At 42.1% G+C, this 72,089-nt stretch overlaps 2 protein-coding genes and 1 long non-coding RNA gene across 8 annotated transcripts in view; 2 read left to right on the forward strand and 1 right to left on the reverse strand.

Moving 5' to 3' along the window:
- Positions 1 to 1,879: 1,879 nt before the first annotated feature.
- LOC129814502 (serine/threonine-protein kinase PRP4 homolog) lies at positions 1,880 to 36,337 on the reverse strand. 3 transcript variants are annotated; one of them, XR_008753289.1, is made up of 16 exons: positions 36,266 to 36,326; positions 34,580 to 35,746; positions 33,724 to 33,861; positions 28,570 to 28,710; positions 28,019 to 28,100; positions 27,571 to 27,778; positions 25,780 to 25,853; positions 24,307 to 24,397; positions 23,943 to 24,090; positions 23,119 to 23,256; positions 11,413 to 11,566; positions 8,801 to 8,915; positions 8,202 to 8,353; positions 7,919 to 8,005; positions 4,272 to 6,947; positions 1,880 to 3,743 (listed from the first exon to the last, which is right to left on the reverse strand). XR_008753289.1 is itself a non-coding variant. In XM_055867661.1 (15 exons), the coding sequence occupies exons 1-15, from the start codon at positions 36,316 to 36,318 to the stop codon at positions 6,741 to 6,743; spliced, it is 2,955 nt and encodes a 984-aa protein (XP_055723636.1). In that variant the 5' UTR covers positions 36,319 to 36,337; the 3' UTR covers positions 1,880 to 6,740. The 3 variants fall into 3 exon arrangements, 2 of the variants coding, with proteins under 2 accessions (XP_055723636.1, XP_055723637.1); XM_055867661.1 differs by having other exon boundaries at positions 1,880 to 6,947; positions 36,266 to 36,337; XM_055867662.1 differs by having other exon boundaries at positions 1,880 to 6,947; positions 25,780 to 25,850.
- si:dkey-154p10.3 (zinc finger protein 70) lies at positions 17,973 to 58,461 on the forward strand. 4 transcript variants are annotated; one of them, XM_055867666.1, is made up of 8 exons: positions 17,973 to 18,256; positions 37,173 to 37,719; positions 37,904 to 38,591; positions 40,538 to 40,634; positions 43,944 to 44,144; positions 47,210 to 47,343; positions 48,432 to 48,555; positions 48,733 to 58,461. In XM_055867666.1, exons 2-8 carry the CDS (start codon positions 37,183 to 37,185, stop codon positions 48,938 to 48,940), a joined length of 1,989 nt encoding a protein of 662 aa, XP_055723641.1. In that variant the 5' UTR covers positions 17,973 to 18,256; positions 37,173 to 37,182; the 3' UTR covers positions 48,941 to 58,461. The 4 variants fall into 4 exon arrangements, with proteins under 4 accessions (XP_055723641.1, XP_055723640.1, XP_055723639.1 ...); XM_055867665.1 differs by lacking the exon at positions 17,973 to 18,256 and adding an exon at positions 36,577 to 36,797; XM_055867664.1 differs by lacking the exon at positions 17,973 to 18,256 and adding an exon at positions 36,577 to 36,760.
- A 12,782-nt stretch (positions 58,462 to 71,243) lies between these two features.
- Positions 71,244 to 72,089, forward strand: part of LOC129814504 (uncharacterized) — a 2,660-nt gene continuing 1,814 nt past the window's right edge. The window contains exon 1 of the long non-coding RNA XR_008753291.1: positions 71,244 to 72,089. This exon is cut by the window's right edge and continues 406 nt beyond it. This is a non-coding gene — a long non-coding RNA (uncharacterized LOC129814504).

Consider the following 72,089-nt stretch of genomic DNA (forward strand, 5'->3'; position numbering starts at 1 on the left):
TTTTAAAAATTGGATGTATTTGAAAATAGTTGTGAATGTACTTAGTAGTTTCATTTGAAATAACAAACTACTTAACATGTAAAGGCCTCATTTCACTTTTTAATAAAAAAATATAGCTTATACTTTACATTGGTGTCTCATGAAAGAGAACAAGAAGCCATTTTCTTTTTAAAAAACTACATGGTTTCAAAAAGCTTGTCAGACATTGAGCAGTGATGTAGTCTGATCAAATAAAATTGTATTTGTCACATAATTCGTAAGCAACAGGCACGGCAAGTGGTACCGGAGCGCCAAATCTAGGTCCAAGAGGCTTCTAAACAGCTTCTACCCCCAAGCCATGAGGCTGCTGAACATCTAATCAAATGAATACCCAGACTACTTGCATTGCTCCCCATATGTATATATTGCCTCAATTACCTTGACTAACCAGTGCCACCGCACAATGACTCTGTACCGGTACCCCCTGTATTTTGCCTCGCTATTGTTATTTTACTGCTAATCTTTAATTATTTGTTACTTTCTTTTTTGGGGGGTATTTTTCTTAAAACTGCATTGTTGGTTAAGGGCTTGCAAGTAAGCATTTCACTGTAAGGTCTACCTACACCTGTTGTATTCGGCACATGTGACAAATAAAATTTGATTTATGTGGACTAACAGTGAAATGCTTACAGGTCCTTCCCAACAATGCAGAGAGAAAAAAAATAGAGAAATAATAGAAAAGTCAAACGAGTAATAATAAAAGTAATAGATACACAATGAGAAAGATAACTCGGCTATATACAAGGGGTACCAGTACCGAGTCGTTGTGCAGGGGTATGAGGTAATTGAGGTAGATATGTACATACTGTATAATTAGGAATAAATTCACAACTAGTAAATAGTAGCAGCAGCATACGTGATGAGTAAAAAAAGTTTGTGCAAAACGGGTCAATGCAGATAGTCCGGGTAGCTATTTGGTTAACTATGTAAAGCTGCAAAATATAACTTTTTGGCAGACTGACCAAATTCACATAGAAATGCGAGTTATAGATCTGTCATTCTCATTGAAAGCAAGCCTAGCTTGGCATCTGAAAGAAATTAGTGGGATCGGCACAAAAGCCCTCACTGGATAACCAACGTATCCTAACATGGATTTATTAGGTAAAGACTGCTTCAAAACTCAAAAGCACAGATAATGTCTTCTATTTCACAACGCTCGCCACCAGTTCTGTGTCGGACCAAACAGTGGGTGTCACAGACACAGGGAATTTAAATATGGATCAGCCAAAAGTCAGGTATCCACTTTCTCCAAAAATGTCACTCCCACTTGGCCCGGGGCAAGGGTCGGAGGTCTTCACAACAGATGCCACCACAGGTAATTCATCCTCTCTCCTCAGGTTCAATTTTTGACCTATCAGTGACAGTAGAATACAGGTTATACTTGGCGCCATTCATCCTCAACACACACCTTCCCACTGCACTCAACTCTTCTTCCTCTCTGTCCATAACCACATCTATCCGTTCACCATGCTCTTGCCGTGTCTTATTCCTTACAATTTATTTTTTTAATGTTTTGCCATGTACAACTGTGTTATTCAATGCATTTCTATGGGCTCTAGCATTAAAAGGCAAATTTTTTTCTTCCATTATACCTACAGGGGTCTGAAAATTTTAAATCAAATGGCAAAATTATCAATTTTATGAACATCTTAAAACAATTCCATGTTAGCTTAGTAGATATTGCGATCCAAGGGCTTACACCTAAGCAGACAGGCTAAGTCAGGATTTTTGTGACAGTATGTCATTATGGCTACATGATTATGTAGGCTTTGACAGTGTCCAAGTCAGCTATTACCAAAGATATTTTACTGATCATCAGATAGGCACGGACTATACCAAATATTTTTCACATACATGTTTATTATATTAAAGCACACGTGAAAGTGAATACAAGTTATGTTCTCAACAGCAGACAAAATATACATAGATGTTTTATCATATATTGGAAAAAGTGGTGTCCAATTATTTGGGTTGGATTACACGAATACAGTTAAGTACACGGACAAAAGTGTTACGCATGTTTTAATACATTTCTGTTTTAAAATGTTTCTGAGAAATATCCACAGGGCCCATTGTTGAACATCTCTCTGGCCTTGAGTCTTACATGGCCACCAAAGCAGAAAAAGGAGACTGATGAAACCAAGACAGGGAAAATAAGTTCTGACTTACCCTGAAAAATAAACACAAAATTGCAATGTTAACACCGTGATATGAATCTGGCCATATTTATCAATAACAAGAAAAAGTATTACCTTATTGTTGATGGTCACTTTGGCATAGATTTAGCCAAATTGTAACACATGTTCAATCTAAATGACCTAATACGATTGCCATCTATTTGGCTTTGCTCAGAATCCATAAGCAAAGCATTGAGTTCATGAACAAATCTCAAACGTCTATAATGGGTCCAAAATATCACCCAATGTGTCCAATACTGGCTCATTATGGTAACTACAGTAGTTTCTGCTAACATGTTTGAAAAAGAACAGCAAATCAGATCATGACATCATGATTATTAAAGGTTGACTTATCAAAATTACATCATACACAGCAGGGCTTCTTTCTGCTCACAGAAAACATTGGCTCTTCCCAATCTGCACCCTCCCTTGAGCCTAGCCCAGATTGGGAAAAGCCTCAATTAGCAATCTCAGAAGAGATTTGCCCCGCTTTGTATGATTGTCATATTGATGAGTCCACCTTTACAAATACAGTAACTATCTCCAGAACAGAAACCTTTGTCCAGATGAGGTTCCTTGTGAGTTTCTTTTCTAAAGTGGCAGCACCTAGAATATATAGAGAACAAATGAAAAAGTATCTTGGTTCAACTTTAACACAGTTACAAGACACCTGAAGCCTTGCTTGTAGCAATCTGGAACTAGTTTAGAGCAATACGATTAACCAAACATCCAGTCAGGTATATGAGCAGCTTGGAATGATACTTTTAACCAGATAGAGTATATGTCATGTGTAGAAAAGGAAGGAGGCCTTAAAAGTATTGTGCGAGAAACACACTTTTAAGGTATGTTATTATGAGTGTCTATTATAAATGCCTTTCATAAAATAGTAAGTGAAAGTGATTCCCCATCTTGTCTTTTCTATCACCCCAGTGTTGTTTGCCTTTTGTATCTACCCATGCCATCAAAAATGACCTTGATAAGTGGCTTTGTGGAGGTTTTGTCTCTCTGAAAGTGGAGCCCAGGCTGGAGAAGGTGCTGGACTCTGTCTCGCTCTCAGCCACCACAGGAAACATCATTGTTGGGAAAAACATCACAAACATCAGTTAGTGTCAGTAAAAAAAAGCACACAAAAATATATATTTTTTTGTGTTGTCTTTTGCTTATTTGGTTTGAAACAAAATTTAGCATACAAGTGCCAAATCCTAATTTGAGATCTGTGTTGGGATTCCAGCTTAAAGCTGCACAAAAATCTGATGAAATCGAAAGTATTCTAGTTATGGTTTGTGGATTAGTTTTAAAAATACAGAATTTCAGTTAATTGTTAGACACTTAAACGGGCCTAAACATTGGCATGTGTATGTAGGGAAGACATTTGTGGAAAAGGCATAAATTCTCCATCAGCTACACATGTGGGCTCTTTTATTTCTGTTTTGCTCCTATAAGAACATTAAAATATTTAACACAAAATAAAGTAGAGGCAATTACCGCTCACAACAAGCAGACTCAAAGCTCAGAGAAGAAATATCCCTGTATCAAAAGACAACATGGTCATACAAAACATGAAAACCAATGATAGAGGGAAACAAAACACTAAAATACCCTTCTTTTTTAGAGGAACATGCCTAAAATAATTGCAACACACAATTTTCAATACGTAGCAAGACTGCTATCCTCACATGCAGTTTCTAACATTGTATCAAGGGAACACATGAAAAACAAAAGGCATTCGTTACAGGAGAGCAAGAAATTCTGAGCTGTTCCATTAAGATAAGTACACTGAAGGTGCTCTTGTCCATCATAGCTTGTTGGATACAGCCCCCCCATACCCGACCCAACTTCCTCTCTACAATTTGGGTGCGTGACTTGATTAAGTTTACTTTTATCCAGTTTGTCTTTGACATATTTTTAAACAACATGTAAACCATGTCTATCGGGGCATCTGGCTAAAACAATGTGTACAACATTAAAATATATTTAAAAAAATTAATAAACATACGAGGTAATAACCAGGTGAAGTTGATGGGTTTTGTTTTTTGGAGGAGGGGGTTAGCTTACCTTCAATGTACTGAAAGTGGTATACAATCTGCTTTAAACATGAGGGGCCATCCCTGCAGGTGGGCTCAAGTAGGACGCAAGGACCCCCAACCGTTTGGGTTTTCGGCACTGACAGACCTACAGGCAGCGGCAGAACGGGCATGCGGACCAGGGCCTGCACAGACACCAGGGTGGGGGAGCGCTCTGGGTTTTCAATACCTGGGGGAGACGTGGATATAAATAGCATTTACGCTGGCCCTGCACCACAATACAACACAACACACAGCACAGGGCATGACAGGTAATAACAGCACAGAATAATAGTAAGTCAAAGGAGCTGCCAAGTCTGCAAGACTTCAATCTACAGACTGTACAAACATCCCATTCAAAAGGTTTAGGGCATTGGGTTACGAACAATTGGGTTGCGACCAATCAAACAACGCCCAAGTTAAATAACTGTGATCATTATCTGGACCCCCTCCCTGCTCGTCACAGCCTTGGCAACTCATGAATGACAGTAAACTCCCAACAACCAGAATTACATTTTTTACAGCTACAATATCATCCACCTTCAGTCACCTGCAAGGGGCCAATCAAAAACTGAAAATCCAAGTGGATGAAACTCAAACTCTTTTTGAGTGGCTTACTGTCCATGAGATAGTTATGCGTCATTATAAGCTTTTTATCTGACTTGCAGTTAGGCGGAGATGGAAAATGTCGTAAAGCAGGCATTCTGCTTGGAGCCCTACTATGGTTTAGGGATGTGACAAATGGAAAATATTTCTTAACGTTTAAACTGCCATTAAAAAAAAAAAATGTCCCCCGTTAAAACGATAAGAACATTTACAAAATTCCATGTCAAATCATATTGGATGGTATGACCGCTAGGGGGCAATTAAGTTCTACCATAGGCTGCATCTGGAATCTGCTTCTGCAGGTGAAATTACGATCGGACCGCTCTCTCTACACACATGCATGATGAGAACCCAAGCTCCCATTAGGCCTTAAAGGTCTAATGCAGCTATTTTTATCTCAATATCAAATAATTTCTGGGTAACAATTACCGTGATTGTTTTCAATTAAAATGGTCAAAAAGAAACAAAAATAGTTTCTTAGCCAAGAGCAATTTCACAAGCAAGAATTTTGCAAGGGCTGTCTGGGAGTGGTCTTAGTGGGGAAGGGAAAACTGAAAACTAGCCGTTATTGAAAGAGAGGTTTGGAACTCTTTCTCATTGGTTTTAACTATTTTCCCGCCCAGTGATGTCACCAGGCAGGCCAAAACTTCATCCCACCAAAACAGGCTGAAATTTCAGGCTCTTACACTAAAAGGGCATTATCATCATTTTCACAATTTCATAGTATTAATGCCTATAAAAACGTATCAAACTGATGGGATACACAAACGAAACTGTAGACAAGCTACATTCCTTGCCGAATCACGACAGCTTTATCACAAATTCAAAATGAACTGGTTGATGAACGTAGGGAAATGTGTTCCAGCCACGCGCTGCAAATTTGGAATAACTGCAGTGCTATTTTAGGATTTTTTGTGAACTGCTATAGTGTGCCATTTAGAATAGGTTACAACCCCTCCTAAATCTAGGCAGGTTCCACAATAAAATAGGAAACAAAAACATTTTGATGAAGGCAAATTGTGTATTCAATAGTCTAGGGGCCTACTTTATTTCATGATTAACAAAAGCCTGCCCACCAAGTTTAAGCGCACAAATCAAACACAGGGCAAAAGAAATCGCGCTAAATACAGGTATTTACTGGTTAAAAAAGGGAATCATTTTTGCTTTCTAATGTTGTTAGCTATATGTCTCAACTCCCATTACAAAAGGAATTAACACCCTGTTGAAATGGGAGTAAACTGTAAAATTTATGAGAAAGACGCACCCGTTTCAGTAGCGTGAGTCGAGGCTCAAATGGCGTTTGCAGTTCTTCATTTAACAAATTACCTCACGACTCAAATAGTCCATTGAAAACAGATGCATACCAACTGTAATCAGCACTTTTTTTCAAACTGTTAACGACGACGTGCAGATGCATATCCCCTCTTACTAACGCTACAGCATTGTTGTGTTAGGTAGGCCTATTCCCTTCATGATGATCAGGACCTGTTAGTGGTCGTTTTGGGATAACTGCACTGGGATTTACATTTTGTAGAAGAAAAAAAACAACAGTTTCAGTTTTTTCCTTAACGTTAAGGATTCAATTTCGATTAAACATTTAAAACGTTCACACCCCTACTATGGTTATATAATACAAGCCATTAGATCAATGTAAAACGGGAGAGCATGTGTGTGTTGTTCAAACAGGGGAAGAAAGATAATACTACTTCCTCTCCATCAGCAGAGTCTGCCAGCTCAAATAAATCAATTTCTTGGGCTGGGGTGGGGTCCAACCATAGTCAAACTAGGGACTCAGTAATAGCTTCTGCATGTGTCAATCAATCAATGCATGACTGAGTGGTACAGTAAGAGATGCTCAGAAGATCTTCTCCTGGATGTAGGGGTGCTGCAGGGCCTGGTTGATGCTGATCCTCTTGGCCGGGTCCAGCATAAGGGTCAGGTCCAGCAGGTCCTTGAGCTGGGCAACCTTCTTGCGCTGGTCCTCAGGGAGACGCTGGCAGCCCACCATGTCAGCCAGTAGCTCCTTGGTGGGGTTGATGGTGCTCATCACTGTCACCTTCTCCTGTGGATAGGTGGGACAGAAGAAGGACAGAGGTGGTACAGGGGGATGGAGAGAGGAGTCAGGATGAGAAGCGGAACAGATATGAGTGTGCGGGTTGGGTGGGGCGAAAGGGATCAGTGTCGAGAAAGAACCAGGGAGGAAAACAAACCATGTCATAAGACAGCGAGAGAAAAGAAAGGAGTGGGGAAAAATAAAAAATTGGCATAGAGATGTAGAGGGGGTGATTGGAATAGCAGGAAAAGGAGAATGAACAATGGGCTTAGCTAACTTTGCACAAAATGGAAATATACTGAACAAAAATATAAAGGCATCATTGGAGTGTTGGTCCCATGTTTCATGAGATGAAATAAAAGATACCAGAAATGTTCCATACACACAAATGTTGTACACCATTATTATTATTATTTTTTTTAAATATCCCTGTTACTGACCATTTCTCCTTTGCCAAGATAATCCATTCACCTGACAGTTGTGGCATATCAAGAAGCTGATTAAACAGTATGATCATTACACAGGTGCACCTTATGCTAGGGACAGACAAAAGGCCACTAAAATGTGCCATTTTGTCACACAACACAATGCCATAGATGTCTCAAGTTGAGGGAGCGTGCAATTGGCAAGCTGTCTGCAAGAATGTCCACCAGAGCTGTTGCCAGAAAATGGAATGTTAATTTCTCCACCATAAGCCGCTTCCAACGTTGTTTTAGATAATTTGGCAGTATATCCAACTGGCCTCACAACCGCAGACCACGGGCCTACCCAGGGCTGCGCCCTTTCCCAGTCATTAGGGCCTAATCAATTTATTTCAATTGACTGATATCCTTATATAAACTGTAACTCCGTAAATTCTTTGAAATCATTGCATGTTGCGTTTATATTTTTGTTCAGTGTAAGATCAGTTGACTGATACTGATACCAGAGGGGTTTTCATGCAAACATTCCCACTCAGACAATATGAGACAACAACCTACCCTTTCAGTGACTTTGTCTACTTCTGTGTACAGGAAGTTGAGGTTCTGGTCAAAGTGCTGGTCCTTGAACACGCCTTTCCTGATCATCTGTGAAGGGGTAGAAAGATATCATTTCAAATTGATCCATCCAGGAAGTAACCAGAAACTCAGATTTTAAGTTTCCTCATTGATATTTCAGAATTCTTATTTCACTTCTGAATAAATAGTTTTTCTTTCTGTACATTTCCAGTAGTAGGGGGAAGGGTGTGTTTCTGGATGGACCCTACAGTACAGTTGGTCTCACCTTGTTGGGCATCTTGCCCTTGATGTCCATGGCGAGCTTAATCATGTGGTTGTTGGTTTTCCCTGGGAAAAGTATCTTGCCCGTGTACAGCTCATACAGAGTGCAGCCAACGGACCACATGTCGATCGCATAGTCGTAAGGCTTCCCGATGACTGCAAGGAAAGATGTAGGATTTCGGGGACTTTGACAAACCATGGCAAATGAGTTTGTTTGATCAGTGATGTGCTCATAAGGGCACACCTTTTCAAAAATATTCAAAATAAATCGGTTTTCTTCCGTTTGGTGCCTACTAAACACGACAGTTGTACATTTTCCATACAAGTTAAGACCTACAGAGGTGGTCACCAACTGGTTTTGGAGAGCTACTGGATGCACTAATTCAACTAATCAAGGACTTGATGAGAGGTGATTAGTTGAATGTAGTTTGTGCTGGGATGGAGCAAAAGCGTGCACACTAAGTATAGTAGCACTTCAGGTCAAGGGTTGGTGATAAAAAGTTGAGTGAGAGGATTCATTCTAAACCAATCCAGAGAAGAGAAGAAAATACAAAAGAACAGAGGAGAAGAACACAAAAGTGAATAAGAAAAGCGAAGACTCACTAATCTCCGGCGCCCTGTAGAACCGGCTGACCAAGTAGGGCGTGATGTCATTCTCTGCCACGTGCGACGCTGAACCAAAGTCACAGAGCTTGAGGATGGTTTTCGACTCGTTGACCTGTTGAAAACAAACCAATCAAAAAAATATGCCACTCGACCTATGTAAAACTCCAGCCAACATGTTTCAAAAGGTCAATGGTGATGGCAAATCTCCCAGCATTCCCCTTCCACCAAATGCATTTATTGTAGAGTTCAAGCACAATGACAAACCACATGCAAAAGAACTGAGATGCAGATGTGAATAACCCTATTTCACTATTACATCACTGTGGAAAAGGAGTGCTGCGTGCCACAGTCAACAGGTCAGTAAATACTAGTCAGCATCTAGTTATTTACTAAACTAAACTCTTAGGCAAGTGATACAATTTTAAACGTACTGTATCTAATTTATAGTCAGAGCATTGACATTGTACAACGGTCATCTCTAGTTAACAGTGTTAACCCCACCCCCCAAAATATCACATTGTTCACACAATTAGACTAAACTGAGGTGCACTGGGCCACAGCTGGTCACATGACCGGGCAAAACAGGTCAGGGCAGAGTGCCTTGCTCATATCAGTTATCAGCGCAACTGGGTCATAATGCCAACAAGACAGCATAATGGATCATTCAGAAACATACAACAATATAGCAGATGAGCAAAATGGGTTCAGAAAGAAACAAAGTTGCCTGGAATACACCACCCGATTTACCACAATCAGATTCAAATAAAAAAATGAACAAGTCCACTTACTGTTCTTTAATAGATTTCTCTCAAGCCCTTGACCACATTGACATATGTATGCTATGGGACAAGCTGGAGTCAAATTGGTCTAAATGGTAACATCCTGAAATGCCTTATGATGTATGATAATGTGAACTGTCTAACTGGCTTTCTAACTGACTGGTTACCAGTTGACATTGGAGTGAAACAGGGTTGCATTTTATCACCTATTCTGTTGTCAATGTACATTAATGATCTCACTCTGGCCATCAAAGCTCTAGGAAAAGGTCATAACAATGAATGAGTGTCTCTTTTATATACAGATGACATCGTATTGATCTCTGAAACTGAAGATGAGTTTTAAGATTTTTTTTTATATATTGCTTTTAACTGGTGTGAACAATGGAAAATCAATGTAGACAAAACTAAGGTAGTGCACCTTATTTTCTCCTGTGGTCCTGCCACAGATGTCAGTGAGTATACATACCTGGGGTTGATTATTAATTCAGTTTTGGATTAAGTACATAGCTAACCATGCAAATTGTGCCCTTGGTGCCGTCATTGTAAAGTGTAAATTGTTTTATTTAACTAGGCAAGTCAGTTAAGAACAAATTCTTATTTACAATGACGGCCTACCCTTGTGCGCCGCCCTATGGTACTCCCAATCATGGCCAGATGTGATACAGCCTGGATTCGAACCAGGAACTGTAGTGACACCTCTTGCACTGAGATGCAGCGCCTTAGACCGCTGGGCCATGGTAAAGGCATGGGTGGCCTACCTTTTAAATGTTTCAGTAAACTGTTTGAATAACTGGTGCTACCTATTATTACCTATGCTGCAGCAGTATGTGGACAGATACATTATACTTGTGTTAATGCTGTTTTTAACCGTGCCTGCAGATGTTACCTTTGTGCTGCTATTCAAGGTGATATGGGCTGGAAAACTCTATGGCATCACTAGTGGCTATGCACTTAAAAACACTTGCAGAGATGTTGCAGTATGCCAAATGAACGTCTATGTTAAAGTGTATTTGTATGGGCTTGTGATGTTGCAAAGAAAAAACGTCAAAGCCAGAGTGTATTCTAGAAATGCCCAAAATGCTTTTGAATCAGCGCTTTTAGGAACACAATGAACTAAAGTGGTACCAACTGATAAACAAACCTGAAAGTAACAAACTGTGCACCTACTGCCTATGTACGTACAGTTTTATCGAAGTAATATCAAAGCTCTTTTGCTAAATTTAAAATGTGGAGTGGCCCCTCTCGCCATTGAGACTGGTCGATACACAAACATTCCCTTCGATAAATGTGTATGTACTTCTTGGAACAAGGGTTCTATTGAAACAGAAGCTCATGTCTTGCTTTACTGTGGGTTATAAAACAACATTCGGGATGATGTTTTTAGTCAGCTGTCCAGACAAAATTATAACTAACAGTCTAGATTAAAATAATAAATAATAAATTTTATCATCAAGTAATAATTTAAATGCCTGCGCCAAAGCCTGCCACATTATCCCACAATGGAGACTTTCTTTACAAGTGCTTAATTGTCCATTTATCTTCTGTACTCAGTTTTTTTGTCTATGCATACATGTGTATAGATGACGTAATGAATTATAGATGACGCCTGTACCATGTTTGATAATGATTGTTAGAGTCTCAAAACTACATTTGAGTGATTCACAATGTGATTAAAAACAAACAAATCTGTATCATTGCATCATTGTGGAGTGACACTTAAATACAACTTTCAAAACTAAAACCTGCTTTAAACATGTATTTTTGACTGCGTTTAGTGAAATAGTGTTATTGACTCTCTCTGGGTGCTTTGGTTGGTTAGAGGAGACGCACCAGGATGTTGTCAGGTTTGATATCGGCGTGCAGGATGTTGCAGCGTTTCAGCAGCTTCAGGGCCAGAAAGAGCTGCTGGCTGTAAGAGCGCACCGCCTTGATGTGGAGGCCCACGTCTTTGCCATACTTCTTCAGTACCTCGCGCAGGTTCATACTGAGGAGTAGAGAGAGATGACACTTACAATCTAGAGGTGCATTGTGCAGTGCTATGGCGTAGTGGTAACACTCCCTGGCATATCACATATCCAACTCCCCACTGAAGACCAGGGTTCAATCCCTGTGACCACCCTTCCCATTGTTTTTACCACTTGCCTGTCACCCCACTTCATTTCCTGTTTGCATAAAGTTTTAAAGTAACTGTACAGTGCCCTCTGCTTAATGTGAGTCTGGAAGGAGAGTTTACAGTCTAACCAGACACATAGGTATTTGTAGTTGTCCACATATTCTAAGCCTATGTAGATATTCCATTTAAAATCCAGCTACAATAGTCATTTACAACATTACCAATGTCTACACTGTACTTCTGATCAATTGAATGTTATTTTAATGACCAAAAAAGGTGCTTTTCTTTGAAAAACAAGGACTTTGCTAGGTGACCCCAAACTTTTGAACGGTAGTGTGTGTGTGTGTGTGTATACAGTTGAAGTCGGAAGTATACATACACCTTAGCCAAATACATTTAAACTCAGTTTTTCACAATTCCTGACATTTAATCCTAGGAAAAATTCCCTGTCTAGGTCAGTTAGGATCACCACTTCATTTTAAGAATGTGAAATGTTAGAATAATAGTAGAGAGAATGATTTTTCAGCTTTTATTTCTTTCATCACATTCCCAGTGGGTTAGAAGTTTACATACACTCAATTAGTATTTGGTAGCATTGCCTTTAAATTGTTTAACTTGGGTCAAACGTTTCTGGTAGCCTTCCACAAGCTTCCCACAATAAGTTGGGTGAATTTGGCCCATTCCTCCTGACAGAGCTGGTGTAACTGAGTCAGGTTTGTAGGCCTCCTTGCTCGCACACGCTTTTTCAGTTCTGCCCACAAATGTTCTATAGGATTGGGGTCAAGGCTTTGTGATGGCCACTCCAATACCTTGACTTTGTTGTCCTTAAGCCATTTTGCCACAACTTTGGAAGATTGCTTGGGGTTATTGTCCATTTGGAAGACCCATTTGTGACCAAGCTTTAACTTCCTGACTGATGTCTTGAGATGTTGCTTCAATATATCCACAATTTTCCTCCCTCATGATGACATCTATTTTGTGAAGTGCACCAGTCCCTCCTGCAGCAAAGCACCCCCTACTACATGATGTTGCCACCCCCGTGCTTCACGGTTGGGATGGTGTTCTTCAGCTTGCAAGCATCCTCCTTTTTCCTCCAAAACGTAACGATGGCCATTATGGCCAAACAGTTCCATTTTTGTTTCATCAGGACATTTCTCCAAAAAGTACAATCTTTGTCCCCATGTGCAGTTGCAAACCATAGTCTGGCTTTTTTAATGGCGGTTTTGGAGCAGTGGCTTCTTCCTTGCTGAGCGGCCTTTCAGGTTATGTTGATATAGGACTCTTTTTACTGTGGATATAGATACTTTTGTACCTGTTTCCTCCAGCATCTTCACAAGGTCCTTTGTTGTTGTTCTGGGATTGATTTGCACTTTTCACACCAAAGTACATCTCTAGGAGACAGAACGCATCTCCTTCCTGAGCGGTATGACGGCTGCGTGGTCTCATGGTGGATACTATTGCATACTATTGTTTGTACAGATGAACGTGGTACCTTCAGGCGTTTGGAAATTGCTCCCAAGGATGAACCAGCAGACTTTCTCAGACGTCAATAAGACCATCTCTTTACTAGACTATATGTTCACTTTCTCCAAGATTATTTTTAGGGCAGGGTGCAAAGGCTTCCCAAAATCAGCAGCTGGGGCTTTTATAACCAAAATGTTAAATTGAAACCAAATTACTTTACAAAGAAAGGGAGAACAGACCTATGCGGAGGGGCCCCCACTGCCTATTAGGACTGCCCCTGACCCCCCAAAATTATTGGTAGACCGAGAGTCTGTTCTTTCGACCAATTGATTGGCTGAAATGTTTAAACGTGTAATTTTCCATATACAGCGCATTCAGAAAGTATTCAGACCCCTTGACTTATTCAGCATTTTGTTACGTTACAGCCTTATTCTAAAATGGATTAAATGAAGAAATCCTCAGCAATCTACACACAATACCCCATAATGACAAAGCAAAAATAGGTTTAGAAATTGTAGCTAATTTATTACATATAAAAAATTAAATAACATTTACATAAGTACTCAGACCCTTTACTAAGTACTTTGTTGAAGCACTTTTGGCAGCGATTACAGCATCAAGTCTTCTTGGATATGACGCTACAAGCTTGGCACACCTGTATTTTTACGAGTTTCTCCCATTCTTCTCTGCAGATCCTCTCAAGCTCTGTCAGGTTGGATTGGGAGCGTCGCTGCACAGCTATTTTCAGGTCTCTCCGGAGATGTTCGATCAGTTCAAGTCTGGGCTCTGGCTGGGCCACTCAAGGACATTCAGAGACTTGTCCCGAAGCCACTTCAGCATTGTTTTGGCTGTGTGCTTAGGGTCATTGTCCTGTTGGAAGGTGAACCTTTGCCCCAGTCTGAGGTCCTGAATGCTCTGGAGCAGGTTTTCGTCAAGGATCTAAGTTCATCTCTCCCTCAATCCTGACTAGTCTCTGCTGTCACCACCATGCTTCACCGTAGAGATGGTGCCAGGTTTCCTCCAGATGTGACATTTGGCATTCAGGGCAAAGAGTTCAATCTTGGTTTCATCAGACCAGATAATCTTGTTTCTCATGGTCTGAGTCCTTTAGGTGGCTTTTGGCAAACTCCAAGTGGGCTTTCATGTGCCTTTTACTGAGGAGTGTCTTCCGTCTGGCCACTCTAACAAAGGCCTGATTGGTGGAGTGCTGCAGAGATGGTTGTCCTTCTGGAAGATTTTCCCATCTCCACAGAGGAACTCTGGAGCTCTGTCAGAGTGACCATCGGGTTCTTGGTCAAATCAGTCACATACACATGGTTAGCAGATGTTATTGCGAGTGTAGCGATACAGTGCAGTAACATCTAACAATTCCACAATAACTACCTCATACACAAACGTCTAAGTAAAGCGATGGAAAAAGAGAATACATATAAATATATGGATGAGCGATGACTGAGCGGAGTGCATACATTTTATTACATTTTACATACTGAGACAAGGATATCCCTACCGGCCAAACCCTCCCTAACCCGGACGACGCTATGCCAATTGTGCGTCGCCCCACGGACCTCCCGGTTGCGGCCGGCTGCGACAGAGCCTGGGCGCGAACCCAGAGACTCTGGTGGCGCAGCTAGCACTGCGATGCAGTGCCCTAGACCACTGCGCCACCCGGGAGACCTTCTTCACTGCTGTCCCGTCGATGTGGATACGGGGATGCTCCCTCTGCTGTTTCCAGAAGTCTACGATCATCTCCTTTGTTTTGTTGACGTTGTGTGAGAGGTTGTTTTCCGGACACCACACTGAGTACCCTCACCTCCTCCCTATAGGCTGTCTTGGCTTTGTTGGTGATCAAGTCTACTACTGTTGTGTCGTCTGCAAACTTGATGATTAAGTTGGCGGCATGCATGGCCACGCAGTCATGGGTGAACAGGAGGGGGCTGAGCACGCACCCTTTGGGGCCCCAGCAAAGTGGAGATGTTGTTTCCTACCTTCACCACCTGGGGGTGGTCCAGCACCCAGGAAGTCCAGGACCCAATTGTACAGGGCAGGGTTGAGACCCAGGGCCTCAAGCTTAAGGATGAGCTTGGAGGGTACAATGGTGTTGAATGCTGAGCTGTAGTCAATTAACAGCATTCTTCCATTGTTATTCCTCTAGTCCAGATGGGATAGGGCAGTGTATAGTGTGATGGTGATTGCATCGGCTGTGGACCTATTGGGACGGTATGCAAATTGAAGTGGGTCTAGGGTGGCAGGTATGGTTGAGGTGATATAATCCTTGACTAGTCTCTCAAAGCACTTCATGATGAGTGAGTGCTACGGGCGATAGTCATTTAGTTCAGTTACCTTTGCCTTCTTGGGTACAAGAACAATGGTGGCCATCTTGAAGCATGTGGGGACAGCAGACTGAGATAGTGAGACTGAATATGTTCATAAACACACCAGCCAGCTGGTCTGCGCTTGCTCTGAGGACTGGGCCGGCAGCCTGTTGAGGGTTAACAAGTTTAAATGTCATACTCACATCAGCCACGGAAAAGGAGAGCGCCCAGTCCTTGGTAGCAGGTTGCGTCGGTGGCACTGTATTATCCTCAAAGCGGGCAAAGAAGGTGTTTAGTTTGTCTGGAAGCAAGACGTCGGTGTCCGTGATTGTCTGTAGATCCTGCCACATACATCTCGTGTTTGAGCCGTTGAATTGCCCCTTTGTCCCTATACCGATATTTCGCTTGTTTGATTGCCTTGCAAAGGAAATAACTACACTGTTTGTATTCTGCCATATTCCCAGTCATCTTTCGATGGTTAAATGCGGTGGTTCGCGTTTTCAGTTTTGCGCAAATGCCGCCATCTATCCTGGTTAGGGTAGGTTTTAATAGTCACAGTGGGTACAACATCTTCAATACACTTCCTCACCGCATCAGCGTATAAATCAATATTATTTTGAGGCTACCCGGAACATATCCCAGTCCGTGTGATCAAAACAATCTTGAAGTGTGGATTCCGATTGGTCAGACCAGCGTTGAATAGTTCTTGTCACGGGTACATCCTGTTTGAGTTTCTGCCTATAGGACGGGAGGAGCAAAATGGAGTTGTGGTCAGATTTGTCGAAGGGAGGGCAGAGGAGGCCCTTGTATGCATTGCGGAAGTTAGAGTAGCAGTGATCTAGTGTATTGCCCGCACGAGTGCTACAATCAATATGCTGATAGAATATAGGTAGCCTTGTTCTCAAAATTGCTTTGTTAAAATCCCCAGCTACAATAAATGCAGCCTCAGGATATATGGTTTCCAGTTTGCATAAAGTACAGTGAAGTTCCTTGAGAGCCGTCGTGGTATCGGCTTGGGGGATATACACGGCGGTGACAATAACCAATGAGAATTCTCTTGGGAGATAATATGGTCGGCATTTGATTGTGAGGAATTCTAGGTCAGGTGAACAAAAGGACTTGAGTTCCTGTATGTTGTTACGATTACACCATGAAGCATACGCCCCGCCCTTTTTCCCAGAGAGATGTTTATTTCTGTCGGTGCGACGCATAAAGAATCCCAGTGGCTGTACCGACTCTGACAACATATCCCGAGAGAGCCATGTTTCCATGAAAAAAAAGAGTATGTTACAATCCCTGATGTCCCTCTGGAAAGCAACCCTTGCCTTAATTTCATCTACCTTGTTATCTAAAGACTAACATTGGCGAGTAATAAACTCGGAAGCGGTGGGTGGTGTGCACGCCTCCGAAGTCTGACCAGAAGGCCGCTCCGTCTACCTCTGTGGCGACGTTTTGGGTCAGCCTCTGGAATCAGATCAAATGCCCTGGATGGTGGTGCAAACAAAGGATCCGCTTCGGCAAAGTCGTATTCCTGGTCGTAATGTTGCTAAGTTGACGTCGCTCTGATATCCAATAGTTCTCCCCGGCTGTAAGAAATAATACATAAAAATACAAAATTCTGCATTGTTTCCTAAGGACTAGAGGCGAGGCGACCCCCTCTGTCAGTGCCATCTTGGTCACCTCCCTGACTAAGGCCCTTCTCCCCCGATTGCTCAGTTTGGCCGGGTGGCCAGCTCTAAGAAGTGTCGTGGTGGTGCCAAATCATGTCCAATGAATTGAATTTACCACAGGGGGACTCCAATCAACTTGTAGAAACATTTCAAGGATGATCAATGGAAACACGATGCACCTGAGCTCAATTTCAAGTCTCAGAGCAAAGGGTCTGAATAATTATGTAAATAAGGTATTTATGAAATTTCCATAAACTGTTTTCCCTTTGTCATTATGGAGTAGTGTGTAGATCAGGTGTGGGCAATTCCAGTCCTCGGGGACCTGACTGGTGTCACACTTTTCCCCCATCCCTAGCAAACACACCTGATTTAAACTAATTGCATTTTTAACTGAAGATCATGATTAGTAGATTATTGGAATCAGGTGTGTTAGCTGGGGCAAAAGTGTGACACCACTCTGGCCCCCGAGGACTGGAGTTGCCCAGGCCTGGTGTAGATTGATGATTTAAAAAAAATCATCCATTTTAGAATAAGGCTGTAACAAAACGTGGAAAAAGTGAAGGGGTCTGAATCCTTCCCGAATGCACTGAATAGAGACATCCTATGTATTTTAATCAAATCAACTATATGCACTAAGCTTGTCTGATGCGTGGAGTGCAGTGTTTGATGAAATAATTAAAACACACAAATGACTTGAGGGAGTCCAACCACAATTGATTTGATTGTGCCGGGCTTAGAATTGCTGAAGTGTCTTCATTTTTTTTTTTTTTTTTTTTTTTACAGTGAGTGACTAGCACCCATTGTCTCTCTCCACAGTGACCACCACAGAACATCAACAGTGTTTATCGCGCTGTCTGTGTTGCTGAAGTTGAAACATAATTACAGACATTTCTGATTGAAAACTTCTGTTACCGAAATCCTTAATTTGTTTAGGGAAAACATTCCCTATTCCCTCGACCCTTCCTTTCTTTACGTGACATGCAAAATGGATGCAGAGGACGTGACAAACTAGACACAGGGAATGTTTACTGGTTGCTCAGGCGATAATGGGGAAGTCAGATGTGTGGAATAAATTTGACTAGTTGTGGGAAATCATGAAGATCAAGAAAAAGGTAAGGAGCAAATGCTGCATGCATATTATGTGTGCAAAACAGGTGTAGTTAGATTACAATATAATTTCTCTGACCATTTGGAACAATGTAAACAGGAAAGAAATTATTAGCGTACCAGAGTTTGTTGTAAAGCCTTTATTACAGCAAAGATTATTTTGTGAATGCAATTTCCGAAATGGAACTGTTATATATTTTTTACGCAAATTATTCAAGGTTTGCTTTATTTTAAAACTAAATGCTTGATTGCATTTCAAATCATGAATGACTCGTCTGCTGTGTGATGACATGAATGTATTAATGACTGACTGATACAGTAGCCTATATAAGTATTGAAATATAGGCCTAAGTAAGCTACGGTTTTAAGACTAAATAGGATGCGCTCTTAAAATGTCCGCATACTTCCAAGCCGAAAGAGTTTGGAAGAGTTTGTGCACATATAACGACAACAATTTGTGAAGTAGACTATAGAGATGGCAAGGTCTTTGCCTGGAGAAAACCAACGCACAAGAATTCAGAATCACATCCGCAGAGGAGGAAGAGTAGATTTTTTTTCAACTTTACGAGCGGTGACAATGAGGATCACCCCAGACACTCAGAGGCCAGCTCCTCCCAAGATTTTTTAGAAGAAGAGGAGTCACGCAGGATCCTAAACAAGACAAGGAGAGGACGCGGAAGAGGCCAACACAGAGGGGGAGGAAGAAATCAAGACTGTCCAACCACACGGAGCAGGACCAGAACAAGGCTGTGATCAACATTTCTGGAGAACCCCTTTCTGATGATTGTGTAAGGGTCTTGTCTAAAGGACTGTCCTTTGCCCCCACATACTCAACTAATGAATTCAATACAAAGATTGAACTATTTAGTTTCTACATCTGAAGGCCTGGTACAAGCAAAACATCTCTCCAACTACAGACGCCAGTATCTCAGGTCAGGCAGTTTCTGTGCCCTCAAACACATGTTAAGCCCAAGTCCACCTTTTGTCCCATCGTCCAGAATGCCACACTAAATAGATTTGCCAAGAAGGTCAATTTTGATGTGGGGAATCTGTTTAAGGGTAAAATTGACTCCATCCAAACACGACGTAATCTTTCTAAGACAGAGAGGGATGCAGTTCAATCAGTCAAAAAATGAACAGATTGTGGTTAAAAAAGCAGACAAAGGTGGCGCTACAGTAGTGTGGAGTAAAGACAAATATGTGACAGAAGCCTACCGTCAATTAGACAATGAATTCTACCAATCGCTTACCTTCAACCCTACAGAGGACCTAAAAACTGAATTGAAAGGGATCCTGACAGAAGCGAAGGAGAACGGCTACATTTCAGACTGAGTCTGCGTATGGCTTCTTTTTATCTTCTTCCAAAAGTCCACAAGAATCTTTAAAATCCCCCAGGCAGACCAGTCATTAGTGGTAATGAAAGTCTGACAGAACCCATCTCTAAGTACATTGATTACTTTATTAAGCCTTTTCTGACATCACTCCCAGCCTATCTTCAAGATACCACAGATGTGTTGAACAAAATTAAGGAATTTAACAATATAGGTACAGCTTCCTTTTTAGTCACCGTGGATGTATATAGTCTCTATACACCACCATTGAACATGAACAAGGATTGGCAGATATGCACCATTTCTTGAGTACCCGGCCTGAAACTGAGATGCCTCCTACAGAATTCATTGTCTCACTGACTGAATGGACTCTTAAATCATAACATCTTTATCTTTCAGGACCGTATTTTTAAACAGCTCAAAGGATGTGCCATAGGAGCTTGCTACAGCCCTTCCTATGCTGGTTTGTACTTGGGAAAATTACTTCATTTTGGATCCTTCTAATAACCATTTCTTTGACCGGATTATATGGTGGGGACACTATATTGATGATGTTTGCCTGTTTTGGTCCGGCTCAGAAGATGAACTTATTTCCTTCCACCAATACCTTAAAAGCATTAACCCTAACATCAAACGAACTATAACTACAAACCATTTTTTGGGCCTCGACATCAGTTAAAATGACAAAGGTTGTTTGCACACATCAATCTTTAGGAAGCCTACAGATGGGAATACCATTCTGAGGGCAGACAGCTTTCACACCAAAAGGCTAAAAGAAAACATTCCATATGGCCAATTCCAAAGAGTCCGCAGAATTTGCAATCAGGAAACAGACTACAGTGTCAAATCTGCTAAATTGGAGAATCGCTTCTTGAATCGGGGCTACAGTGTTCAAGTCCTCAAAGATGCAGGTATAAGGGCTGGATTACTTGACAGAGAGAACTTGTTGCGAAGGGGAGTGCCTCGTGATACATCGGAGAGTGTGTATTTTGTTACAAAATACAGCACTGAAGCAGAGAACATTAAAAGAATCATTAACAATAATTGGGGAATTATCCAAAGTGATACGCTACTACGCCAAGTCTTCCCTGAGCCACCAGTCATACGCTTTAAGAGTTGTCCTACCCTAAATGACGAATTAGTCCACAGATATCTTCCTGGTGACTCTCAAAAAAACTTGGTTTGACCACAAACCCAAGGGCTCTTTAAATGTAACCAGTGCAACCATTGCAAAAATATTGCACAGAAAAAGTATTTTGTTGACACAGCTTCTAAAATGGAGTATTACGTCGAGCATTTCATTAACTGCAAAACCACTCATGTCACCTATAGATTGGAATGTCCACAGTGCAAGGTGTTCTACACTGGACGGACAAAGAGACGCCTTCAAGACCGCTTAGCGGAACACAAGTACGACATACGGGTAGGCAATGAAGACTACCCCATGGCAAGGCACTACAAGTCCTTACACCATGGTAACCCTGCCTCCCTACAAGCTATGGGTATTGATAATGTTCCGGCCTCAATTAGAAAAGGGGACCGTCTAAAACAGTTAAACCAAAGGGAAGGTTTTTGGATTTACAAACTACAGGCCACTAAGTACCCTGGTTTAAATGAAGATATGGATTTCTCACCCTTCCTGTAGGGTTGTGATAGGTCCATTTGCTGTCATCTAGTGGACATTTTGCTCAATTGCCCTCAGCTATGTTTAGACTGTTGTTCATGTTTTGCTGTGTTCTAGTGTACTATGGAATATATTGCTTTCTTATTCTTGACACTTCTAACCAGTCATATTTAAGGTTAGAACTACCTTTCTAGGTGTTCTGATACTTCTAGCTTGGAGTTGAATTTTTTGATAACATAACTACAGTATTTCACTTTTTAATATGTATAGTATTGTTTAGTAGGTGTGTCCAATCAATTTTGTAACCACTCCCTCTTCAAATTAAGGCTAATTGGAAAAGCTGTTCAAAAGAGGATATTGTATTATTTCTTTGTACTCCCTGACGAAGGCCATGCAGCCGAAACACGTCGGATTTTAAAAACTTTGTTTCTATTTAACAAATAGATAGATAGATAAAGGCATTTTAATTAATTATATGAAGAGTGCCTTGGTCATCCTATCTTTTTGTGGTGTTTTGTTCGTTTTTTTCCGGTTGTTCGGACACACAACATTTTTTCTCAGGCAAGCCGAAGTCGGTAGCCGAAGTCGGTAGCCGAAGTCGGTAGCCGAAGTCGATAGCCGAAGTCGATAGCCGAAGTCGATAGCCGAAGTCGATAGCCGAAGTCGATAGCCGAAGTCGATAGCCGAAGTCTACGCCCCTTTGTCTGTGATTGGTCAACAGTAGGGATTCTTCAGTAAAGTCTGTTGTCATTCAACAAGAGAAGATTCATTTTCATGCATATTTTTTCATTTAGAAATACTGCACCAAACATCTTAGTTATATGTAAAATTGTGCAACTAAGATCTCCTCTGCAAAAACATCAATTTATGACAATAATCTGTCTCAAAATGGACAAACAGTAATATTTCCACTTTTTTTGCGAGCACACGCGTTCAATGCGCCAAGCTGACTTCGACTAGCCGCCAGCCGAACTGAAGTATGCTGACGCCTTTAGGCCTACAGCTCGATGGTGGTTATACAAGGCCGCTATACTATGCCTACTAATGCTAATGACATTACAATATTAGTAATAATAACAATAAGGATCAAGAAAAACGAAAGCTATATTATTTTTCGGACAATATGAAACAGTGTGAATAAATTATAAATAATACTAAAGAGGCTGTTCAAACAACAACAAAAAAGTGTAAAGCAAAGATTAAAAACAGACAAATTTGTGACATTTTTTATCCGACATGTGGTTGCGTGAGGCTTGGTGCTAACGGAATCAGTAGGCTATTAAACACTTATTTCTGTAGATACAGTATATATAGATGATTTATAAAGCCAGGCACATTTAACAATTAGGCTATTGATTACAGACCCAATTAAGTTGGGGATTCCGCTTTCCTCACTTTTCTTAGACAATTAAGGCAGGGGCTGTTTTCTCATCTCCCAACTCCGCTGCTACCTCTACCGCATTGTTCTCAACACCAATATGCTGGTTAACTTCGCTATTATGCACATAGCAACATGGTCTAGGAAGGGGCGTCAATTCAACAGCGCACTGATGCGTTTCAGAACCACGGACAGAGACCGCTATCCGACGGGGAGAAAAGCGCAATTGTTATAAAACAATATAATTTGTATTGGAGTTGCACCATTGTTCTTACATAACCATATACAATTTGAGTAGCAAATGTCCTAGAGTGGACTGTGCCATCCCCACGGCCCCTACAATGGATTAATCCACTCAGACAGGCGCGAATCAGATAGAGCCTTGTACACCATGCTAAAGAAATCTCGGTCGACCAACAGCCAATCGACCAAACAATCGACCAGTCAGCTAAATGGGGTAAGCCCTACTGCCTATACAGTGAAAGGGGAAACACTGTAATCAATCTAGGGGAGCCAGTGGCCTTGTTGGTGTACCTGAGAGGCTCGAAGACCAGACAGAGGTGCTGCTTGTGGTAGAAGTGTCGGTAGAGCCGCAGACAGTGGAACTTGTCGTCCGGATCAGCATTGTTGAGCTTCTTAAGGAACTGCAGCTCCTTCAGCCCAGTCTTCTGCCTGTTAGGACAGAGAGATCACTGGGATGAGTCTCAAGTTATGGACACACGGGCATCCCAGTAGGACAGGTCCACCTGGAGAGCTACTGGGTGTACTGGGGAGTATTCATTAGTCTGTTGCAAAACATTTAGCAACGGAAACCGTTTCCCTGAAACCGTTTACCATTTACTCTAGGAACCAAACAGAAGCAAACGGAACCAAATGGGGAGAGACATACTATAATTTGTCCAATAGAAATGTTTTCGTTGGAAAACATTTCCCATTTGGAGTAAACGGTTTCCGTTGCGAAACATTTTGCAACATATTAAAAGTTTTGCAATGGAATCAGACTAATGAATACACAGTCTTTTGATCCAGCCCTGCTCTGACACACCCGATTCAGCTAAGGAAGTAGAGGTTAGTGGAATCCGGTGTGTTAGAGCCTGGATAGAACAAAAGCCTACACACCCATCCCTCCAGGAGGAAGGTGGCTACCCATGTCAAGATATTAAATACAAGCCTCTTCCATGTAACAAAGGCATAATGATGAGGGAAAGTTCACATTATGAGTTTGATGAGTTGTGTTCAGTGGCGCACACCGAGCAAAACTTTTTGCAACAGGCAAGTTCAGGTAATATCTCCCCTGTTTCCCTCCATTTAGCTGCTGAACAGGGCCCAGGACTAACTATTGGTAGACTGACACTCACATGAGCTCGTTGTTCCGAATGATCTTGATGGCCACCTCACGGCTGGCGCGGGCCACGTCTCGGGCGCGGATGACGTTGCTGAACACCCCCTGGCCCGTGTAGCCGTACACGCTGTACCGCTTGTCCAGTATCTCCCCGATATTGAGTCCTGTCAAATATCAAAAGACAGAATATATTAGCTGGTTATGAATAGGGAACTTTCTCTTCTAACAATTTTGATGGATAATGTAGATTAAAAATGCAAAATTGTGCACAAACGTATCGACATACAACAGAATAGATCTAACCAAAACACTTCACTGCGTGATTAATGAACTAACAATCTAACAAACAAATGAAGGAACTTTATGCCACATGGACTTACGGTAGTATCCCTCTGCGTCTGTCCAGTTGTCTCGGAGATTGGGGTTCTCCTTAAAGTCCTTCCCGATGCCTGCTGCTCGAAGCCTTGCACTCTGCAGTGAGCACAAATCACTTAGTAAAAAAACTATGGTTTTTCAACAACAACAAAAAATATATATATCCTTTCAAGTAATAAGTTATGCTTGATTGAGCTTGCCTGGCGCAATGGAACCAATTGAATAGTCTCAAAAGCGTAAATAACGTCCATCTGGCGCCACAAGCAGGCTCAATCAAACACTCATAGAATAATAATAATATTCTATACTGAACAAAAATATAAAACGCAACATGCAACGATTTCAACATTTTTATTGAGTTACAGTTCATAAAAGGAAATCAGTCAATTGAAATGAATTAGTGGAAATCTATGGATTTCACATGACTAGGCAGGGAGTGCAGCCATGGGTGGGCCTTGGAGTTCAATAGGCCCACCCACTTGTCAGCCAGGCCCACCCACTGGAGAGCCAGGTCCAGCCAATCAGAATGAGTTTTTCCCCACAAAAGGGCTTTATTACAGACACAAATAGTCCTCAGCACCACCCCCCACCCCGCCTCAGACGATCCCGCAGGTGAAATAACCGGATGTGAAGGTCCTGGGCTGGCGTGGTCACACGCGGTCTGTGGTTGTGAGGCCGGTTGGACGTACTGCCAAATTCTCTAAAACGGCGTTGGAGGCAGCTTATATTAGAGAAATTAACATTAAATTCTCTGGCAACAGCTCGTGGACATTCCTATAGTCAGCATGCCAATTGCATGTTCACTCAAAACTTGAGACATCTGTGACAAAATTGCACATTTTAGAGTGGCCTTTTATTGTCCCCAGCACAAGGTGCACCTCTGTAATGATCATGCCATTTAATCAGTGTCTTGATATGCCTCACCTGTCAGGTGGATGGATTATCTTGGCAAATGAGAAATGCTCACTAACAGGGATGTAAATTAATTTGTGCACAGAAATTGAGAGCAAGAAACATTTTGTGCGTATGGAAAATGTCAGGGATTTTTATTTCAGCTCATGAAACATGGGATCAACACTTGCATTTCTGTTTTTGTTCAGTGTAATACTAGTTGAACCCAGGTCTGACTGTCAGGCTGCAATACAAAACCTATTCAACCACAGTTGAGGTGGTATTCTGACTTGAGATCAATGTGCAAGTTCCCCACTGACCTCAGTTAATGATTTACGTGAAAGCCAGACTGAATCGAACTAGCAGTTCTCACAGAAATGTCACCAGAGAAAACGCGGTGGCCCAGTTTACAGTTACCACTGACAGAAGCTTGTTTGGACAGTAATACAAAGGGGACCCGGGCACCACACTGCAACTATCTGCCGAAATCCTATTCCATAGACAAGTTAATTTAAAAAGTTGAAGGCTCGTACACATCATGGTGGTCAGAATCTGAATGGAATCATAGCAACTGGAGGAGTACTCACATCGTAGGCGGCGAACATGTCATCTGATTCGGTGAACATATCAGGGGCGGATGTTTTTTTCGGGTTGGTTCCTTCTAAGAAAGAAAGGGAGTACAGTTATAAGCACTGTTAAACTGTAAAAGCATTTTGTGAATACTGCTGATGTCAAAAGGCCATACATTTGATTTAGAAATAAGAATTCATAGTGTATATTAGGATATGACATAATGAACTTTGGAACTACATTTGTAACTAGACCACCATCAATTGTAATAATGACAATTACAACAATACTGAATGAACAATGAACACTTATTTTAACTTAATATAAAACATCAATAAAATCAATTTAGTCTCAAATAAATAATGAAACATGTTCAATTTGGTTTAAATAATACAAAAACAAAGTGTTGGAGAAGAAAGTAAAAGTGCAATATGTGCCATGTAAAAAAGCTAACGTTTAAGTTCCTTGCTCAGAATATGAGAACATATGTAAGCTGGTGGTTCCTTTTAACATGAGTCTTCAATATTCCCAGGTAAGAAGTTTTAGGTTGTAGTTATTACAGGACTATTTCTCTCTATACCATTTGTATTTCATATATCTTTGAATATTGGATGTTCTAATAGGTACTTTAGTATTGCCAGCCTAATCTCGGGAGTTGATAGGCTTGAAGTTAAACAGCGCAATGCTTGAAGAATTGGGAAGAGCTGCTGGCAAACACAGTAAAGTGCTGTTTGAGTGATTGCTTACGAGCCTGCTGCTGCCTACCGCCACTCAGTCAGACTGCTCTATCAAATCATAGACTTAATTATAATATAATAACACACAGACATACGAGCCTTAGGTCATTAATATGGTCAAATCCGGAAACTATAATTTTGAAAACAAAACGTTTATTCTTTCAGTGAAATACGGAACCGTTCCGTATTTTATCTAACGGGTGGCATCCATAAGTCTAAATATTGCTGTTACATTGCACAACCTTCAATGTTATGTCATAATTATGTAAAATCCTGGCAAATTAGTTCGCAACAAGCCAGGCGGCCCAAACTGTTGCATATACCGTGACTGCGTGCAACGAACGCAAGAGAAGTGACACAATTTCCCTAGTTTAATATTGCCTGCTAACATGAATTTATTTTAACTAAATATGCAGGTTTAAAAAAATATACTTCTGTGTATTGATTTTAAGAAAGGCATTGATGTTTATAGTTAGGTACACATTGGTGCAACGACAGTGCTTTTTTCACAAATGCGCTTGTTAAATCACCCGTTTGTCAAATGAGACTGTGATTCAATGATAAATTAACAGTTACCACATCGATTATATGCAACGCAGGACAAGCTAGATAAACTAGTAATATCATCAACCATGTGTAGTGATTATGTTAAGATTGATTGTTTTTTATAAGATACGTTTAATGCTAGCTTAGCACCTTACCGTGGCTCCTTGCTGCACTCGCATAACAGGTAGTCAGCCTGCCACGCAGTCTCCTCGTGGAGTGCAATGTAATTACCGATTGTTATGAAAACTTGAAAATCGTCCCTTAATTAATCGGACATTCCGATTAAATCGGTCGACCTCTAGTTTCTATCCCCACTACCGATTCATGTACCAGCATGAGCTTCTATCAGCATGACACAAAAACACGCACACGCACCTGGGTCAAATGCATATGTCAAATACTTTCAATACATACTTCATGGTGTTTGTACTGAGCAAACTAAATCAAATGTGGCTCAAGTATCTGAAAGTATTTCATATGTCTTAGTTTGTCACAGGTTTGGTGAACACATACACACCAGTGTACCGTCTTTCTCCTGTTCGATGAGGTTGTGCTTGGCCTTGATGTTCTCTTCGAAGGTGTCCACGTTTTCCCGCTCATACTCTTTGACGTCGGCCGCCACGCGCTCCAAAATGTCGTCTGGCGACGGTGAGCGGCTGCGCGGGCTGCTCTGGGGGCTGCCGGGCTCCGATGGTGCCGACATGTTACTACCCTCGTTCCCTCCCTTGTACTTCTGTTCACGGGAACACAGATAGACACACAATGTAAGCATGAATACCAAGCACAGGCACGCCAACATGTACACACATGATGAACTAACAATCAAACACCTGTGTGTGCCATGTGGGCATGCAGTGGATGACAATAACCAATAATACAGGGTAAATGGCATATCATGACATTAAATGGCTGTTTGAGGTTTAAAGTAATGTCAGTGCATCGAGGATGATATTATTGAGGTCTTATCATCCACCTGGACGATGGCCAGGCGCTGTAGCCTCCTCTGTTCAATGAGAGCCTCCTCGTCCTCCTCATCCACATCGTAATCTTCCAGCCTGGACAGGAAACACGTCAACTCTCGACGAACACATACAATGTGATCATCCTCCCCACACTCATGAACAAAAGCTTATACTACAAAAAGCCTGCCCTAAAACAAAAATGGTGTGGTTTAACCAGACTGAAATTGATTAATGTTGAATCATGTGTATGAACCATACAGTCAGCACTTAAGACAAAATCTGAGGTAAGCAATACCCTATTAAAGTGATCTGTCATTTTCCTGTTTTTGAACATTTGTAGGCTTTTTGAAGGGTTTAAGGCAAAACTTATAAAAGGCATCTGGCAGAAGTAAATGTATCCACAAACACAAATATAATTGTATACATACACACCTTAAATGACTACGTTTCCACAAATGTTATGATATAATCGTTAAGCCCATTCAAAGGATTAGGGGACATGATGCAGAGGTATGACTTTCATGGAGTATAAGCAACTAAAATTCCTTAGTGCACTGCCTACACTTCATCTTCAGAGTCCTCCTTGTCGGCCCTCATTCCCTCCGAGAGGCTGCCCTTGAACTTGTCCTCTCTGTCCCGGCTCCATCTCCTCTCCTGGGATCTGGAACGCCACCGCAGCCTCCGTCCCAACCGATCCAACGACCTATGGAGAAGAACGAAGAAAAAGCCTGAGCATCTTACAGGTGCAATATGGAAGACATCCTGCTTTTCAATGGTCATTTATATTAATGATATAGCTATTACCATTGAATCTTGAAGAATAACAAAAACACCTTATAATCGAAATCTCATAACCCAAAACTTGTGAGTTGCAATTCTCTCCATTATAAAAATCTTTATTGTATTTAAATATTAATATAAAGAATGAAGTTTCAGTCTAAGCAGACCTTCATTGCACAGAGAATAGGACTAGTGACCTACAGTGCCTTCAGAAAGTATTCAGACCCCTTGACATTTCCATATTGTTACGTTACAGCCTTATTCTAAAATAGATTCAATTACATTTTTTCCTCATCGATCTACACACAATACCCCATAATGACAAAGCAAAAACAGGTTTTTAGAAATGTTTGCTAATTTATAAAAAATTGACATATCACACTTACACACATTGGTTGCTCCACTAAAAGTTTTGCGATTATGCTGCGGTACTTAGATGTAATTTGTGGTTTAGTACGGTACCCTGCGTCACCACTTCATTGCTCCAGACCAGCGCAAGGGGGAGTTAGAGCACTGATTATGCTTTTGGGTCCTACTGTGACTAAGTGACAATGAATGGGCGACATAAACCTAAATAGAAACTGATAATTGTGCACAACTTTAGTATTACTTACTAAAACTGTTGTTACACTAAGGTTTTTATTATTTTCTAATGATTATTTTGCTCTTACTGTAGTATTGTAGCCCACTCCTGACCAGTCACATTGTATAGCGCCTGAGTGGCGCAACGGTCTAAGACACTGCTACAGATACTGGTTCAATACCTGTGCTGACCTCGACTGGGAGACCCATAAGATGACTGTAGGTTTTTTAGTTTCTCTCCCTCTACAAACAGAAATAAATAATTCTAAATAACAAACTGGCTTTATTTACAAATTGGTAACAATGGCTCACCCCATGTTCAAGAATGGCCTTTTTCTGGCTCATTTTACATTATTTGAAAACGAAATCTCCAAATTATTATATATATTTTTTTAAACAAAACGATTATTATTATTAATTTTGAATTATATAAAAGCCCCTTGGATATTCTCACAGATATATTATTAACCCTGTTATTAGCAGAACAATATATTGATCATATGTCATGTCTCCCGAGTGGCGCACAATAGGATTGCCTTGCAGTTCTCCAGCTGTAACCACTGAAAGCGTGCGAGGTTCAAGGCACGAGGGTAGGGGGCACGGGATGGGCCGCAGATACGCACACAGAAGACAGACCTAGCCCATGGGGAAGGGAGAAGTGGGTGGACCCCACCCTGGGTAGTACAGAACAACACTTTAAGGGGCATTGCACTAATAATGGAGCTGACTAGGGAAACGTTCCCGCTGTTCTTAGTGCCAGTCTGCACGTTCAAACTAAAAACTATGCAACTAATAATAGCATCTTTTCTTTAATAAAATAAAAATACTATTTCAAAATGCCGATGTTTATTTAGTTATGGATCCATAACAAATCAATATGGGAATAAATATCACTGAATTACAGAAATATCCTCCAATCCTCTATATGTGATTATTGGCGGAGAGTCACGTCACATTTTCAGAAATACTGTAGGCGACATGAGTCTCACTAGTGTTGAGTAATGTTCTGTTAAAAGTGGTTTAGGTCTATTTATTTAAAGAGCATATTGAAGTTAGAAGCAATAGGATTTGAAGCAATAGCCTACAACTATTTTAGCACCGTTTCACGCTGCTCTGAGACAAGCATGGGGACTGGTCTTGATAAACCAATGAGATTTTTATTTTCACTGAAGCTCCGTTTGGGTAGGCAAGTCCGTTAAGAACAAATTCTTATTTACGAAGGACAGCCTACTCCTTCCTCCCCGTCAGAAAATTTAACCAGTCTCCCGCACGACACGGGGATTCTTTAGCAAAATAGCCAAGTATTGTAGCCTACTCACGACCGTCACGTTGTATAGTGACATATTTGCCGTTCCATCCTAACGGAAATCCAGAGAAATTTGAGTTTCTTGGAATAGAAACACCATAATATTAAGCAAATTAATTAAGCAACATTTCTTAAAATCAGTCCCATATACTTTGTTCTTACAAAAAAAGGTTTTACATTTTCTAGTACAGCCACTATTGAAGGCTATCAATTGCTTCTTAATGGTTAACCAGACGCCCTCTGGTGGTCAAACTACCACTAATGGTACCAGTGGTTGGCACTTAAATAACGTGCCATAGAATTCTGCAGCATCACGCAAGCTGTGCTGCAACTTTTAAAGGACGAACCACTGTGGAAAGAAAAAGTATGTGAACCCCTAGGCTAATTACTTCTCCAAAAGCTAATTGGAGTCAGGAGTCAGCTAACTTGCAGTCTAATCAATGAGACGAGATTTAAGATGTTGGTGAGAGCTGCCTTGCCCAATAAAAAAAACTCACAAAATGTGAGTTTGCTATTCACAAGAAGCAATTTCTGATGTGAACTACGGCTTGAACAAAAGAGATCTCAGAAGACCTAAGATCAAGAATTGTTGACTTGCATAAAGCTGGAAAGGGTTACAAAAGTATCTCTAAAAGCCTTGATGTTCATCAGTCCATGGTAAGACAAATTGGTCTATAAATGGATTAAGTTCAGCACTGTTGTTACTCTCCCAAGGAGTGGCCATCCTGGAAAGGTGACTGCAAGAGCACAGCGCAGAATGCTAAATGAGGTGAAGAAGAATCCTAGTGTCAGCTAAAGACTTACGGAAATCTCTGGAACATGCTAACATCTCTGTTGACGAGTCTATGATATGTAAAACACTAAACAAGAACGGTGTTCATGGAAGAAGCCACTGCTGTCCAAAAAAAACATTGCTGCACGTCTGAAGTTTGCAAAAGTTCACCTGGATAGCGCTACTAGCAAAATATGTGGACAGACTAAACTAAAGTTGAGTTGTTTGGAAGGAAGGAACATACAACACTATGTGTGGAGAAAAAAAGGCACAGCACACCAACATCAAAACCTCATCCCACCTGTAAAGTATGGTGGAGGGAGCATTGTGGTTTGGGGCTGCTTTGCTGCCTCATAGCAAGCTGTCCAGGCTCTCAGACAGAAAAATGAATTTCCAAGTTTCTCAAGACATTTTGCAGGAGAATATAAGGCTATCTGTCCGCCAATTGAAGCTCAATAGAAGTTGGGTGATGCAACAGGACAAACACCCAAAACACAGAAGTCAATCAACAACAGAATGGCTTCAACAGAAGAAAATACGCCTTCTGGAGTGTCCTAGTCCTGACCTCAACCCAATTGGGGTGCTGTGGCATGACCTCAAGAGAGCAGTTCACACCAGACATCCCAAGAATATTGCTGAACTGAAACAGTTTTGTAAAGTGAAATGGTCCAAAATTCCTCCTGACCGTTGTGCAGGTCTGATCTGCAACTACAGAAGACGTTTGGTTGAGGATATTGCTGCCAAAGGAGGGTCAACCAGTTACACATACCTTTTCCAACCTGCACTGTGAATGTTTACACGCTGAGTTCAATAAAGACATGAAAACATATAATTGTTTGGGTTTAATTAGTTTAAGCAGACCAATTTATGCAGAAATCCAGGTATTTCCAAAGGGTTCACATACTTTTCTTGCCACTAAGTATTCAGATGCTTTACTCAGTACTTTGATGAAGCACCTTTGGCAGTGATTACAGCCTCAAGTCTTGGGTATGAAGCTTCGCACACCTGTATTTGGGGAGTTTCTCCCATTCTTCTTTGCAGATCCTCTCAAGCTCTGTCAGGTTGGATGGGGAGCGTTGCTGTACAGGTATTTTCAGGTCTCTCCAGAGATGTTCGATCGGGTTCAAGTCCGGGCTCTGGCTGGGCCACTCAAGGACATTCAGAGACTTGTCCCGAAGCCACTCCTGCGTTGTCTTGGCTGTGTGCTTATGGTCGTTGTTCTGTTTGAAGGTGAACCTTTGCCCCAGTCGGAGGTTTTCATCAAGGAGCTCTCTGTACTTTGCTCTGTTGATCTTTCCCTTGATCCTGACTAGTCTCCCAGTCCATGCAACAGAAAACATCCCCACAGCATGATGCTGCCACCACCATGCTTCACCGTAGGGATGGTGCCAGGTTTCTTCGAAATGTGACACTTGTCATTCAGGCCAAAGAGTTCAACCGTGGTTTCATCAAACCAGAGAATCTTGTTTCTCATGGTGTGAGAGTCCATTAGGTGCCTTTTGGAAAACTACAAGTTAGCTGTCATTTGCCGTTAATTGATGAGTGGCTTCTGCCTAGCCACGCTACCATTCAGGGCTGATTGGTATAGTGCCGCACAGATGGTTGTCCTTCTGGAAGGTTCTCCAATGCCCACAAAGGAACTTTGGAGCTCTGTCACAGTGACCATCGGGTTCTTGGTAACCTCCCGGACCAAGGCCCTTCTCCCCCGATTGCTATGTTTGGCCAGGCGGTCAGCTTTAGGAAGAGTCTTGGACAATTCTTTCGACCTCATGGCTTTGGTTTTGCTCTGACATGAAGTCAACTGTGGGATCTTATATAGACAGAAGTGTGCCTTTCCAAATCATGTCCAATCAATTGAATTTACCACAGATGGACTCTAATCAAGTTGAAGAAACATCAAGGGTGATCAATGGAAACAGGATGAACCTGATCTAATTTTTAAACTCTCATAGCAGAGGGTCTGAATACTTGTGTAAATAAGGCATTTGTTGTTTATTTTTAATACATTTGCAAACATTTCTAAGAAGCAGTTTTTGCTTTGTCATTATGGGGTATTGTGTGTAGATTGCTGAGTATTTTTCTAGATTTAATCCATTTTAGAATAAGGCTGTGACGTAACAAAATGTGGAAATATTCAAGGGGTCTGAATACTTTCCAAAGGCGCTGTATCTGTAGTTTTAGACTCAAATACATAACACAGGTAGTGGTTATACAGATAATGAGACAAGCACCAATATGGATACTAAAAAACACTTTTGAACCTGTCCTCCACCCACCTCCTCCTGAATGGTGACCTGCTGCATCTCCTGGGAGAGCGCGATCTCCGCCTGAAAGGTGAGCGGCTGAACCTTCGCCGGGCGCCTAGGGCCGGGCTGGCGTCCATACGGACCCCTGCCTCTTCCTGGCTCCACATCCTGAAGATCACGTGACAAAAGGATAAGGTGTTACACATTCAATATTCTCCATGCATTACCTAAAGTGCGTCTGGTTTTATTTGGACAGGATTCAATGTGGGGATGATGTACACTGGACTATGTTTGTTTGGGAATATCGTGGCATGATGACATGTGAAGTGCCATCTCCCATATAGCAATTAAGTACTTGTCTTTCTTGCACTAAGATCTGCACTTGTTTTTTCTTATTGGCACTGTTTCGGCTGATAGCTGTCAAGGGTCTACCTGTAATAACGGTGATATTGCAAGTATCCTCCTCCCGATACATTACTAGGGGTGTATTCACTGAAAACCAAATGGAAGCAACCGGACAAAATGGGGAGGTCTCACCTGAACTTGCCTGATAAGCGCTACTTTTCGTTTCAAAATGTTTTCTGTTGCAAAAAAATTAGTTACAGGGTACACTAATTAATACACCCCAGGGCTTCCCATTCCAATGTTCATGGTCTATCCCGGGAGGAGAGTGAGCTGATGGTTGTGTCACAATATGTTTACCGGTAAATTCATTTGTGGATTCTGTTCCCGGTTGTGAGAGGACACATCTCCTCTTCAAAAACAATAGCACCTGTTTATCTGTATTGAACACAAATGGATGTGTGTGTTTATGACGGATGTGTGTATGTTTATGACACACCTGTGTTTGTTTTTGAATTGACATTTGGCCCCCAAAAAATCTCACCTGCCAGGTGGAAGTCTCACTCGGTCCATCACTCTCCTTCGACTCTCCGGGGAGCGTGGGTGGCCCCCTCTGGGTGGTGACGGTGACATGGCCCTTCGCTCAGCTGCCTGGGGGCCTGAGGATGAGTCCAGGGAGTTCTGACATTGTGATGGGGACGTGCTGCGCTGCAGCTGGAGGGCGGGGCCTGGCAGCCTCCCTCGCAGGCCTGGAGAGCGGTTCTCCTTCCCAGAGGAAGCATCCTTGGCGGGGGACTTGGTTGCCTTCTTGTCCTTGTCCCATTCCCTTTCTGGCCACCTAGCCTTGCAGTGCTCGGGTGACTTGTGGTTGCTGCCGCTGGGCTCCTGGTTTTGGGTTCCTCTGCTCTGAGCCGGTGGGGAAGGCTGCTTGCTAGTGCCAGGAGGAGACCTAAAGCACTCTGAACTCCTGGAATGTCTTCTGCTGTCTCTATCCCTGGACGTGCTCCGTCCTCTCATCCGATCCTTGGTCTTCCCGTCTGTCCTGCTCTTCCTGGCATTTTTATTGGGATTGATCTGCTTAGCTTTTCCGGCATCCGTCGACTCTCGTCGTCCTCTACAGGTGTCCTTAGCGGTCTGTGAGCCTGAGCCGGACCCGGGACCTGTTGCCCCTATACACCAGTGCTGCCCATTGCGCTCCCTCTCCACCTGAATCTCCCCATCCTCCTCCTCTTCAGAGTGGTAGCCCTGGAGTATGAGCCCCATGTCCGACTGTACCCCCCTGCCCCCTTCAGTCAGTTCACCGTCTAGCTCGGCTTGTATCAGGGCCCTCTGTTTCTCCAGCTCCTCCAGAAGTGCCATCTCATCATCTTCCAGTCTTGGCTGCTTGGCAAAGTAGTACAGGGAAGCGTCGTCATCCCCACAGTTTGAGAAGACATCGGTCGAGGGGTTGTCTTTACGCTTGTGCCTCTTGTGCTTGTGCCGGTGCCCGTGGCGCCGCTCCTTGTCCTCTGGGGAGACGTGCTTCTGTCGCTTGTGTTTGCTGCGGTGCTTGTGTTTCTTCTTCTTGGTCTTGGCCGAGCTCACGGCGACGCGGAGCTTCAACGAACCGGCTTCGACCTTCCCGGCACTTCCTTCTTCCTCCTCTTCACCTGACAGGTCCTCATTTTCCTCTTCATTGCCACTCCTCTCTGAGCTCTCTGCATCCTCTCCCCTGCGAACAAAAAAGATATAGGAAAGGGTAATGATTAGTCAACTGGGAAGGTCTATTGTAATTGGTTCATTTGACAACTATTGCTGGTTTATTCCACAACTACTAACGTTAGTGGTGCAACTTGAGTGTTTCTCAGACCTTTCCTTGGGGACCCCCAGTAGTTTCACAATTGTGTTCTAGTCTTGAACAAGCACACCGGGTTCAATTAGTCTAACCGGTATTTCTCCCAGTTTCATAACTGACATCGACTTGTAAGATAGCTACATAACGTTAGCTACCTACCTAAATAACGTTAAACATCTAGCTATATAACTAAGTTAGCTAGTTTCAATTACAAATGGCACATTTCTTCTAACGTTAGCTCCTGTAGTTAGCCGCGTTTGTTAGCTACAGTACCGAAACAGGCTCTCTGTTATATACGGTATTATTTTTTCAATTTTTTTGTTACGACCAGACGCAGGACACCCTATCGCGACAACTACACATCGTGCCTAAAACACAATTTAAAAAATGTCTTACGCTTGTTTTCTTTCGCTGTCACCGGTTATGAAACCCATGGCAGCCATTTTCATTGTTTACTTTGGACATGCGCAATGGATAGGAAGACAAGGCAAGGCATTGTCTGTAAAGTAATGACCATTTTGCGTTTTGTCTGTATCCCCTATATAAGAGATTTCGAAATAATGAATCTTCTTTGGGCCTATATTTTGATGTTACACACTATTATATAATTATAAGACAATATGTAATTTACTGCACTGAAACGAACTGTAATGAAACACCCAGGGTCGTTACAGAACTATTCCATTAACAGTCAGTGGTCCCTAAAAAGTCAGCAGGTTGACTCATTGGCATGTTGGGATCCAGTTCGTTTCCGACGTGTTTACATTTCATACAGCATGAACTCATCGCTGATATAAATGTGACATTGTTGTCGTATATGTCTTGCTATGTACTGTAGATCTAGGTAACGTTAGCTAGCTAGCTACCTGGAATTGGGCTCTGTGGTGACGAGTGAGTTTAATTCAGCGCGATTCCATGTTTATCAAACGTAATGAACGCTAACTAGCTATCGTTGTAAATAGAAACGTTGCATATTTCAGAAAATTCAGTGTGTGTTCTTCAATATCTACCTACGTGCATGTGTTAGTATTTATTGTAGATTTCAGTTTCGCATGCATGCATTTTCCACAGCTAGCCAGCTTGACTTGTAGTGCTATGACTAAGTTCTTCCTATTATGCATGGTCAACAAGTGTAAGGTTAGACACTGAGCAAGACTTTCTCTTTATTATGTCTCTTGAATACAGCATATCTTGCTTAATCGGAGTATGGCTAGGACAAGTGTAGTTCAAACGAAGCTAATGTTGCATCCCCAACATTTTAGTTATGCTAATCTCATGCAATCCCTCTCTCTCCCCATGTTAGCTCAACCCAGATGATGAGTCCAGTCAATTATGATTTCCAGGACATCAGGCCAGTCACACTACACCTTCCAGAAGAGACGGTCACCTCCTTGTACTGTGTCACTGCTAAGGGGCTGGAGGCCCAAGTGGCCTCCTTAGTCGAAGCCTTCCTGGTTGAAGTGTACCGCTGCAGAGTGTGCCAGTTCACCAGTGGCCTAAAAGGCAGTATCCGAACACACGTACTGGAGAGACACAATTTAGGAGCCTCCTCCTGCCCTGGTCTTCCCTGTCTTGAGAAGGACAATGGCCTTGAGGTAGGGGTGGGAGTTGACAGAGAAGATGATGATGATGATGATGAACTGGACCAAAATGGCTCCCCAGGCTACAACCTGGAGGATGACCTCCATTCCGTCTCAAAGGATGCTGACCAGATGGATCATATGGGCTTGGAGCGCATGTCCTTCCTGCTGCCCATGTACGGCATGCTGCCCAATATCAGTCCCCGGTCATGTGACATGGCCCTGAGTTCCAACTCGGACGGGAGCCTCCACGTTGCACAGACCTGTGAGGTAAGAGAGAAGTTTAACTAGGGGGGGAAATGTGTGTTTCAAATGCAGTGAAAATTCCAGTTGAGTGGATTTATCACTATAGGATAGAAAGGTGGACTAGTAATTTCCAATTCTATGTCGGCAATATATACTCAGATTTGTAGCTGAGAATCAGTTTTGTTTATCCTGCTCTGGTCCTATACAGGTGAGCACTTTGTTTGAGGAGGATGAGAGACATGGTGAGGAGGACGAAGAGGAGAGCGTGTTCCGATTGGACGCTGCCGACTCCGTCAACCTGTCGTGTCCAATGGGCTCGGTGGTGATAAACGAGGCCAAGGATGATGAGATGGCCCAGTCAGCTCACCTCATGACCCTGGGCCTCTGTCGCATCTCCACAGCCAACAAGGGCCTCTCAGACCGAGCGGGTACCCAGCTTCCCTCAACTCCCATCGGGCAAGAGGGTTTGGAGTCAGACACCTCCTTGGATGACAAGATGGATGACAAAATGCCCCAGTCCCAGGGAAAGCAGTCCCCTCCTCATGGCCCCAAGCAGCGGAGGTCACTGTTCTGTGTCCTCTGCCGTGCCACCCTGACCTCTAGACACTTGCTTGAGGTCCATCTTAAATGTCACAACGGGGACAGGGGCTTCAAGTGCCTTCAGTGTGGCTGGACGTCGGCCGTGTGGGGGGAGATGGAGCGCCACTGGAGGGCCCACGGGAAGAGGATGCGGCGGGGGAAAAAAGAGAAAGATAGGGGCACCCGGCCCCATGGCTGCCAGGTTTGTCTCCGGAAGTTCCGGAGTGTTAAGTCCCGGGATGCACATAAGCGGCGGCACCACAGTCAACGGCGGAGTCCTCAAGAATGCTTCACATGCCAGCACTGTGACTACAGTGGTGAGGACCTGTTTCAGTGTTTATTCCAATTTTACCCTACTTTTCCACCTAACATTGAAATTGTTTCGGGATAAAGTTGCGAAGGGAGGGTTTTACTGGAATCTTTACCAGTAAACTACTTGAATTTTGGTTTGTCAAGTTTTTTTATTTTATCAGGTGACATCTGGTTGCCTTTTTGGGTACATATTATCACAGGTGTCTAATTATCTCTGGGGTCGTTCCACCTCAAAAAACACGAGGATTTTGACACCCAACATCTAAGATTGTTCTGAAATTGTTTCTGTAGTTAGAAACAAATAAGATAAGCATTTCTGCAATATTGTTTTGTTAAAATATAATTTGATCTCTGAAGAATTTAATCTAATTGATTGCACCCAAATTGGCAATTTTAATTTATAGGATTCAGATAACATTCGATAAATATAGTACGTAACATCTGATTTGGACAAAACTTCATCCTAACAATGAGTAAGACTTAAAAATAAATAATATTTAAGCCGGCCAGTATACAGTATCAGTTCTCTATGTTTGACAAGTAGTATGAAGCTGCGGCTAGGAGTATTGTTGGTGATGGTTTTTGCCCATTCAGAGAGAGTATTAATTGAAGTCGCTTGCATTTTCCCCCATAAATAAGTGTCAAAGTACCAGGTTTTGCCCACCAGATGCGCCTGTTCCTGCTATTGCCACACTCTTTCATCCATTTTGCTGGTCTCTTGTATTTATTAAATGTATCACAACATTTTCTTTCCAACTTTGGGTAGAAAACCAATAGCTTTTGTGCATGATGAAAATAAATTGTGATCATCCTCACAATTCAAGCCAGTCCTCAATGAAAGCAATTCAGTTTGTCCTTCTCTTCGGCCTAATCTATGTCCAGGAAACTGCCCCTGTGTGTGGTTTATTCCCTTCAAAAAAGGCCTGGTTTAGTTGTTAGACCATTCCTGTTGAACAAGCAAACTGTTAGGCTACAGCAGTTATGTTATGTTCTCAGGGTTTTCAATGGTAAAAGTCCCAAACACACACTACACTGTATAGTGTTTTGTAATGGTATTGGGTTGTGTTTAGTCAATAACCCATTTCTCCATCACATTTTTAGGCTTCATATGATAATTGCACCATAGGCATAGCCCTCTCAGAGAGCTGCCACATCTTGGACTATTCAAGGAGAGTTGGGTTGCTAAGAGAAGGACAAACTGAATTGCTTTCATGGGGGACTGGCTTAACTTGTGAGGATAACCACACAAAAAGCTATTGGTTTTCTACCCAAAGCTGCAGAGAAAATGTTGTGATACATTTGATAACACAAGAGACCAGCAAAATGGATAAAAGCAGGAACAGCCAGGTAGTTGGTACTTTCACTTAATTTTGGTGGGAAATGCAAGCGTCTTCAATTGCTAATTTCTCTGATCAGGGGGAAAAAACAAAAACATCACATAATACACTGAATACATTACATAGTATGAATAAACAATGCTCTGAGTCGCAGCGTCATACAACTTGTCAAACATAGAGAACTGATACTGTATACTGGCCATTGGTTTGGGTTGACTGGCTACCCACACTCCTTGCTCCGGCTAAAAGCCACGCTCACGTACATTAGTTTCTTCTCCGCAATGAGTCTGGATCGGAGTAGCCCTCCAAACCATAGCCTGACGACTCAAGCTAATTGTTCCCGCAAGAAAGGGTGGGGACCGACGATACCACGATCAGAACTAGAACTGCAAGCTTCAAGAAGGACATTCAATCTAAAAAAAAAAAAAAAACACTATTTTACCCTGTGTGTGTGTGTGTACAGTACTGTATTTATTCTTGGGATATTGTTTTTCGAAAGGAAAATATCAGCAGTGCATCTTTAATTCCCCAAATTACCAGCAGCCTTCCAACCCTATTCAGGGATGAACACATTTACATTCATTTTACCCAGCTGTCCCATCTCTGTCTTTCAGATAAGTCGTGGGACAAGCTGCACAAACACATTCTCTCAGAGCACAAAGCCTTTGGGGACAGACTGACAAACCCGGATGGACTGAGCACCCATGTTGTGTAAGTAGTTTACCTGTTCCCTTCCTGCGCCATAGTCTCAGAGCAACAAACCGACCTACTCATTGTGTGCACCCAAAATATTTAATAGCATTTGGTCTGGACATATGCTATATTTGAATTTCATAAAAATGCATCTTTCTTCCCTCTTTTCTGTGAAGTAATCAATGATTAGAGATGGCACAATGGCTCTCAGGAAAATTTGACTTTTTAAAGAGTTGTAAATGGGAATACTGTATAAAATCTATTTGGATGAATTTTCACAAGTTGGTCTTTGAACACAGTTGAGAGTTGATTATCTCAACCATACATCTAACCATTAAAGGGGCAATCTGCTATTGGTACAACCATTTTTGGACTTGATAATATACTTGGTAATGATATACTGTATACCCATTGATTAGTGAAGAATATAACTTGTGTCTCTGAAAACAGTTTTACTTTTTTTTAATAAATGAAATTTCATGAATACCTTATTTACATAAGTATTGTGACTCAAATTGAGCTCAGGTGCATCCTGTTTCCATTGATCATCCTTGATGTTTCTACCACTTGATTGGAGTCCACCTGTGGTAAATTAAATTGATTGGACATGATTTGGAAAGGAACACACCTGTTTGTATAAGGTCCCCACAGTTGACAGTGCATGTCAGCAAAAACCAAGCCATGTCGAAGGAATTTTCCATAGAGCTCCGAGAAAGGATTGTGTCGAGGCACAGATCTGGGGAAGGGTACAAAAAAATGTCTGCAGCATTGAAGTTCCCCAAGAAGTTTAGAACCACCAAGACTTCCTAGAGATGGCTGCCCGGCCAAACTGAGCAATCGGGGGAGAAGGGCCTTGGTCAGGGAGGTGACCAAGAACCCGTGGGGTCACTAATAACAGAGCTCCAGAGTTCCTCTGTGGAGATGGGAAAACCTTCCAGAAGGACAACCATCTCTGCAGCACTCCACCAATCAGGTCTTTATGGTAGAGTGGCCAGCCACTCCTCAGTAAAAGGCATGCCAAAAGGCCCCTAAAGGACTCTCAGACCATGAGAAACAAGATTCTCTGGTCTGACAACCTGAATGCCTTGAGTGGCCAGCCAGAGCCCGGACTTGAACACGATCGAACATCTCTGAAGATACCTGAAAATAGCTCTGCAGTGATGCTCCCCATCCAACCTGACAGAGCTTGAGAAGGATGACCTGCAGAGAAGAATGGGAGAAAGCCCAAAAAATACAAGTGTGCCAAGCTTGTACCGTCATTCCCAAGAAGACTCGAGGCTGTAATCGCTGCCAAAGGTCCTTCAACAAAGTACTGAATAAAGCATCTGAATACTTACAGTACTAGTCAAAAGTTTGGACACACCTACTCAGTCAAGGGTTTTTATTTATTTGGACTGTTTTCTACATTGTAGAATAGTAGTGAAGACATCAAATCATATAGTAACCAAGTTTTTTTTTAAACAAATCTAAATATATTTTAGATTCTTCATAGTAGCTGATGACAGCTTTGCACACTCTTGGCATTCTCTCAACCAGATTCACCTGGAATGCTTTTCCAACAGTCTTTAAGGAGTTCCCACATATGCTCAGCACTTGTTGGCTAGTTTTCCTTCACTCTGCGTTCCAACTCATCCCAACCATCTCAATTGGGTTGAGGTTGGGTGATTGTGGAGGCCAAGTCATCAGATGCAGCACTCCATCACTCTCCTTCTTGCTCAAATAGCCCTTACACAGTCTGGAGGTGTTGGATCATTGTCCTGTTGAAAAACAAATGATAGTCCCGCTAAGCGCTAACCAGATGGGATGGCGTATTGCTGCAGAATCACTGACAGTGTCACCAGCAAAGCACCATCATACCTCCTCCTCCATGCTTCACGGTGGGAACCACACATGCGGAGATCTGTTTACCTCGCTCTGCGTCTCACAAAGACACGGTGGTTGGAAACAGAAATCTCGAATGGACTCATCAAACGAAAGGACAGATTTCCACCGGTCTAATGTCCATTGCTGGTGTTTCTTGGGCCAAGCAAGTCTCTTCTACTTCTTATTTTTTTACCTTTATTTAGCTAGGCAAGTCAGTTAAGAACAAATTCTTATTTACAATGACGGCCTACCTCGGCCAAACCGTAACCCGGACGACGCTGGGCCAATTGTGCGCCGCCCTATGGGACTCCCAATAACGTCCGTTTGTGATACAGCCTGGAATCGAACCAGGGTCTGTAGTGATGCCTCTACCACTGAGGATGCAGTGCCTTAGACCGCTGCACCACTCGGGAGTCCCTTTAGTAGTGGTTTCTTTGCAGCAATTGGACCATGAAGGCCTGCTTGACAATGTCTCCTCTGAACAGTTGATGTTGAGATGTGTCTGTTACTTGAACTCTGTGAAGCAATTATTTGGGCTGCAATAACTCTAATGCTGGTAACTCTAATGAACTTATCCTCTGCAGCAGAGGTAACTCTGGGTCTTCCTTTCCTGTGGCGGTCCTCATGAGAGTTTCATCATAGCGCTTGATGGTTTTTGCAACTGAAAATTGACTGACCTTTATCTCTTAAAGTAGTGATGGACTGTTGTTTCTCTTTGCTTATTTGAGCTTTTCTTCCCATAATATGGACTTAGTCTTTTACCAAATAGGGCTATCTTCTGTATACCACCCCTACCTTGAAAGAACTACTGATTGTCTCAAACGCATTAAGGGAAAAAAATCCACATTCACTTTTAACAAGTCACACCTGTTAATTGAAATGCATTCCAGGTGACTACCTCATGAAGCTGGTTGAATGCTAAGAGTGTGCAAAGCTGTCATCAACGCAAAAGGTGGCTACTTTGAAGAATCTCAAATATATATATTTTTTTGATTTAACACTTTCATGCTTACTACATGATTCCATATGTCTTATTTCATAGTTCTGATGTCTTCACTATTATTCTACAATGTAGAAAATTGTAGAAAATTAAACTTTTTTTGCTTCGTCATTAGGGGGTATTGTGTGTAGATTGATTTAGGAAACTATTGAATCCATTTTAGAATAAGGCTGTAAAGTAACAATGTGGGAAAAGTGAAGGGGTCTGAATACTTCCTGAATGCCCTGTGAGCTTTTAAAAAAAATAACAAACACTTTATAGCCTCAAATGGTTAAAACTATAAGTTTGATCTCATGGATGGTCAGCCCTTACATTAATGGCTATCTTTATGAATTTGAGACTGGTTATATTTCCACAACCCATCCATCCCTCAGCTGTTTACCAAAACAACAATGGCGTCGTGACCGATTTGTTGTTGTTTAAGTGCAGATTGTCCATTTAACGGTGCCCTCTCCAACTCACAGGTGTGCTTTGAGGAAGTTCACCCACGAAAGCAATTACCCACAAGACCTGCAAGGAGTGGAGCCAGAAAAGTGGAATAAGTGGAGGCTGAAGCAGAGGGGAAGAAAGGACGGAGAGGAGGGCAGAGAGGAGCAAGGGCAGAAAGCGGAGGAATCGGTGAGGAGGAAAGGGAGGAAAGAGTTCTGCTGTGCCCTCTGCAACAGGTACAGTCACTCAGAAGTGTCAGTAACACATTTTACCACAAGGGGTCAGAGTACAGTTTGTTGTGGAAGATATGAGTATTGCAGAGGCTTTGTTTGTTTATTTACTTTTCTGTGTGTTTTCAGTACCATATACACTTTCAAAATAAATTTGCCTCTAAAAATAGGCCGTAAAACCATAGAGATCCTATTAAATTAAACCCCTCAAAGTTCCAGAATGGTCTGAAAATGGCAGCCATTGTTGTCAGGGAGAAATCCAAACCAGTCTAATATGAATGAATGGCAGTAGAGGCATAGGTGATGCATTTCCTGCTTTTACTTGTGCAGGAAAATAAAAGTAAGGCTTGTGATTAGGGCTGGGCAATATGGCCAAAATATCATAGGGTATTTTTCATTTTTTTTTACGGTATGACTATTTGACGGTATTCTATGTTTTTGATTAATAAAAGTTCTATGTTTGCTTTTTTGTGACCCTAGGGTGGCAACACATATATTCTAAATTATTTCAATGGGTCTTTCTCCATTCTGATTGTTTTATACTGTTCAATTCAACTTCAACCTAAAATAATTTCCTGCATTTCCATACATTTCTGCATTTCCTGCACTCATGAGATAATTTCCACACTGCCACGATATGGGCAAAAAAATAGGCCTTATTTTTAACCAAATATTGCAATTGTGATTTAGATCAAAACACTTGGATGAACTTTTGGAATCATGGCAATATAATGTTTTATAAGTCTCTAGTCAGAATATAAAATAATAGTGGGCACTTTGAATACAGTGTTGTTTGACATGACAACAAATGAAAATGCCATGGATGAGTTATTGTGACAGGGTAGGAACCAAAGTGATGTTCAGTGTTTCTTAGGGGACCCTATAATCTTTGGCTACATTAAATCTTTATTCATGTAGCCAACATATTCATGCTTCGCCTATTCCTCTTTGATTTAGAAGATACTGTTGCACAAACAACATGCTGATTTAGGCATCCACCAGGACTGGTAGAGCGCTCCTTGTGACGGGGTGGGACTAGGTCTGTGTGGAGTGAGTGACTGACTGAGTGACTGACTGAGTGAGTGACTGAGTGAGTGCGAGAGAGATGACGACGACTCAAGTAGCGGAGTAAACTACACATGGATGTTACACACGGCGTATCACATTTAACAAACCAAACATTCAAATACCGTTATAGAAGGTTAAGTAAAAACCCAAACCGGTCCTTGCATCAATACGGGTATATAGTAAAATACGGCCCTACATGTGATATCAGGAATTGTCTAAGAATTGTCAATCGAAAATGTTGTCATAATTAAAAATACTGTTTATACAGGTTTTGTACAAATGGAATGTTGGCATATTGGCAGTTATTTAGAAACATTTATGGAATTGTTCCTCTAAAACTGGATGGCTAGCTAGCTAACTAACATTCATAGTGTAAAACTATGAATTTTAAGATTCTTAGCACAGCACTGGCAAACCATGGTTGAACAACTCCCTTGCCAAAATGGCTGACCTTTCATACCATCATAGATGCGGTAAAGAGGTCAATGGAACGGAGACCATGGCGGATAGAAGGATGCCAGATTGTTAAAATCAGATTTGTTGAACGTGCAACAAAGTGGATATTCGTCAAATCTTTCCATTGTTTGGATCGAGTTTCATTGACCTTACCGCATCAGTAGCTAGATTTCCATCCAATTGGCGACAGATTTTAATGCGAATATTCTAAAATCTGCATTAAGAAAAAATAAATAATAATAATTCACCAGTGGTGTCTCCACCAAACGGACTTTGTGCGGATAAAAATCAGTGCGTGTGTCACGCCTTGACCATAGTAAGCTGTTTTTTCTGTGTTGGTTGGGGCGTGATAGTGACTTGGGTGGGTCATCTAGGTGTTTTTGTATTTCTATGGTGGCCTGATATGGTTCCCAATCAGAGGCAGCTGTTTATCGTTGTCTCTGATTGGGGATCATATTTAGGTAGCCATTTCCTCATTTGTGTTTGTGGGATCTTGACTATGTGTAGTTGCCTGTCAGCACTATTTTGTATAGCTTCACGTTTCGTTTGTTCATTTTGTTGGTTTGTTCGGTGTTCATTCATTAAAAGAGAATGTACGCATACCACGCTGCGCCTTGGTCTCATTCTAACGACGGACGTGACAGCGTGATGGCGTAGTGCACAAAGTAATTTTTTCAGTAATGTTCCAAATAAAAATCTAAAATGTGTTTCCATCACATTTTCCACTCCACTCACTCTGAGTTGTCACAAAAACCTTTGGGTTAAATAGCAAATGTGCCTGCTCTAGCCAATAACGGATACAGTGCAGGTAGGCTAGTCTAAATTATGAGATTATTACGATAATATTTTAATTTGCCAAGCATCGATCATCATGTCACCAGAATAAAACCCTCAATATTTTGAGCATCAAGCACATCAGTTCATCATAACTTATTACATCTGTAGCCTAGTAAACAGCATGCTTTCCCGACGAGTTGTAGTGGGAGGACATGTCATCGCGTGACACCAAGTTTACTTTGATATGATGCTTATTATATCAATATTTGCGCATAAAAGCATTTCTACTGACATTTCTTGCATAATTAATTTTACCAACACAAAAAGTTTCCACCATGTCAAACGAACAAATGACCTGGTCGGTCATTTACAAAATTGTACTGAAACTTCCTGTTTCAATCACAGCTGTCATGATTTCTTTTTATATATGGTATGACTTTATGCACATAAAAGCTGTGGATGAAAAGGTGGTTTATAAGAAGGTTCATGATCATTCTAGTGTTCTAATTCTGTGTGTAAAACTTTCATAGAATCATTGCCACTTTATGGTGGTATAGTTGCAGCACGTATCAAGTAAATGCTACAGTGTGTGTTTGAGAGATACATAGAGCAAGCCCACTTTAAACAAACGACAACCTTTAAGGCCTAATGTCTACACAATTTCTGAAGCCTTGACGTAGTGCTTATAAAGACTTCATAACGTGTAGTTTATTTCAAGTATGACCAGGTTGTAAATGCATCTCAATGAGCCCTGTTTCCTGCCATGACAGGAAGTTCTCCACCAAGCTGACCATGCGTCGCCACATGGGCATCCACCAGGGGGACAAGCCCTTTGAGTGTCCCCATTGCCACTACAGCACCCGGCTCAAGGCCTCACTGGTACAGCACCTCCGTGTTCATACAGGTAACACTTTTAGACCATATTCAATCATCCTAGCTGGTACTGTAGTCAGCACAAGGACACACACACACTAGTGTTATTCATTACATTGTTGTACCTCAATGTTCTACCTGTGTAGTAAGGCACATATTACTGTGTGTGTGACTTGTACATGTGGGAAATGTGTACGTTTTGGAGTGTTACATTTGTATTGTAAAGAGACAAGTCCAGAACAGCTGGACATGCAAAATCCTGTGTCAGGAACACTGTTGGAGGAGTAACTGGACCCTCAATTATTTGCCCATCGTGCGTTGGTTCTTACTAAGGGGCGGGGGGATGTTGCTGTGGCCGAAATTTATGAGAGAACTTTTCCCACACCTTCTCTCCCAGCAATGACTTTGAGAGCTGTGTGGCCATGGTAACAGTAGTGAGGTTGCATAATATGCCATCAGGTTGAAGACCGGAATGTTCATCCCATATAGGTTAATTTTCCATTCCACTGACATGATATATACATAACAAACCCAACGTTTAGGGGAATTCAGTGTTTCTCCCAGATAAACATAGGGCCCCCCGAGAAACATGCAGGAAAGCTGACACCAATATTTACAATATAATGCAGCCATTTTTTTAGGAATTGGGGTACACTGGGTAACAGAGTAATAATTTGCAGTTTGATTCTGAACAAAACATTTTTTGGGGTCAATAGTTGGCAAGCTACTGAACCCCATAATAGTAACTGTTATTGTGCTGGAGATGATGAAAATGAGGTTGAAAAGTGGTGGAATTGCCCTTTAAGTAGCTACCTACTCTGGCCCAATAGAACCGTTATCTACAGCAGCTTTGGGTTTAAAAATGTCTTTCTACTATACACGGGGTGCAGAGTTCCCAACCTGTCCTTGAGGGCCACAGTCACATAGATTGTTGTACTTGCCTTAAAGGCCCCCTGTAGTGACTAGTGAAAAGCCAGCTTTTCAAACTGAAAAACAATGTTCTGAGCCCACCAATAATGTTGTACAGAGTTTTTAGTTTGACAATAATATGTGATAAAAGGTTCTGATTGAAGCCTTATCGTCTTGGTGACATCTGAGCTGTCAACTATCTACCTGTAGGTGAGAAGCCCTTCAAATGCCTTCAGTGTCCCTACGCCTCCATCGACAGCAGCTCCCTGCGCCGACACTCCCGCACGCACACACAGGAGAGGCCCTACTGCTGCCAGTACTGTCCCTACAGCAGGTACACACACACCCACCCACTAATGTATGTTTAGAGTTCATGTTAATCGTTTGCTAAGTCTATCTCTACTCCTCAATGGCAGCCTCTGTGTGCCTCGCCAGTCTCCCACACTGTAAGTTAGCTCTCTCTCCCTCCCTGTCTCACTATCTCCCTCTTTCTCTTTCAATCTTTCTATAGCATCCAGAAAAAGAGCTTAGATCTCCACGCACGACGCCACCACACAGGCGAGTCTTTCCCCTGCCACCTCTGTCCGTACGCTACACCGGACCGCCAGCTGCTGCTGCGCCATGTGCGCAAGCACCACTCTTCTGAACCATCCCACGTATTGGGACCAAGGACACCCAAACGTCCCAAATCCTCTATCTCTGCAGGAAGGGTCCAGTAATCCTGACAAATAACTTTCTCTGGGTCCTGTTCAGTAGGCACCAAACGAAAGAAAACTGACTGATTGATAGGGACTACCTGGCCTTCCTTTTCCATTGCGTGGCCTAATGGAACATGACCCTGGTCTTGAATGGAGATGTGTCTTTAATCATATTAAACAAGCACATTTATTTTACTACACCTCACAATAGTTGATATTTCTTTAGAAATGAAATGGTAATTACATAGTAATAACCTAAGAATTTTCTGTGAATTTTATGAAGTTGAATCGGTACCGCTTGCCGTGCAGGAACAGAGAGAAAAGGGTGGCTGGAGAAGGGGTCCTTATGGTGTAGCTGACCCTGCTCATTCTTGATAAATTTAGGATTTTAGACAAATCTGACGGAGTTGACCAAATCCCCGGACACATTTTTTAGGAATCACAGTTTTGAGAGAGAGATTATTTAAAGTCAGAGAGGACTATTGCAAGAAACTACATACAATCCTTTTTCATTTAATATTCATTATTGCCAGTTTTTTTTAATTTGAAACACTTTTTTGGAGAGTTTGAAATTGGGATCCTTTGCTCCAGACAAGGGCATTTCCGGGCATAGCCAACATGTAAATGTAATTTTTAAGCTCAAATCCACCCCATTTTCGAATGTTGCTTTGAGCACAACCAAATAACAGAAGTGATGGATTCGACTTCCGCTTTACTTCTCTACTGCAGCGCGCCGGTGCCAAACTTGCCAGAATAAATATTTGTGTCATTCTCAAATTTTGGCCACGACTGTACACCCGCCCACTCAGGTCAGAGTTATTGTCATCCAAAGAGAGAAGACGCAGGTTTTCAGGGGACTTTTTATTGTCGACAACAACGCGAATGTCTGAATGCATCGAAATAACCACAACAATAACATTTCAAGTCGTTCAAATTGCCACAGATAAAGAACTACCTTCAATTGAAGCACCTTTGTGTGTGTGTGGTGACAATTAAGAGAGTAATGGGCATCAACATTATGTTCTAACCGGACAACACTGTAGTGAGCAGAACCTAAGCAATTAGCATAAGTTAATAGCGTGTGAGTGCATTCACAGCCGACCCCTCAGATGAGTGTAGCACACGGGGTTCTGACATTATACACTGCACTCGTTGAGAGAGGTAGTTAGAAAACCAGGCCAAAGACCCCTCAGAGACACCAATACTCCTTAGCCGGCCCACAAGAATGGAATGGTCTACCGTATCAAAAGCTTTGGCCAAGTCAATAAAAATAGCAGCACAACATTGCTTAGAATCAAGGTAAATGGGGACATAATTTAGGATCTTTAAGGTTGCAGTGACACATCCATAACCTGAGCGTAAACCAAATTGCATACCAGAGAGAATACTATAGAGAGCAAGAAAGCCAATCAGTTGATTATTGGCACATTTTTCCAACACTTTTGATAAACAGGGCAAAATAGAAATGAACCTATAACAGCTAAGATCAGCTTGATCTCCTTTAAATAAAGGATGCACCGTGTCTGCCTTCCAAGCAATAGGAACCTCCCCAGAGAGGAGAGACCAGTTAAAAAAGGTCAGAGATAGGCTTGGCGATGATAGGGTCTGCAACCTTAAATAAGAAAGGACTCAAACCATCTGACCCAGATGCTTTTTGGGGGTCAAGTTTAAGGAGCTCATTTAGCACCTCAGACTGCCTGCAGGGAGAAACTTTGTAGCGGGGCAGAGTAAAAGAGGGAGGAGCGTCGGGGCTAGTCACAATTAGAAGGGGTGGGAGATGAGGAAATGTTGGACGGGCAAGGAGGCATGGCTGAGTCAAATAGGAATCCTGACTTAATGAATTGGTGATTAAAGAGCTCAGCCATGTGCTTTTTGTAAGTACCAAAAACATCAACATTAAGAGACATGGGCAGCTGTGAGGAGGAGGGTTAATTCTCCAGGTCTTTAACCATTTTCCAGAACTTCTAGGGGTTAGACCCACAGAGAGAGAACTGCTCTTTTAAAATGACTTACTTTGGCCTTCCCGATAGCCTGAGTGCACTTATTTCTCATTTGCCTGAACGAGAGCCAATCAGCCTGAGGTATACGTGTGTGTCACATATACTCCCTCTCTGGCGCTCTAGGTCACCAGGCTGCTCATTATTACGCACACCTATCACCATCGTTACGCACACCGGTCACCATCGTTACGCGCACCAGCACCTCATCAGACTCACATGGACTTCATCACCTTCCTTATTACCTTCCCTATATCTGTCACTCACTTTGGTTCCTTCCCCAGGCGTTATTGTTTAATGTCTGTACGCTGCCTTAATGCTTAAAACTAGCAAATCAAATTGTTTGGGGACAAACTTGGTGGAGACAACTGAGCATTGAAGGTGTTCCTCGGTAAAGATTGCCACTCCACCACCTTTAAAAGATCTGTCTTGCCGAAAAAGGTCATAACCAGAAAGGTTAACATCAGTGTTCAAAACACTCTTTCTTAACCACATCTCAGTAATGACCAACACATCTGGATTGGAGCTGTGAATCCACATCTTCAATTGATACATTTTAGGTAATACGCTTCTAGTGTTAACATGCAGAAAATAAATTGTAGACTTCCCCAAGTCTGGTTCATCCTTGGGAGCAATTTCAAAACGCCTGAAGCTACCACGTTCATCTGTACTAACAATAGTACGCAAGTATAAACACCATGGGACCACGCAGCCATCATACCGCTCAGGAAGGAGACGCGCTCTGTCTCCTAGAGATGAACATACTTTGGTGCGAAAAGTGCAAATCAATCTCAGAACAAGAGCAAAGGACCTTGTGAAGATGCTGGAGGAAACAGGTACAAAAGTATCTATTTCCACAGTAAAACGAGTCCTATATCAACATAACCTGAAAGGCCGCTCAGCAAGGAAGAAGCCACTGCTCCAAAACCGCCATAAAAAAAGCCAGACTACGGTTTGGAACTACACATGGGGACAAAGATTGTACTTGGAGAAATGTCCTCTGGTCTGATGAAACAAAAATGGAAATGTTTGGCCATAATGACCATCGTTATGTTTGGAGGAAAAAGGGGAACGCTTGCAAGTCGAAGATCACATCCCAACCGTGAAGCACGGGGTGGCAGCAACACGTTGTGGAGGTGCTTTGCTGCAGGAGGGACTGGTTCACTTCACAAAATAGATGGCGTCATGAGGGAGGAAAATGATGTGGATATATTGAAGCAATATCTTAAGACATCAGTCAGGAGGATGAAGCTTGGTCGCAAATGGGTCTTCCAAATGGACAATGACCCCAAGCATACTTCCAAAGTTGTGGCAAAATGGCTTAAGGACAACAAAGTCAAGGTATTGGATTGGCCGTCAAAGCCCTGACCTCAATCCTACAGAAAATATGTGGGCAGAACTCAAAAAGCGTGTGGGAGCAAGGAAGCCTACAAACCTGACTCAGTTACACCAGCTCTGTCAGGAGGAATGGGCCAAAATTCACCCAACTTATTGTGGAAGGCTACCAGAAACGTTTGACCCAAGTTAAACAATTTAAAGGCAATGCTACCAAATACTATTTGAGTGTATGTAAACTTCTGACCCACCGGGAATGTGATGAAAGAAACAAAAGCTGAAATAAATAATTCTCTACTATTATTCTGACATTTCACATTCTTAAAATAAAGTGGTGATCCTAACTGACCTAAGACAGGGAATTCTTACTAGGATTAAATGTCAGGAATTGTGAAAAACAGAGTTTTTAAATGTATTTGGCTAAGGTGCATGTAAACTTCCGACTGTAAATGCTCTTGGTTAATCCGAACACTTCACGGCAGACTGGAACCATTTAACTCCGTTCTGTTTGTAGCTACATCTTGTTTGGCTAGCTAGTCACTCCGGTTCACACTGACCTGACCGTGGCACGTGCAGAACGTAGCCCATCACTTTTTCCTACTGATCTGTCGATATATGAACTGTAACTCAGTAAAATCTTTGAAATTGTTGGATTATGCGTTTATATATTTTTTCCCAAGTGTACATTTCCTATAGCTTTTGTAGCCTATAGCTTTTCCTGGAATTTCATGAGAAGAGGAATGGCTTATTATGGAGAGACTTGTATAGCCTATAGCCTGTTGTAAAGGCGAACAGCTGGAAGAGAGAGGTTAGTGATTTGTAGCCGAAGTAAGAAGCTAAATATTAGCTAGCTATTAGGCTATTCATTAGCTAAATATTAGGGCTATAGGCTGAATATTTATCTGTCAAAGTGCAAGAAAAATAAATTAACAGATTATGGAATGGCAGATCTGTAGTGCGTTCCTCCAGGCTGCGCTCAGTGGTCCCTGGGCGCTCAAAGCTCCACTATTGATTAGGCCTACGTTTTTAGACCAGGCTAATTTGAATAACCGCTCACATGTTTTGTTTCATGCCGAAATTACTGCATCGGCCAACAGCCTGGGCCTGCTTATGCAACCAATTGGATCAGTTTAGTTCTATTCTCCACAGTTTAGAAAGTCCAGAAAGGTACATTAGCAGGACACTCATATGGTGTAGGCCTATTTTGTCAGGATGTAGCCTGGTGTTAAGATAGTAGGCCTATGGGAAAATATGGGCTTCTCCTTTCCAACTCCCCGCCCATTAATGCTGTAGCCTTACATTCAGCAAGCAAGAGCAAGCGTGCATCTCTCCTCCAATAGGCTATTAGCCAGTGGTGATTTTTGAATGTAAATCTTGTAGGGCAAACAACCATTTTTGGGGAGGATGCATAGCAGCAAAGCCACAACACAATACAACATTAAACAATACATTAACTGCACTATAACGGTGACAAACGGTGCCCACAAAATGTTAGGGCCTACATAAAGCTGTCCCAACAGCAGAGTCCCAACACCTTATCACTGCTACACCTGGCTATCAGCGGAGCCTTGTCTGGCAGCGAAACAGTTAATTCAGCCGGATTTAAAGGCAGTAATATGGCTGATATGGCTGACTTGCTTAATCAAATATGGTGTCTACTGACAATTGAGATGTACAAACTATGGCATAAGGGAACGATAAGCGGATAAGAGGCAATCCGTTTTTTCGATTAAGACAATGATCGAGCTAGGACGGATGTAGTCAATATAACTATTTGTTCAGCACTTTTGAAATGCACAGCAACAGAATTCAGAACATGGTCCATTCTTACAGTGTTCTCCCTGTACACCAAGTGAGAACCGTAGGATAAATAAAGGGGGCATATAAGCAGACAATGAAAGCTCTTGCAATATTCAATGATTACATTTATCTAAAACAGGTTATAGGCTACATGTTTACCAGCAAGTCAGAACCGTAGGTGAAATTAAGAGGTGAAAATTATTAGGGTGAGGAACATGGGCTACAAACAGCTTACTACACAGAATACACTTCAAATGTTACTTTATTAGCTCTCCCTGGCATATTACATCATTTATGCAGCACCTGTAACGGCTTTCCTCCTCCTCTTCATCAGAAGAGGAGGAGCAGGGATTGAACCAATATGCAGCGGATTGTGACGACATGATTTATTAAAGAAAAAACACGAACTCGACTATACACTAACAAAACAAATAAACGGTGTAGACAGATCTGAACGACGGACTCACATAACACACGAGAACGCACGAACAGGGAAAAAAGCCTACACATAAATGACACTGAACAAACAAACCGAAACCAGTCCCGTGTGGAGCAACGACATACACAAACACAGGAGACAATCACCCACAACGAACACTGTGAAAACACCTACCTAAATATGACTCTTAATTAGAGGAACGCCAAACACCTGCCTCTAATTAAGAGCCATACCAGGCAACCCATAAACCAACATAGAAACAGAAAACATAGAATGCCCACCCAACCTCACGTCCTGACCAACTAACACATATAACAAACTAACAGAAATAGGTCAGGAACGTGACATAACCCCCCCCATAAGGTGCGAACTCCGGGCGCACCAGCACAAAGTCTAGGGGAGGGTCTGGGTGGGCATCTGACCACGGTGGTGGCTCAGGCTCCGGGCGAGGTCCCCACCCCACCATAGTCAATCCCAGCTTCCATCTCCCCCTATGAATGTCCACCCCCATCTTAACCCCACAAAATCCTTTTGGTAACATCAACAACCGGGGCAGCACCGGGACAGATGGATAGATCAAGACAGAGGGATAGCTCAAGACAGAGAGGTAGCTTAGGATAGAGAGGTAAATCAGGATAGAGGGGCAACTCCGGACTGAAAGGCAGCTCCGGACAGAGAGACAGCTCTGGACTGAGGGGCAGTTCTGGGTAAATAGCCGCTCCGGGCTAAGGGACAGCTCATGACTGGCTAACGGCTCTGGACGCTCATGGCTGGCTGACGGCTCTCGACGCTCATGGCTGGCTGACGGCTCTCGACGCTCATGGCTCGCTGACGGCTCTGGACGCTCATGGCTCGCTGACGGCTCTGGACGCTCATGGCTGGCTGAAGGCTCTGGACGCTCATGGCTCACTGGCGGCTCTGGCAGATCTGGTTGGCGGCTCTGGCAGATCCTGTCTGGTTGGCGGCTCTGGCAGATCCTGTCTGGTTGGCGGCTCTGGCAGATCCTGTCTGCTTGGCGGCTCTGGCAGATCCTGTCTGCTTGGCGGCTCTGGCAGATCCTGACTGATAACTGGCTCTAGCGGCTCCTGACTGACTATCGGCTCTGACGGCTCGGGACAGACGGGCGGCTCTAATGGCTCAGGACAGACGGATGGCTCAGACGGCGCTGGGGAGACGGATGGCTCAGACGGCGCTGGGGAGACGGAGGGCTCAGACGGCGCTGGGGAGACGGATGGCTCAGACTGTGCTGGGGAGACGGATGGCTCAGACTGTGCTGGGGAGACGGATGGCTCAGATGGCGCTGGGGAGACGGATGGCTCAGATGGCGCTGCGGAGACGGATGGCTCAGACTGCACCTGTCTGGCGGAAGGCTCTGGCTGCTCCTGTCTGGCGGAAGGCTCTGTAGGCTCATGGCAGACGGGCAGCTTTGCAGGCTCATGGCAGACAGGCAGTTCATGCGCCGTTGGGCAGACGGCAGACTCTGGCCGGCTGAGACGCACTGTAGGCTTGGTGCGTGGTGCCGTAACTGGAGGCACCTGACTGAGGACACGCACTTCAAGCCTAGTGCGGGGAGCAGGGACAGGGCACACTGAACTCTCAAAGCGTGCTATACTCCTGGTGCGTGGTACCGGCACTGGTGGCACCGGGCTGAGTGCACGCACATCAGGACGAGTATGGGGAGAAACAACAGTGCACAGGACTTAGGAGACGCACATGTGGCTTAGTGCGCGGTGCCGGAACTGGAGGCACTAGGCTGGAGACACGCACCATAGGGAGAGTGCGTGGAGGAGGCACAGGGCTCTGAAAACGCACTGGAAGCCTGGTGCGTGGTGTAGGCACTGGTGGTACTGGGCTGGGGCGGGGAGGTAGTGCCGGAAATACCGGACCGTGAAGGCGTACTGGCTCCCTTGAGCACCGAGCCTGCCCAACCTTACCTGGTTGAATGCTCCCCGTTGCCCGACCAGTGCGGGGAGGTGGAAAAACCCGCACCGGGCTATGTAGGCGAACCGGGGACACCATGCGTAAGGCTGGTGCCATGTAAGCCGGCCCGAGGTGACGCACTGGAGACCAGACGCGTTGAGCCGGCCTCATGACACCTGGCTCAATGCCCAATCTAGCCCTACCAGTGCGGGGAGGTGGAATAATCCGCACTGGGCTATGCACTCGTACAGGAGACACCGTGCGCTCTACTGCGTAACACGGCGCCTGCCCGTACTCCCGCTCTCCACGGTAAGCCTGGGAAGTGGGCGCAGGTCTCCTACCTGCCCTTGGCCCACTACCTCTTAGCCCCCGCCAAGAAATTTTTGGGGTCTCCTCTCGGACTTCCAGCCACGTCTCCTAGCTGCCTCCTCCTACCAACGCTCTTGGGCTTTAGCTGCCTCCATCTCCTCACGAGCGCGGCGATATTCTCCTGACTGTGCCCATGGACCTTTCCCGTCCAATATTTCCTCCCAAGTCCATGATACCTGTGTAGAATCCTGCTCGAACTCACGCCGCTTGGTTCTGGATTGGTGGGTGATTCTGTAACGGCTTTCCTCCTCCTCTTCATCAGAAGAGGAGGAGCAGGGATTGAACCAATATGCAGCGGATTGTGACGACATGATTTATTAAAGAAAAAACACGAACTCGACTATACACCAACAAAACAAATAAACGGTGTAGACAGATCTGAACGACGGACTCACATAACACACGAGAACGCACGAACAGGGAAAAAAGCCTACACATAAATGACACTGAACAAACAAACCGAAACCAGTCCCGTGTGGCGCAACGACATACACAAACACAGGAGACAATCACCCACAACGAACACTGTGAAAACACCTACCTAAATATGACTCTTAATTAGAGGCAGGTGTTTGGCGTTCCTCTAATTAAGAGCCATACCAGGCAACCCATAAACCAACATAGAAACAGAAAACATAGAATGCCCACCCAACCTCACGTCCTGACCAACTAACACATATAACAAACTAACAGAAATAGGTCAGGAACGTGACAGCACCATACAATAACTTTTTGGACTCACCTTGTTGTGCTGTGCTTACTTGAACAGGAAGGTGGCGCGACGATCCTTCGTGGGCAAATTTTGTCTTCAAACTTTGTCATCAAAGTATGTCATTCTCTGAATTTATGGTGCTTTCAAGACAACTGGGAACTCGGAAGAAAACAAGGTTAAATCATGATGACGTCAGGGATCTTCAGGTCGTAGCTATAGAAAAAGGCCCGAGTTCCCAATTTACACTTCCGAGTTGGATGACAGCTGAAAACATATTTTGCCAGTTGGAGCTCGTTTTTTCGCGAGTTCCCAGTTGTCTTTAACTCACTGAAGTCCGATTTACCAGTTCCGAGTTAACAGTTGTTTTGAAATCGGCAGAAATCATGCAGGGATTGACAGCATGGCCAATGTTGAATGTTTATAATTTTAAGCTTGGAAAAGAGACCCTTAAACCCAGAATTGGGACCACACACCAACTCCACTGAATAGCATGCCAGCGACTGCTTTGTAATGCTTGCAGTTAGCCACTGATTCCTTTCAAACCACTCATTGTTGAATTTGCGATTTTTCCAACTTGTTGTGTAATGTTTATGTCCAATGGCCGATGAGCACCGATACACTTTTTCTTTAATTTCCCTTCATTATTTCTCCTCATATGACAAGGATTAAAAAGGATTTACCAGTAGATTCATGACTGCTAGCTAAGATTTTGAAAGTATGATGATGACACGATCAGTCCAATCGTCATTTTATTGGTGGCTAATGACCTTGAGCCATCTTGGATGGGCACTTCTAATGTAAATAACTTAACTGTAAATACACTGTAAATAACTTAACTGTTAATAGCTTAACTGTTTTTCTGTATTTATGAATGATAGAATACTGTTAAATTACAGGGATGAACTTTGTCGTGTAGAATAATAGGAAATGTCAGTAAATGCGAAATTACATTAAACTTCCTGTATTTTTAGACATGCATTCTTTTTCACAACAATCTGTAGAAATACAGTAATATACATTATAAAGAAAACACTACATGTACCATTGTTTTATGGATATTTACTTTAGTTTTACATTCTAAATGCAGATAATTATAGTAAAAAAAATAAAAAATATTTCTGATGTTTATAAACTGTATAAAACTATGCAAGAGCATGTAAAAAGAATGATATCAGTACAATCACAAACGACATTGATCACTACATTACAAACCTTAACTGCATTCTACCTTGACTCTAAGGTAGAAGACCCTGCTATATTGTCATTTTTTTTTTTACATTAATATCACCACTTCAGCAATTTCGTCCTCATCAGAGTATGATTCATTATGATCATTCATTATGATCCAACATTCTCTTCCACATCAGACACTTCCTCCTCTATTTCAAAGTCATCGCAGCAGCTTGGCACATGCATTGATAGGAGAGCGGATAGCAATCACCGATGTAAAGACAGTTTCAAGTTGGATATTCACGCTTTCAACCTCAAAAGCTTTCAAACCACTTGAGCCACAGGCTCCAAATGAGTGTCATGATGTTGGAAAAATTGCGCACAACATTGCACAGGTCTTATTGTCACGATTTGGACATTCATTCGCTTTCCAAAGCTAAGAAATATGTGGAAACGTGAGCAGCATTTTGTATTCCTAGTTGAAATAGCGTAAACAAAGTACAAACTTTTTTTTACATGTGACCTAATGACTCCAAACAAGGTTAATTATGTCCACTGACTACCCTTCTATATTGCACACCATTTAGTTTGTCCATTTTCATCTCACACGTTTTTACATGAATTTTTCTAAATTTAAAATGTCAATAGCTCCTTGGTCATGTGATAGTGACTTCAAACAAAGGTCAGTGTCCACTCAGTGGGCCTACACATTGCACACCCTTTAGTTTGTCCATTTTCATCTCATGACTTTACATGAATTTTTTTAAATTTAGAATTTCAATATCTCCTTGGTCATGTGACTTCAAACAAGGTTCAGAATGTCCACTGACTACCCTTCTATATTTCACACGCTTTAGTTTGTCCATTTTCACCTCACATGATTTTACATTAATTTTTCTAAATGTAAAATGTCAATATCTCCTTGGTCATGTGACCTACTGACCTCAAACAAGGTTCAGAATGTCCACTGACTATGCCTTCATATCGCACACTCTGATGTTTGTCTACTTTCATCTCATGCTATTAGACTTAAATCTGTAAGCTTTCAGGCTATCTTCACCCAAAAATAAAATAGTTTGAGTTAATTGTCACATAATAGCTAACCATTCATTACTGAAAATATAACTATCAAACCTGCATTACAAAGACCCTGCAGCTGAAGTTGTCCTGCTGCATGGTGGGAGTTATTTCCCCTTCTTTCCACTTTATGTCCACCCTGTCGTCTTTTCCATGGCAAGATTTTCTCATTTTGAAGTACTCTTTTTTTATGTAAACATAATGGAATTCTGATTAGTTATAGGCAAATGAATGCACAGGCCAAATTTGTATGCTTTTTTCCTTATCACTATAATTTAGTAGTAATTTTGTGGTAATTTTCTTTATGCCCCATTCTACACACAGCCTAAATTAGAGGCACTGAACCATTTACAGGACAATAATAAGTAGCATATAGGATCCAACCCTATCACAGAGTGAATAAATGTAGAGCATTTGTAGACTTTAAGGAAAAAATATTAAGTGACAATTTCATCAGTACGTGCTAAAGAAAGTCATATCACAAAGATCACAGATGACAGTGCCCACCAAATCTATGAGAATGGAGAATGAATTGTAAGCACCAAAGTGTGTTTGTCAAAATAATATCAGAAAATGTCAGTTGTTGAACACAATTATTCTATTTGCAATAGCAATTTATGATATGCGGTTGAGGAATATTCTATGTAACAACACTACATGTAGGACGGACAAAAGACATTCCCACATATAGTATTTTTTTTCAAATGTATTTTTTATTTAACCTTTATTTAACCAGGTAAGCCAGTTGACAACACGATCTCATTTACAACTGCGACCTGGCCAAGATAAAGCAAAGCAGTGTGACACAAACCCAGAGTTACACATGGAATAAACAAATGTACAGTCAATAACACAATAGAAAAGTCTATATACAGTGTGTGCAAATGAAGTAAGATTAGGGAGGTACGGCAATAAATAGGCCGTAGTGGGGAAATAATAACAATTTCGCAAATTAACACTGGAGTGATAGATGTGCAGAAGATAAACGTGCAAGTAGAGATACTGCGGTGCAAAGGAGCGAAAATAAATAAATATATAAATCGAAATAAATAACAATATAGGGATGAGGTAGTTAGGTGGGCTATTTACAGATGGGCTATGTAAAGGTGCAATGATCTGTAAGCTGATGCTTAAAGATAGTGAGGGAGATATAAGTCTCCAGCTTCAGTGATTTTTGCAATTCGTTCCAGTCATTGGCAGCAGAGAACTGGAAGGAAAGGCGGCCAAATTTGGAATTGGCTTTGGGGGTGACCAGTGCAATATACCTGCTGGAGCGCGTGCTACGGGTGGGTGCTGCTATGGTAACCAGTGAGCTGAGATAAGGCGGGGCTTTACCTAGCAAGGACTTATAGATGACCTGGAGCCAGTGGGTTTGGCGACGAGTATGAAGCGAGGGCCAGCCAACGAGAGCATACAGGTCGCAGTGGTGAGTAGTATATGGGGCTTTGGTGACGATACGGATGGCACTGTGATAGCAAATTGGATGCAGTCTGAGTAGAGTGTTGGAGGTTATTTTGTAAATGACATCACCGAAGTCAAGGATCGGTAGGATAGTCAGTTTTACGAGGGTATGTTTGGCAGCATAAGTGAAGGATGCTTTGTTGCGAAATAGGAAGCCGATTCTAGATTTGGATTGGAGATGCTTAAACCTCTTATGGCTGCAAGCCCGAGGTGGGTACACCTATGACAACATCCAGCTCAAAGTGCAGGGCGCGAAATTCCCCCCAAATTTTTTTTTTAAATATTTAACTTTCACACATTAACAAGTCCAAGACACCAAATGAAAGATACAGATCTTGTGAATAAAGCCACCATTTCAGATTTTTAAAATGTTTTACAGGGAAGACAAAATACGTAAATCTATTAGCTAACCACGTTAGCAAAAGACACCACTTTTCTAACTCCATCAGTTTCTTACTCCATCAGGTGCTATCACCAATTCGGCCAAATAAAGATATTGATAGCCACTAACCAAGAAAAAACCTCATCAGATGACAGTCTGATAACATATTTATTGTATAGGATAGGTTTTGTTAGAAAAATGTGCATATTTCAGGTATAAATCATAGTTTACAATTGCACCCACCATCACAACTCGACTAGAATAAGTACAGAGAGCAACGAGAATTACCTAATTACTAATCATAAAACATTTCTTAAAATACACAGCTCACAGCAATGGAAAGACACAGATCTTGTGAATTCAGACAATATTTCAGATGTTCTAAGTGTTTTACAGCGAAAACACAATAAATCGTTTTATTAGCATACCACATGTGCAAACGTTACCCGAGCATTGATTCAAGCCAAAGAGAGCGATAACGTAATCATCGCCAAAATATATTAATTTTTTCACTAACCTTCTCAGAATTCTTCCGATGACACTCCTGTAACATCATATTACAACATACATACAGAGTTTGTTCGAAAATGTGCATATTTAGCCACAAAAAAACGTGGTTATACAATGACAATACTAGCAAAACTAGCCTGAAAATGTCGGGCGCCATCTTTAACAGTGATCTTGTCTCATGCATAACTTTTCATAAACTTGACTAAAAAAATATAAGTTGGACAGCTATCGAAAGACAAATTAGTTCTTAATGCAATCGCTGAATTACATTTCTAAAATTATCCTTACTGTGCAATACAGGGTTCGCCAAGCGAAACTATACCAAAGAAAATGGCGGAATATGCGTTTAAAATTTTTCGACAGAACAACGATTTATCATCTTAAATATTTCTTACTATGAGGTGATCTTCCATCAGAATCTTGGGCAATGTATCCTTTCTTGGGTCTAATCTTCTTTCGGTCGAAAGATGTCCTCTTGTCCGTCGAAATGCCCACTAACGTTCGACCGGGACCCCGAAATGTGCCCGGTGCTTCAAGGTGCAACACAAAGCAATGCCTCAAAATCGCACTAAACGGATATAAATTGCTATAAAACGGTTTAAATTAACTACCTTATGATGTTTTTAACACCTATAACGAGTAAAAACATGACCGGCGAAATATTACTGGCTAAACCCAAGCTTGGAAAGAGAGCAGGTCCGACGTACATCGTGCGCCAGGCGCAGCAGGAAAAGAACGGTACATCCGGTCTTTGGCCTTTTATACAGGCCCTGATTGCGCAATCGACTCCATTCAAATTGTCACCTCTTACTGACATCTAGAGGAAGGCGTAGGCAGTGTTTGTAGCATCATAGCATTCACAGGGACTTATGAACTGACCTGGGAGCAGGGGCCAAGATTTCTGAAATCTCACTCCATATCAGGAAAAGTGCTGTAGAATGAGTTCTGTTCCACTCAGAGACATAATTCAAACGGCTATAGAAACTAGAGAGTGTTTTCTATCCAATAATAACAATAATATGCATATTGTACGAGCAAGAATTGAGTACGAGGCCGTTTGAAATGGGCACCTTAAACAGAGCTACTCAATACTGCCCCTGCAGCCATAAAAAGTTAATGTGAGTCTGGAAGGAGAGGTTACAGTCTAACCAGACACCTAGGTATTTGTAGTTGTCCACATATTCTAAGTCAGAACCGTCCAGAATAGTGATGCTAGGCTGGAAGACAGGTGCGAGCAGCGATCAGTTGAAGTGCATGCATTTAGTTTTACTTTCATTTAAGAGCAGTTGAATGGGGCATGCTTATTTATGATGGTCAGGAAAGCACTTTTAAAGAATAACCAGGCATCCTCTACTGATGGAATGAGGTCAATATCGCTCCAGCTGAAGTGTTTTAGGGAGCGTTTGACTGTGATGAGGGGTGGTCGTTTGACCGAGGACCCATTACGGACGCAGGCAATGAGGCAGTGATCGCTGAGATCCTGGTTGAAGACAGCAGAGGTGTATTTAGAGGGCAGGTTGGTCAGGACGATATCTATTAGGGTGCCCGAGTTTACGGATTTGGGGTTGTACCTGGTAGGTTCCATGATAATTTGGGTGAGATTGAGGGCATCTAGTTTAGATTGTAGGACGGCCAGGGTGTTAAGCATATCCCAGTTTAGGACCTAAACTTGTCACCTAACTGAAGATAAATGGGGTTCAATGAATTCATATATGGTGTCCAGGCCGTAGCTGGGGGCTGAGGGGGGTCTGTAACAAGCGGCAACAATGAGAGACTTATTTCTGGAAAGGTGGATTTTTAAAAGTAGAAGCTCGAACTGTTTGGGCACAGACCTGGATAGCATGACAGAACTCTGCAGGCTGTCTCTGCAGTAGATTGCAACTCCACCCCCTTTGGCATTTCTGTCTTGGTGGAAAATGTATACACATACATAGAGGCATTTTTCAGCTATGATTTTACCACTCAGAATCCAGAATGGATATGGCAATGGGGCCAGCACGGGACTTAATACACCCTTACAACAATACTTTTTGATCTTCTTGACTTCTTATCTGGTAAACTGCTACTGTGTGTCAAGAAAAGAGCCCCAATTAGGGGTTAGTGTACTCCAGTAAAAAAGGGCTGGTTTAGATTAAAAACTACTGCCCTGTGTCCCCGTTCATAGGGGCATGAGAGACTAGTCAGTGGTAGAATTGAGTTGGCACTTTATTGGCCCAAACATCCACAGACCCAGAAGGTTGAGGTAACTCATGAACAGTAATTTGTATTTTTTTGCATTGATGCATTGTGTATTCTAACTGTCCAAGAATAGGATCCAAAGTGTTAGGAAATATTTGTTCCCATAAATCCAAAGGAGGATGTCTCTCCTCATACCTCTGGCACTTTAGTCAGACTGCCAGACTGTGCACCACAGAGCCAATCGGGAGAGAATACATACAGGTCAAGGGTGCCAATTGAAAGTCAAGGGGTGTGTCTGTGCCTTTTGGATGACTCTCTCTTTACAGAGAACCCCTGTGGTTCAAGTCAAGAGCTACCCTTCCCCTTTCAGTCTGCTCTGCGCATGTCTTAAAGTGACAGAGCCAGCAGCCAAGAGTTTTTCACAGTATGTCATAAACAATTATTACACTTATGAACGTATGTAAACTGCTAATATGTATTAGATCCAGTACAATGGAATAACTAAGACCTGAATTTGAATGCAGCGTGTTCCGATTCCTCCTCCTCTTTCTGTCAAGCATGGTCAACCAAAAACACTAGGCCTGATGGTTCATGCAGATAATGGGGAAGCAATATAGAAATGTATTGATCCCTTAAATGATTTTACTATTAAATGACCCATATCACACAACCCTCATACCTCGTCACAAAAATGTACCTAAATCAATTTTGGAAAAAGGATTTTACTCACAAAAGACGTAGGAATTTATTTTTACAGTTAGAAATAGTAGGCCATGCATCAAATAACTATTTCCATCAGAAAAACGAACCCTCAAATGCACTTTCTAAGTTGTCTGCAGGTGGCTTGTTGTGAATGCACTCAAATATCAAGTCATTATCAGGTTATGTAAACTGCGTTCTAATACTAAACGTAGAAGGATTTGTCTCAATGTACAGTATATGAAAGTGATGCTATGAAAAGGATTCTTTCACCTTATCAAGCTCACTGTAACAAATCACTGCCTATTACTGTGATTAAAAAGAGCATATGAAACAGTGTTTTTCATGAGGCCTACCTGTGCTCCTTCCTTTAAGCACCTCTGAACACCTCTCCTGTCCTTGATCCATACCACATACAGCCATTTGCCGATATTTTCAGTGTCCATGTGAAAGATAGTTAGAGAAGCTGGAACATTTGTTAACTTCAAAAGTTTTTTTTTTAACACCCATGTAAAATGAAGGCCTGCAAGCTTACACTTAAATTTAGAAAAATTCATGTAAAATCATGTGAGATGAAAATTGACAAACTAAAGGGTGTGCAATATAGAAGGGTAGTCAGTGTACATTCTGAAGCTTGTTTGAAGTCACTAGGTCACATGACCAAGGAGCTATTGAAATTCTAAATTTAGAAAAATTCATGTAAAATCATGTGAGATGAAAATGGACAAACTAAAGGGTATGCAATATAGAAGGGTAGTCAGTGGACATTCTGAACCTTGTTTGAGAACCTTGTTCAAAAATGTAAATAATTTAAAATAGTGTGAGATGTAAATTGACAAAGAAAATGTGCGCAATGTGTGTCTATGCCATGGGTTAGCTAGAACCAGTTATGAAAGTTTTTGGAGTAATGGTTAAATAGCTATTGATATTTGAACAATTTGATTTGTCACTATGTTGACGGTCCCTAACTGCTGTTGGTGGAGGTAAGGAAAGCTATAGGCGAATATCCAACCTGAAACTGTCTTTACCTCGGTATAGCAATCATACCAAGGTGAGCATTACCACCAAACGTTTGCTTAATTGTTTAACATAAAGTTAATAGTGACACGTCATATGTAACGTACAGCGCTCATTTGTAACTCATTTTGTGCCGTACAGCCTCTTTCCACCAGGGGTAGCCCTTCTCTCGCAGATTAAAATCATGCTTAACCATATACACTTGTAAGAAAACTTCATGATTTGTCTAAATTAATATAATTATTGCTAATATTAAACTAATATTAGGGTGCCAATTGCATTTTTTTGCGAGTCATTACTGTGAGCCATCATGACACTCAAAACCCACTCTCAACCCCGAACAGCTGCAGTTCACTTGTGAGGCTAACGTTAGCGCAGCCCGAAACCCCTCTTCAAATTCGACACAAACCTTCAAACAGGTATGTGATGAGACATTACATAAACTCTTTACTTTTTCTTTACATTTTAAAGTTGATTAGTTGGACAAATCGTGTGGGAAAAAACTTTTCACCCAACATACTTCCCCCTTTCAAGATCACTTCGTAGCCTTCGCTCCCCACCCGCCATTTTAGAAAGACCCGACGGAGCTCATTGCCTTGTGGATTTATGCAGAGATGGGCATCATGAAAGTCTCGTCATTACTTTTGTTGGAAATTGTGCTTTACATTGGTATTGATATTACAGTTGATCTGGAAGTATTACGTTTTTTGGGCGCAAAAATAAGGTCAATTGTACGGACCAAGGCGATGTACAAAAGTGAGTGAGTTTACGTTAGTTTCCTGTAAACCAATCCCACCTGATGACATGTTTCTCTCTCTCCTCCTTTAACAATTACTTGAATTGGAATTGTGGAAATTCCTTGCAATCTTCAAACTGTTGTAAAATTCATAGCTAGCTTAGCAAACAAAATAAAAGTCCCCTTTTGAAGTCCATTTTCATCAAGCAATTTTTATCCGAGGTGAAAAGGACCGTACTGAAAGGAATGATCCAACACCTAGAAGTGTGCCTGGTATCCCCCAAACACCCTGCAGCTAGGATCGTTCCTTTGCTATATGTAAGTACATAAGAAAATGCTAAACGGGCTATACATTTACTTTAAAGTGCAGATACACACAACTTAAATGGACCCTATGTATGACAGGAAAGTATTTAAGGTGGGTGTCAACTCAGGTAATATGTCTAATTCAAATAGTTCAAATCCTAACTTTTGGAAAGCTTTTCGCGCTATACTACCGATTTCAATCTACACAGACATTAGAATGGTCTCATATAGGCTCAGTTTCTCAGACTCTGATTAAGCCTAGTGTAGCCCTCCTATTCATGGTGTTAAATGTAGTTTTATGGCTTTTATCAAATGTTTTGTCACAATAATCATATTATTTAACAAGCAGGCAATTGGTAGCAAGATGTATATGTTACAATGGGAGTTAAATTTGGATTGGAAACTCTGTGATGATAATGTATGTGGTGTCAGGGAGTAAAATGTGAAGTTAAGAGAACCCCAAATGTGTTTCTTGTGCACTTTCACAGGTGTTAGACAACACTGAAAGCACAAGCTCACCACCAGCTAGTTCAAATTCAAGCACATGCTCCAGCCCCAGTAGACGGACAGCAGTGGACAATATCTGGCACTTCAGTTTTGTAATTCCTTGGAATCGAATGCCATCTGAGGTTATAAGAAAGCTGGAGTGCAAGGAGTGCCCAACTGGAAGGGAGAGTAACTTGAAGTTATTCACCTGATTGTAGGTAAAATCCTTACTGTTTGTCCAATGCCAGGAAAGAAGCATTTGAGTGAAGTAGCCAGAAGATGGTGCTGACTTATCCTAAGGCATTCCAAGATCTTACTGAAGGTGAAATTGTTGGTAGTGGACACGACTCCCTCACATAGCAGCTGCAGAGCTGAGTTGATAACTTGAAGCGAGGGAACACCCCCTTTTCCATAAGAAGACAGTCAAGTGAGTCAGGATCCACCATCCTAGAGGGTATGCATGGATTCTTACGGCTGTATCAACTGGCGACCAGGACGGCTACCAGCCAATGAAACTACAGACAAATACACAAGAACTAAAGATGTACAAAAACAGAAGCAAAGACAACAAGAGTATTGAAAATAAAATGGCAGCAACCTTCTACTCCCAGAGAAAATACATAATTTGTGGTATGGAGACCTCTGACATTGCCAAAGACCCCTGGCATCACGACTCATTTTAGAGAACTTACTGGTGTTGATCTCAATGAAGAGCATGAGAAAGCCATGGCGAGCAAATGTGAGAGTTGTGTCCTACTTCAAATCTCTCCCTCGTGAGTGGGGGAGCAAGATTGCCAAGACACTGTCGAAGAGAAGCCAGAAGCCAACCTACCTGGGTCTGTTTTGCTGCTAAGAGAATAAGATGTTCCTCAACGTTGATGAAACTTGCCTTCCATCGGAAATTGACTGCAAAGCTGCCAAGCACACCATGCATCGCTGTTTGTGGTAAGACATCACTTTACCTACTATAGTAACCTGGTATATTTATGTTTACCAATAGATAGCAGTATTGACTCAAGACGGGGGTTTGCTTCCCGCTATACGTAGCTATTTCCTATGTCTGCCTATTTAACTATGATTAAGAAAGCTTCAGGTAGTTTAAGCCAGGTGCATAAGAGAATGTAATTCTAAGTTACAATAAAATACTAAACCGTATTTAAGTCGTAATACTAAGAAGCCTTTAAGGATACCACACATTTGGCGATGAGGAAAACTATGGAGAACTGCATTGGATTTTTTTTGGCACGAAGTTAACGGAATTTTTGGCGTGCAACGCGGGAGGTGAGACTCAAGTGAGCGGTGGAAGATTCTGAAGGATGGATTCCCTGGATACGGGTAGGACAAATGATTGACTGTGTGAGGGGAGAAAGAATCGGAAAAGATGGCTTTGGCAACAATAGGCTCGCTACCACCATTTGATCCTAAAAAAATCAGGAATGGGAGGAGTACTGTGAAATAATGGAACATTTCTTTGCTGCTAATGAAACATAAATATACCAGGTTACTACACCTACCATGCGAAATCAGCAGTTTTCCTAATGTTACGTCCGTCGTTAAATGAAGACCAAGGTGCAGCGTGGTAGGCGTACGTTTTCTTAAATTTTTTTAATGTTCCACCAAAAACAATAAACAACTCAACGAACGTAAAGCTAGGAATGCAACACAAAAAGACAAGATCCCACAACTGAAGGTGAGAAAAAAGGGCTGCCTAAGTATGATCCCCAATCAGAGACAATGATAGACAGCTGCCTCTGATTGGGAACCATACAAAGAAATATAAACATATATTTCCCACCCTAGTCACACCCTGACCTACCAAATAGAGAATTAAAAGGATCTCAAAGGTCAGGGCGTGACATCTAAAGTGTATTATTTTGGAACCACATAAGTTTTACTTTAGTACACTGAATAGTATTAAAAGTAATCATATGTAAGTGTGTTAAAAATATACATGTTTTTTATCACACAGGATTGGACACAACTTCCGGTGAAACTGGAGGGTGCGCAATTCAAATAAATAATCATAAAAATTATGGATATTAAACATTTAGGTACATACAAGTGTCTTATATCGGTTAATCTAACTGCACTCTGATTTACAGTAGACTTTACAGCGAAAGCATGCCATGCGATTGTTTGACGGTGCCCCACATCAAAATACTTTTCCACCGGCACCGGTTTCATAAATTCCCAAATAGCGATTAAATATTCACTTACTTTTTGAAAATCTTCCTAGGATTTGTCATCCAAAGGGTCCCAGCTATAACATGTAGTGTCGTTTTGTTAGATAAAATCCTTCTTTTATATCCCAAAAATTCTGTTTAGTTGGCGCCATCGATTTGAGTAATCCACTTGTTTAACCTGCCAAGATAGGAATAGTCAAAATACGTTTCTATTTAATCCTCAGATACCCTAAAATATAATCAAACTATAATATTTAATACGGAAAGTAGTATGTTCAATAGGAAAGCGATATTAGCAGGTGTGCGTCCTCTTCATCGCGCACACATACACGAATTTCCAAGTCTGTGTCCCTGTAGTAAAACTCATTCTTACTCGTTTTGGAAGAAACAAGCCTGAAACCTTGAACAAAGACTACTGACACCCAGTGGAAGCCATAGGAATTGCATACTGGGAGCTAGATTTAATTAATCCCTATACGTTCCATTGTAATAGCATGGGCTGTCAAAAATATTATATTCCGGTTGGTTTTTCTTTGGATTTTCTCCTACTATATCCATTGTGTTATAGTCTCCTACATTATTTTAACATTTCTACAAACTACAAAGTGTCTTCTTTCCAATGGTACCAATTATATGCATATCCTGGCTTCAGGGCCTGAGCAACAGGCAATTTACTTTGGGCACGTCAGTCAGGCGGAAATTTAGAAAAAAGGATCCTAGCCTGAAGAAATTTTAAGCTTAATACTGCAATGAATATATCCAGTCAGTTTACACAGCGAAAGAAAAAACAGTTTAGTAGATAATGATATCATAGGTAGCCTACACTGTGCACTCCCTCCCAGTCGCCGGTTAAGCAGCTCGAAAGCGACCGTATTTGAGGGACAAGAAATGTATCCTACCTAAGCTACAACACAATGTAATGAAGGATGTACAAAACTATTGTCTAGGCTGTAAACTGTAGTGAATACCAAACATTTGATTAACCGCTCAATAGCCTGGCGTTTTACATTTACATTTACATTTAAGTCATTTAGCAGACGCTCTTATCCAGAGCGACTTACAAATTGGTGCATTCACCTTATGACATCCAGTGGAACAGCCACTTTACAACAGTGCATCTAAATCTTTTAAGGGGGGGGTCAGAAGGATTGCTTTATCCTATCCTAGGTATTCCTTGAAGAGGTGGGGTTTCAGGTGTCTCCGGAAGGTGGTGATTGACTCCGCTGTCCTGGCGTCGTGAGGGAGTTTGTTCCACCATTGGGGGGCCAGAGCAGCGAACAGTTTTGACTGGGCTGAGCGGGAACTGTACTTCCTCAGTGGTAGGGAGGCGAGCAGGCCAGAGGTGGATGAACGCAGTGCCCTTGTTTGGGTGTAGGGCCTGATCAGAGCCTGGAGGTACTGAGGTGCCGTTCCCCTCACAGCTCCGTAGGCAAGCACCATGGTCTTGTAGCGGATGCGAGCTTCAACTGGAAGCCAGTGGAGAGAGCGGAGGAGCGGGGTGACGTGAGAGAACTTGGGAAGGTTGAACACCAGACGGGCTGGTTTTGAATGCATATATTTATTTATTTTAAATTTGAATCAGGTTTTTTTTCTTCTCGGAAGTCATTCCGTTCTAAGGAAGATGAGTATTGGTTATGATGTAATTTATTTGTGTGTCCAGGGAAAGGTCACCAAATGTACATGTAAGGGGTGAATCAAGTATTTTCCTTGATTCCTCGCATCCTCTCACCTTCTCAAAATGTCAGACAGAAGCGAGGTGAGCAATGGAGCAGAATATTTCCAATGCTCTCTTCACTTCCCTCTAATGTTTTGAGGAGAGGAAGGGGACACAAGGAATCTGGGAGAAGAATTGTGAGAACCACCCACCCAGAGTGATTATTTTCTTCTCTTAACTTCTACAATATTCATGGCTGGACTAGAAAAACGACATCAACAACATGGTGCCATACTACCAGAGTCGAGTAAAAATTTCTGGTCTGAATTAATTTAGCAATTTAGTCCAATTTAGTTGAAAACAGGTGTCCGATTTATTTCTTTGCTAATTTTACAGTAAATCTTAACAGGCACACTCCAATGTCAGGAAGGAATGCACATTATTCAGGGAGTCTTTGTTGCCATAATTGAAGCAACAAGTAGTTTAATTGACATAACTTTGGATTTGTGCACCAAAACTTAGATCAAATGCATGAACTGCTATCATACTGTCCGAGGACTGTCCTGTTCTGCTATGGTCAACCTACAGTACCACAGAGAGATGTCATGTCTACTCTATGGTGACAGATGCTGGACTTGTTGTGTGCTGCCACATAAGGATTGTTCAAGTGTATTGCGCTTGAGACTTCACTACTGAACACCCTAATGAAGGTCTGAGACTGGAACATTGGTTCTGACCA

Source organism: Salvelinus fontinalis, chromosome 17 (assembly GCF_029448725.1).
Source record: "Salvelinus fontinalis isolate EN_2023a chromosome 17, ASM2944872v1, whole genome shotgun sequence".
In the NCBI taxonomy this organism is placed as follows: domain Eukaryota; kingdom Metazoa; phylum Chordata; class Actinopteri; order Salmoniformes; family Salmonidae; genus Salvelinus; species Salvelinus fontinalis.

Bases quoted from the DNA above. Each gene is read 5' to 3' on its own strand.
- si:dkey-154p10.3 (XM_055867663.1), top strand. The intron at 40,635-43,943 runs GTAAGTAGTTTA...TCCAACTCACAG, and splicing joins GGACTGAGCACCCATGTTGT to GTGTGCTTTGAGGAAGTTCA. The intron at 47,344-48,431 runs GTAACACTTTTA...ATCTACCTGTAG, and splicing joins GCACCTCCGTGTTCATACAG to GTGAGAAGCCCTTCAAATGC.
- LOC129814502 (XM_055867661.1), bottom strand. From the start codon at position 36,318: ATGAAAATGGCTGCCATGGGTTTCATAACCGGTGACAGCGAAAGAAAA. The intron at 27,779-28,018 runs GTGGATGATAAG...TCCCGTGAACAG, and splicing joins AGCGCCTGGCCATCGTCCAG to AAGTACAAGGGAGGGAACGA. The intron at 23,257-23,942 runs GTGAGTGTCAGT...CTGTCCTAACAG, and splicing joins ATTCGGAACAACGAGCTCAT to GCAGAAGACTGGGCTGAAGG.